General features: G+C 39.4%; 1 protein-coding gene across 2 annotated transcripts; it reads right to left on the reverse strand.

Annotated features, from left to right (window-relative positions):
• Positions 1–25170: 25170 nt before the first annotated feature.
• On the reverse strand, positions 25171–50705 carry mapk6 (mitogen-activated protein kinase 6). Of its 2 annotated transcripts, none has more exons than XM_081373129.1 (6): positions 50550–50705; positions 39094–40250; positions 28118–28262; positions 27298–27462; positions 26840–27041; positions 25171–26520 (listed from the first exon to the last, which is right to left on the reverse strand). In XM_081373129.1, exons 2-6 carry the CDS (start codon positions 39646–39648, stop codon positions 25401–25403), a joined length of 2187 nt encoding a protein of 728 aa, XP_081229255.1. In that variant the 5' UTR covers positions 39649–40250; positions 50550–50705; the 3' UTR covers positions 25171–25400. The 2 variants fall into 2 exon arrangements, with proteins under 2 accessions (XP_081229255.1, XP_081229254.1); XM_081373128.1 differs by lacking the exon at positions 50550–50705 and adding an exon at positions 41745–41895.
• Between the last annotated feature and the right edge of the window lie 21384 nt (positions 50706–72089).

Raw genomic sequence — 72089 nt, forward strand, 5'->3', positions numbered from 1 at the left:
ATCATAACATCAGTTTTCTCTCTGAAGATGTTCTTTAGATACCTGCATCAAAGTTCTCTTTGAGTTGTCCGTTGTCTTTTGATAGTATTGTAAATAACTGTTTCTGCAAAGACATGTCGGTCCTGAGAACATGCTAGTTGGCTGCTGTGTGCTGTATAAAACACAAGAGAAAGTGGTATGAACTGCTATTGTTTCCCAACATTCTGGTTCTATTTTGGTAACCAATCCAACACTCATTGCACCCAGAGAAACGTTCTTTTGAAGATTACTTAGAAAAATATAAAAATAGTCAGTCTGATGTTGACAGTAAGAATTTGGATTTGGAGGAATTTGAGGAGAAATATTTGAGTTCATATTGACTTTTGAATGCTGGCTTTGGTGTTTTTGAAATCTGAGTATCTGTCTCTATGATTCAATAGTTGCAGAGGTTTCCTTGCAGTAAAAAAAAAAAACATTACTGCCCACTTGCAATACAACTCCAATATTTGATATTACTGATGTTGCATTGAGTCTTGTTTGTTGTTAGGATGACAAATGTTTCCTCAGTGGTCTAACAGCGACCAACAGTATCAAAATTATTGAGATGGCCAATCAAATAAAAAAGGGAAGTGTTATCATTTAGAGAAACTGAACCTAAATAGAGCTGCAGTGATGAAGTATTTTTGGAAGAGAATGCAGAAATTAGCATCACCCTGGTTCACTTGACAAAAACCCAATAGTATTTTTGGATTATTGCAGAAAATAAGCCCTGAATAACAAACTTTTATGATTCTTACATTTCATCATTATCATCTTCACAAATGAATGCAACTTTTATGGATTTTGAAGCCTAAATTCTAGGGATGCACGATATATCGGCCACCATATTGGTATTGGCCGATATATGTACATTTTTGATGTGTTGATCATTATCGCCCCAATTAGAAAATTTGGCCGATAAGTTATTTAATTTTTATAAATAAAGTTTTTTTTTTTTAATTGCTTAAAATGTGTTTCCCATGATCAATTAAGCTGAAAAAGACATCAAGTTTGTATTTGTTGCTCATGTGCTTCTAAAGTTATAGTCGGAACCCTTTTCCGGCAGCGGCCATAATGGATTTGGCCGCCATCTTGGCCCTGAGGGTCGCTGGCTCCGGCGCCCTAGCTAAATCATTTCAGTATGACCTTAGCTACATCTGTGCCAAATTTGGCACTTTTAGATGAATTTGCACGAAATGACCTATTTATGTGCCCCCAACTAACTATCATATTCCGTCATGTAAATAGCGAATCTGCCATGGCGCGAGCACAGCTGGCATTTAAAGGGAATGGGAGATGAGACTCTGATTGGTTTAACGCACGTAAATCCCAAAACACACCCATTACTCATTAAGAGAATAGGGACAACCCTTTTAGACCATGCGCCGGGAGCACCGACCATTTTTCCCGTCGTTAAACTAGCAAAAGTGGATTCGGACTATTAGAAAACGTCTATGTGAACTTGCGCCCTGCGCTTTAGACCATGCTCTTAGATCGTTAAAATAGGGCCCTAAGAGTGAATGTGTGCATATTTTAAAATAAATATACTGTATAGAGACACACCTCCAAAAAATAAAAATAAAAAAATGATTCAAGACATGGTTACAGCCTTGACTGAATACTACTCAAAAACTAAAAATGGTGAGTGATGTTTGCTAAGCCAAGCAACACTATTGCTTCTTGCTACTTGACTTTCTTGAGGAAAAGTGTGCTATTACTTTTTAAAGTGATCAGATTTGCTATTTTCACCTGGCAGATGATCAAATGGAAGAAACAAATCCCATAGACTTACATTGTTGGTGGGACCATAATATAATAGAGACTCTTTTGACTTGGGCCATTAGGCAGTGACGCACTAGTACACATTCAAAACACCTTAGCAACACCCTGGCAACCACCCACAGAACACTAGCATCATAGCGGTCAGTTGCACAAGCAGGTACCGACCACATTTTCCCCATTTAATATACAATTCTAGTATGCCTTCTTGTAGATCACCAGTAAACAAGAAATATACATGCAAAAGTTCAAATATATCACATAATGTAAGACTGAATATGCTAGATTGAATAAAATTCAGCATAAATCTTGTATCAGACTGCAGAGCTTACAGCTGCAGAACATCTACTGAGCACTGCGTGATGTGGAGAGCCAGAGCGCGTTTTCCTGTTACAATTCTAAGAATTTCTACCAATTAAAGTGCTGAGCTGTATCCTGTGCTGCTTCTGACATCACAGATGTGCCCTGTCTTACACTTTCCTCGAAGATAAGTCCACTTATCGTACACACAAAGTATACACTGTCAGACCTTGATGTTTTAAAATATAATTAATAATTGTTTTGTTAGCTCTTCCTGTCATTTTCAGTTCTTTAAGTTAGTGGTAAGACTGCATGTAGCAGCGTGTGAAATAAATGTGGCTGTCCTCTATTTAAAGGGAGTTTAATTATAGGACTTCAGGAAAGAACCAGAAGGACTGAAAATGAGCTGGAACAATATGAACTTGGTCTGTCCCTGAAATCATAGGACTTTATCATCCAGACAGGCTGGTGGTCTTATCAGCTCATTTTATGAAACACTGGGTGGGCCCTTATCCTGACCGACATTCCTGTTTTATTTCTGTGAGAACAACAATCTTAAAGATCTCCAGTTTGGACTTGTGGGGTCAAGAAGCTGGAGACTTAAGAGAGAACAGAAGTCATGTGGGCACAGATGCAGTGTGGGAATCTGTTCTTAGTGACCAAACTGCAATTGCTTCAGACCATAGTACATTTTCTGAGTACACTTGGCAGTATTCTTGGTAATGTGCAGCAAAACATCGCCGGTCTTTTTACAAAAAACAATTCTAAGCAATTTTTCTTAAAATAAAATGAGACTGACAACCTACTGAAACTTATCAGTTCTACATGTCTCTTTACAAACGTATAGGAGACTGCGCTATATGTAAAGTGTAATATTATTACTCGAATATTGACAGATGTACGTGATTACTTCTTTAAGCTTTTTTTTTTTTTGAAAATGTATTTATTTAAATAATAAACATTTTAATGTTTACATAGAAATGTAGAAAAGTGTTTTGTAGCCATGATATAATTTAAATATCACCTTTTTATGGCCAAAATAACAAATGAATACTGAAGGTATTATCTTTATCTTGGGTAATTATAAATAATAATATAACTATATTTTAATATTCTTTTAAATATCATCTGGTGATTTAATGTTAATATATATATATATATATATATATATATATATATATATATATATATATATATATATATATATATATATATATATATATATATATATATATATATATATAGCCACTCTGGAGAAAACAGTAATGTCATCGTCCAGCTCAGTTCAGTTCTCATACAATGGAGTCAATGCAGGCAGATCAACAATATTGTTGAATATTAAGTGTCCCCAACTAAGCAAGCCAAAGGTGACAGTGGCAAGAAACCAAAACTCCTTCAGGTGACAGAATGGAGAAAAGAAGAAAAAATAATGTACTTACAGTAATAATAACATTAAATTATGCATAATTACATGCAACTAACCCTAAACCAAACCCAAATCCTAACCCTATAGTAAATACATGTTGTTAATTAATATTACTCAGAACTTAAACTTATAATTACAATGTAACAAAGAGACCTTAACCAAGGTTTTTCAGATAATTGTTCAGGTTAAAATCACTCCATTTTTCTAGATGTTTTGGTGAACATTGTTCTTGCTCAAATTCATGATCTTCTCCAATTAAATTGAGTTCTTATATCTTTAACCATTCTATCATGTTTTGATCATAAACATATTGAAAAATAGCACATCTAGATCTGCTAGGTTAACATTAGTTAATCCATAGCACTGTGAAAAGCAGTGTCACTCCTAACACTGCAAATTTCCGTCTACTGTTCCTTTAAAAATTAAACAGTATTAAGAGTGTCGATCTGTATACATTGTACCTGTCTGGGACACTCTGTCCGTCTCATGAAAGGTGTTTCACGCTACAGTGTCATGTTCCTCTACTGATCTCTGCGTCAATCATTCACTGTCCAAAGACCTGAGGCTGTAATGATGATAGCGACACAATGTTCTATACTCTGATCTTTATCACGCTTTGAAATGATAGCCAGATATGAGGATCTGATATGCATTTGCCTCTTGTGCTCATTCCCTAAGAAAATGGTGTTGTGCAGGTGTTAAATCAGCAGATGAGGCTTTTTGTGCCCCTCAGTTGAGCCTTTTGGCTACCAAAGAGCCCCTGTGTGATTAATAAGTATTTTAGCGAAAACACAACATCAAAAATAACAACAACCAAAAATCTTACATTAGCATGTTGCTAAGCTGTAATAAGCATACATTACTTAGCACACAAAGCATTTTGGTAAATAATTATATTCGTTTTCAGAATCAAATTAAAAATATGTTTAGGCCTACTCAACATTTCTTGTACTTAATTTGTCATTTTGTCACTAAGCATTCTGGGATTACTTTCTTCACAAAACAAACATGATGTTGACTTCAATGTCGGCAAGATAAGGTACCTTTGAAAGCAAACTAATTTTTATTTTATTTTTTGGTGTAAAAATGCTGCCTGTGATTTGGAATAGCGTCCCTGTGTTTATTTCATAAGTGATTTATCGGGGGATGGTCAAAAATTCATTGACCTCATTTACGTTATTACAAACAACAGATGCTACATTATGAAAGAAGAGGGGGGGGGGGGGATGCTGAACTTTCCTTGTTTTTGTAGGTTGAGCCATGGAGGACGCTGATCCTGAGCTTATTAGTGGTGTTTCTAAGGATGCTAAATTTGTAAGCTGCTCAAATGACCAATACTCCTTTAACTCCAACATGTCATGTAGCATCTTGAAATAAGTAAACAAGAAAACAAAAATAATATAAAAACAATACAAGACAAAATTTTGCTATATTTACTAGGCCTATATTAAATAACAATATAAATTTAATATAGCCTATTATCACCCATTGATATACTTAAAGCTGGATGTAGTACATACATACCCACATACATACCCAGTACACTCACGTAAAACAGTACGGCTACTATATAGCAAATCTCTTTATATAATCGATATTAAACTAGATTATCGCACAGCTCAGTCTGCTAAATATGGAAGCTTGTTTTCACCACGGAATAAAAAGCACAAAAAAAGGTATAATGCGACTTTTCATCCAGCCTGATCTCACAAAAGATAAATTGTATTTATCGTGCAATTTATACGCAGAAATAAGATTTACATGCATATGCTACACAGTTTTCGAACTTTTTTTGGCGTGTATTACCATGACTCACACCACTAATCCTAACCAAGGGTTTTACGGTGCATATAATTTTTTTACAGCCTATGGTAAAAACTAATTTCTGCGTATAAATTGCATGATAAATACAATTTGTGCTATAGATACGCATTTCATGAGAGCTTGTTGTTGTATTCATAATTCGGAATTTCTCAGAATTGTGAGAAAAATAGTCAGAATTGTAAGATATAATAGGCCTATTGCAGTTGAAAGTTATAAAGTCCAAATTTTTAGATAGAAAGTTGTGATTATCTTTTTTAATTGCGAGGTTACATCTTACAATTCTGACTTTTTTTCTTGTAATCCTGAGTTTATGGGGTTTTCCAACAAAGCAATTCTGAAACAAAAGCGCTAAGTGTCGATAATTCTGTGGGGACATCAGTGACCTCATTTCCTGGTGGAGCAATCATGAATAGTGTATTGTTGATAATGACATTGTGACACTGAATGTTGTGGCTAAGAAAATTAAGGACATAGGCCTTCATTTAGCCCAATAACGTCACAATGTGTTCCTGTTTATGTCTATTTCATGAAGATATACATCTAACATCTGGCCTTCATAATTTGTAGTCCTGTTTATGAAGTTGTTTGTCTTTGGGATTACAGAGATTATTAAAATGGGGGAAATTCCCAGATTTCCAGTAAAGCCTTTCTTCACAACATCAGTGAGAGGCTGGAGGTTAAAATCTAGACTATCAGCAATTTCGCCAGTAGCGGAAAACCAAAAGCATGTTTTTAAGAGACATGTAGTCAGCTGTCTTACAGGTAACTGGGGTTACTGGGAGGGAATCGTCTTAGTGCTGGGAAAGGGAGGATCCAGACTGACAACGAACCCTGATATTACAACAAGCTCTGGCAGGACGATCCTTTATGACATCACTCTGGTTCCGCCCAATGAGCTCACTGGGCCAGCTGATCATGCTTTCCAGCTGTGAACAACAAGTAAGTGTAAAAAACTGCCTGGCAACATCTGTGACATAAAAAAAGGTGATTCTCAGAATGTGTTATTAATGAAACAACCATCCCCCACAACAAAATGAGTGAGAAATAAGGGATGAAAGTCTGGGAATGTAAATAGCTCAGCAAAAGCAATTCTGTCATTGTACCCATAGTACTTTTTTTATTTATATAAATATATTGAATCTTGAAAGTATCTTGAAAGTATGAGCGGTGTTTAATGACAAGCCTTCTAAAGTCATATGATAGCTTTTTGTGAGTCTGAATTTGCCCATTTGAACTCAGCAAATTTTCAGGATACCGTATTTTAAAGATAATTATGCAAAATCCACATGAGCTTTACGGTTTTTCATGCTTGTTCAATGAACCATAAACAATTATTGCACATGTGCATTAGATTTTAAAGTCCCCCTGTTCAAAAATCAAGCTTTTAATGTTGTTTATATGTCTATGTGGTGTTTTTAAAATGCTTTAAGACAAACCATGTGCAAATTCATAAGTCAACACCATTGCTGAGTATTTTCTCCTCAAAACTTCAGTGAACCAAAGACGCTGGTGTTTCTGACGTTACAAACAACCTTGTAGCCAATCAGTTCAATGTGTGATCGTCAACGAGTGGATCTCTGAGCTGGTGTGAGCGAGGGGAGGCGGGGCTAATTTGCATATTCATAGAACCGCGTATAATAAATGAGGCAATGGGGTGTAGAGTTATATTCAAGCTATTTTAAGGCATGAAGAAACTTTTTTCAATGAAAAAACATTTAAATGTGTGTGTTTTTTTGTTTTGTTTTTATCAAAGATTTTTAAGGGATACAATTATTGACTACAGGGGGACTTTTAGACACTATAAGGGTCAGATTTACTAACAGCTTAAGCCAGCACAAACCCTCTTTTGGTGTTAAAAATCTTTTTTTTACACAGTGAAAAATTTGCTCTGAAAAGGTGTGGACACAGCGTTATTTTTGCAGCTGTCCTCGTTACATGTGCATTTGTTGGAGTTTCCCTTTCAGATGCAAAATGTATGGGATGAGAGTATTTAAATGAATCATGCAAGTTGATTTACTAAGGTTTGCGCTAGTCAATTTACTGGTATTTGTGCCAATATATACCGCCCAGACGTTAATTTGCGCTGCTCTCGATAGATTGTATTTGTCATTATGGAAATGATCTGGCTGCGTCTGTTTTCTATCATTTGCACGTCGTCAGTAGATCACGCGCTGAACTTTCCACTACCATCGGCTCTTTTTTTGGAATTACGCTCTCACACTAATTTGCCCTGTTTTAGTAAATCTGGCCCTAAGAGTTTACAGTTGGGACAATAAATGTCACAGTTTCAATAACTTAAAGAGACCTTTCTAGTGACTCGGAGAAAGATGCCCGGGGAGAAAGATGCCCGGGGTCCCTGCTCATCTGCATGAACATGCAATAGTCCTGCTGCAGGGAGTCATGAGGACTGCAGATGTGGTCAGAACAAGAAACTGTCCGTAATGTAAGACACCTAAGACAGTGCTACAGGGAGACAGGAACGACACTTGATCATACCTGCAGGCAGTGCCAAACCAAATGTAACCATGCATCCCACCAGACTTGCAAATGCCTTGGTGGAAGAGTGGACTAACATCTCACAGCAAGAACTGGCAAATCTGTTGCAGTCCATGAGGATGAGATGCACTGTTAAAGCAACTGTGGGCCACAGCAGATATAGTCCAGTCATTTTATGAAAAAAGGTTGAACAAATTGCAATAGAAGCAAACTCAACTGATTTTGTATCCTCAATATGTCCTGAGTAAGGGAAAAAAAAAAAGCCCCGAAGAATCCCATTAGGGGAAAGTTTCAAAAAAGACCCAAATATAGCCAAATAATAATTAATAAAGGCTGGTTTCTAAAGTAGTTCTTCCTGACTCTATGTATTCATGCTCATGGGTAGCCTAAATTAATTCCATTCAGACTTCCATTCAGACTGGCTATACCCAATGTTATATCTGTTGTGGTATTTATGCAAATTAGCACAAGTAATTAGATTATGCACCGTTTGTTCATGTTAACAAACCATTTAAAAAAACTTGTAATACATTTTTTGTTTGTCTTGATGCAAGTAATCAACTCAGAAATGTTCATGGTGATATCTAAAGGTTAAAAGTTTTACCATATTCGTGTAAGAAAAATAATGATTAGGCGTATGTATATGCAACCTATTTGGGTCTTTTTCGAAACTTTCCCCAATGGGATTCTTCGGGGCTTTTTTTCCCTTACTCAGGACATATTGAGGATACAAAATCAGTTGAGTTTGCTTCTATTGCAATTTGTTCAAGGTTGACCCCCAATTTGGCTTAAAATGACTGGACTAATACCGAATGCTACTTATGATACTGACAACCCCACGGTAACAAAATCAGAATGTTCAAAGACACACTGAGCCTGGTTTCTCCCAAGGTTTTTTTTTTTCTTCTTCTTTTTTTCTCCATTCTGTCACCTGACGGGAGTTTTGGTTTCTTGCCACGATGCCATCATTGTTTTCTCCAGAGCGGCTGTATAGAGCAGCAATGTAACTTTTTTACAACAAAAATGAACCATCACTGAACTTACTTAAGCAGGACTATGACACTATTTTCTTCTAGATCTGCTGTACAGCCGAAACAAACTTTGTTGCATTATTTTCCTGTTATAAAGCTGCTTTGAAACAATCAGTATTGAAAAAAGCGCTACATAAATAAAGGTGACTTGACACACCTAAAATGCCCACACCCTTACATCCCAATACTGTACCAAGAAAACACAAATCATACATGTTATGACCTTCATTCATCCATTTGATATTTTTTTAAAAACTTGCCCATAGGTGTGTAATGCAGATTCTGGAATGAGATCGCGTCATGTTTGATTGGGTGTGAAGACAGGTGTTTTCCTATCTGAGGGTTATTTCCATGACGTTACATTAAGAGGCGAGCCATATAGGAGGAAATGAAAACCATTGGAGGAACATCTCTGTGACTAATGGCTGCTTCAGACAGAGAGATCTGATCTGTCTGATCCTCACAATATACAGATGGTATGTAGGCCAACCACGCTTCAGTACGCTCCGTTTCCCTGTGATCCCTGTGATCCCTTTGTTCCTCTTTGTCTCACTGTTTTCTACTCCGCTCTTTCTTATTTTTCTTCTTCAAAAGAAGAAAAAATCATCTATGCTGGATCTTTCAGCAGAAGTGATACTTACATATATGCACTTTCTGTAAAATCAATTAGAAATAGGCTAGATTGTTTTACATGTGTTGCATTCCACAAAAGGAGAACAGAACCAAAAAGTCCTTGTGTATTTTGTTATACTGACAGTAAATTTTAGAATTGCCACAGAAAATATTTAAATACATATAGTCACTCTTAAAAATGTTTGAATGCCTTTGCATTAGATAATAAAGCAACTATGTCATCTGAAGAGGCATTTCTGCGATAACTTTTATTTAGCTGGTCTTTTGGTGATTTTAGTGGATATACTGTTTAAAGTCAGTTCCGCAACATGGAAGTTTCTAAGTATTTTACTTTTTGGCGAATTGGCTAATTCGTATGATCTGCTTTTCGCCCAGTGATGGTTATGTTTAGGGTGGTTCACATCGAAATCGCCACCTCATAAAATAGCTACGTTTTCTTGAGGTTCCCCTTAAGTTCACACAGATGTAAGAGTAACTACCCAGACAGCAACATAGTGTCGGCCATGATCCGGCCCACATCTGGTTCGAGTAGAATCCACATGTACCGGATGTGGGCCGGATCTGGGCCGACACTATGTTGCTGTCTGGGTATAGGTGTTGTTTATCACATGAACTATCATGATATTATTATCCACTAACTTTTTCACAGTATATCTATTGTTATTTTTTTGCTAACACTTTATTTTACAGTGCCCATGTTACATTAAATAACATTAACATTAAATAATGTATAATTACAAGCAACTAAGCCTAAACCAAACCCTAACCCTAATTATATAGTAATTACATGCTGTTTATTAATATTACTCAGTACTTATTTGTATAATTACGCTACCTTAAAGTGTAACCTTATTTAAAACTTAAACATAATTTTGTGAAATATACACAAAAATGCAATTTTAGAGGTCAAATACTTTTTTAAAATCTTTAAAAAAATGGAAATTAGCAATATAATCTTTTCAAATGTAAATACCCTTTTCATATATGCCTGTATTGAATCATTCTTAAGCTCTGTGTTATGTGAAGAAGAGGTTTTAACAACACACAGTATAATCATTTACATCTTCACATGTTCTTATAGATAGATAGATTTGTATTGTTTGTTACATCCCAGAGTTCATTGCGTTTGGCTAACCTCTTTAAACCAGGCAGTTCCTATGGGCTGAGGGAAGCTGCAGTCATGCTGTGGGATTCTCGCTAGAGGGCACAAAACCTTCATTTATAACAAGACCACTATAACTAGGCTACTACTATAACACAAAGCGCAACAAACTCAGTGGGTGAATGTGGTAAACAACACAAACCATGTGGTATTTAGCATAGAGACTCTCTGTGTGTGTGTGTGTGTGTGTGGGGGGGGGGGGTGATGTGTGATGTGTGAGGATCTCTGTCACAGCCTGTGTCTATTAATGAAAGCTGAGAGGTTAGACACGTTTAACTTTCATTCACTCTGTGGAAGAGCTGTTCCCATGTGTTTGAAAAATGCTGATGGACTATAAATAGTCCCTGCCCTTACATGTTAAGGAAAGTGAGATGATTTACTTGTGCCGGTAACCGATAGTGAATGACTGAGAGCATGACACATTTCAATCTGCCAGCTCATACTGATATTAATATCTACACATGGATTAGCACTGGGGGAGCTTTCTTTTTTATTAAAATTTGAACAAAAGAATAATCATGATAAAGTTCCAGAAAGATGAGGATGCACACACACACACACACACACACACACACACACACACACACACATATATATATATATATATATATATATATATATATATATATATATCATATACCCTAAAACTTGTGTAGTTTTTTGTCAGTGTTTATTTAAAAACGTCCAATTATGCAGATTATACGATGGTGAATTTAATTGATATGAAATTTTAGATGCGTGTTGTGTGCTCAAACACAAGCGCTAATGTAAACATACTGGACAAATGAGAACTGAAAGAGAGTAACTATCCAGATGGTAATGGGGTGAACACAGCTGAAACGAATGACAGATCATATCAGTAACCATGATGACAAACAAGGAGCAGGAAATGAAAAAGGTAAACAGGAACCAATGAATACTAACTAATGCTGCGACTCAATTAGCCTACTTACGCCTTAAAAGTATGAACTCTTTTTGTGAAGAAAAAGTAGAGACTTTTGAGTGTGTAGCAAAAAGTAAACAGCTTTGGAACATACTATCTCGTCATACAATTGCGTCTTTAACGGTTGCTCTCTGTCGCATCTTATCACTGTAAACTGGCCTGGCAATCATCTTGTCACAGTTAAAATCCTCCACATTTAATTTAATTTAATTTCCAAGTACTTCATCGGAGAAAAATGCTGAGGCATGTTGATCTGCAGTTGCAGGTCTTTCATGCGGAGACTCAGGCATAGCCTCATGGTGCATTTTTAAAAGTTAATGGCCAAACGGATCTTTACAAATATCCACATTGCTATTGCAGATGAAATATTATAATAATAATAATAATAATAATAACAATTTGTTACATTTATAAAGCGCTTTTTTGGGTAGGCCTACTCAAAGCGCTTTACATGGGGGGGGGGGGGGGACCACCACCAATGGAAAATATAACACGAATAACATTACATATTTATTTATTTTTATCAGGTTAAACTTTGACTACTCAAACCTTTATCTAAACATAGTCAATTAGAAGCTCTCACTTCCTGATGGCTGACCGTACTGCGCAGACTCAAACTGAGCTTGACGACGTAGATGTGTGCCAAGAGAAATCTGAATCATTCCTTTCCGAAACTTGCAGAGACGGAGAGTGTGAGTAGGAGCTGTCCATGAGCTAGGAGCAGGAGCAACTTTTGGCAAGTATTCTGATTAATTATTTTGTCATTTTGCCTCCACGTCCCCCCGATTGCCCACGAGCTTCTCCTCCTGTCCATACGGTAATCTCTCTACTGTGCGACAGAGAGTCCCGTGGTTATGACGCAATCGTTAGCCTATTTTTACAAAAACTGCTTCTACTGGGCCATAACGTAAGGTACAAGGTAATGGAGCCTTTTATACATTTTCGTGTTTCTTTAGAAATAAATAATGGACAAATAGAGTCTTTAAACGCCTCAGATGTAAAGTTATTCGCTGTCAAAGTGACGCCAAAATGAATGGGAGTCAATGGAATGCTAACAGCAGGTGATGGTCTGCTAATCAATGGCGGCCCACGGGGAAGCTTCAGTTTACGGCTGAAAGATTACCCCCTTGGTTTGTAGCTCCTCCAAAGCGCAATGGGTTGTGGGCAATATTAGGCTTTAGAGTGTGCACCGATCCACACTTGGAAAATCGACAGGAATTAGTGGCCATCCGGGGACTTCTGGCATACTCTTTTCAACATACTATGCTTTGGGACACACTTATTTTAATCTCACATACTGTTTAGGATGGATAGTATGGACATTGAGACGTATGGTTAAAGTCCAAGAAAGTAAAACTAAGAACAAACAACTAAATATCCCTGACAATTATATATTGCAGAAATAGAAAGAGTAGTTTGAATGATATTCTAAAACAGGGGTTTGTCATGGATCTCAAAATACAATCATCCTTGTGCATTCTAAAATGTAAAGGTCTGTTTTAACTGAAAGCAACTTGCACTGACAAATCTTAAAATACGTCAGTGCCATTGTTTTGTCTCAAGATGCACATCAGAATTTTTTTTTTTATTTTTTTTTTCTATTTATTAAAACTACTTAAATGTCCTAATTGAACTAAGGCCTAGTCCTGGCTTAATCCAAGCCTTGTCTGTGAAACCAGGCCCTAATGTTCAGGCTTTTTCAGTGCTGAGTGCATCTGTGTAGTGGGCTGGCTATATTCTTGCCTGGGTCGAGTGGCCAATGTCAACTGCCTCTATAAATATCTGCAGTTCCACTTCTTCACCAACAGAGGGCAGCGTCACCAGAATTATATGGATAAGCTTTTTTTTCACCTAGTTTTTTGTTGAATTTGTTTATGGTCTCACTAATCTAATGCTCTTCCTGAAGTATTGCTAGCACCTACTGCTGAGTCTCTGAATGTTTATTCTTGTATTGTCTTTATTGGGCTTGGTAATTGCCATTTTTTACATTTTTATTTGTCTATTTTATTGTTTAGTTTATTTTACTATTTATAATATAGGTCTAACCTATGTTTGGCTTCCTAGATATAATGATTTTTATTCTGTACAAACTTTATATTCTGTCTCCTAACCCTAAAACTAATTACAGAAACTAAAAACAGAAAATGTTCATTTGAATTATATTTTGAGCCAGGTTTTATTTGACCCAGAATGTAATCATTCACATAATCATTTAGCGTTCTTGCCTAAAAATTCCTCTGAGTATTTCCTGTATTTTTCCACCATCCGTTATTTTAACAAGCTGCCCAGTCTGTGCTGATGAAAAGACTCACAGCATGATATCACAACCAATTACTTTTGAATTCTGGCTAAACAGTGCAATCCTCAGACCACAAACTTTTGTCCCACATTGTAAGTGGGTCACTACTGTGCTTTTTGATAAACTCCATATTTGGGATCAGATGGTTCTGTTTAGGAGTTCCATATAGGCACTTGATTGGGGTTGGATGGCACTACACTGCTGAAAGATGAACTGCTCGACTGGTGCAACTTTACTCTGTTCCTTGATACTGATATCTGCTCTGTCTCTCTTTGACCTTGCACACTTGCTTCTGGTCTGCAAGAGTTTTGATGCATTAAAAAACTTGTCTGAATCATTTATTGCTTCTAGTTTCTGCTCCTGAAACAGTGCCTACAGCAGCCACAAAACATTTAAATATGAATTTGTTTTAATTGATATGCTTGATATGATGGATATAAAGGGATTATTCACCCCAAAATGATCATTCTGATATAATTTACTCCAAACAAGTAATCAATTTGTTCCAAACTTGCAAGACTTACTTTATTCCAAGGAACACAAAAGGAGAAATTCAGATAATTGTGCTTGTTGCTATTTTCCATGCAGTTACACTGAATGGGCTCTAAAGCTTTCAGTCTTTCAAAAGAGATGCAAAAGAATTATAGAAGGAAAAACATCTCAGGTTACGACTGTAACCCTAGTTTCCTAAGAAGTGAACGAGATGCTGCATCAGTGACGCTTTGGGAATGCCCCACGTGATTGCGTCTGAAACACATGTGTCAGCTAGTCCAATGGCGAGAGTGAACGTCGCGGGCAGGTGACGTCACGACCAGGAAAGGATAAAAGCACATCCGGAATAACCGGCGTTAGCTTTAGCCGATCACAGGGATGCAGAAAGTATGGCAAAGTGACGCCCTTTTGAGGGAACTTGCGCTAGAGCCCTGCACAGGCCAAAAAATCCAGCCCTAACCCGGCCCTGGCCCGTGGTGTTCAAGCCCTAACCCGGCTCTGGCCCGACAACGTCTGTAATTTTTCAGCCCGAACCTGACCCAACCCGAGACCAACATCAATATCACTTTAAGCTCTCTCTGACGCGCGCTCTCTGATGCGCGCTGTCTCTGCTACACGCACACACGCGCTACTAAGAGATAAACTTTTATTATAGGCCTCAAACATAACTACCACCAACGACAATCATGCCCACAAATATTAATAGAGACTGTCCATTACAGAGAAGCATAAGCATGCAGTAGAGAATATTATATAGCCAAATGTGAAATAAAGATTGAAATAAAGATTTACGGCCTACTTTTTTTTATGTTAAGTAACTTTACTGAAGAACAATGTTTCAAAGAACTCTTCGCCAACTGGCTAACGTTAAATAATAATAAAAAATAATAAATAAAAAAAAATCCATTAAACTGAGTAGGCTACATGTACGTTGGTCATCATTCACTGTTTATCCGCGAGTGTTGTGAAGAAAAAGAATAGCATCCACTGTTGAAGGCTTCAGGCTCATTGTTTGTTGTGGTAATCAAATCAAAACTCTTTCAAAATGCAGCTTTTCTCAAAGCATTGGGAACTTTTAGTAACTCCCCACGCTCCAACTTCTCCCTGATGCTCTGCATGGTCAACTGTCACCTAATGCATTGCACACGCCGCGTTACTTGCGTAATCACATATTGCGTTGCATATTTATAATATTATCAGTATAATAATATTTCATACAGTAGCCTGCGCTCTGCGCGTATATTATGGGCACGATGAAAGGAGAGAAGCTAAATGAGCCCGAATCCGACCCGAGCCCGATCTGTAAAAAAAAAAAAGAAGGCCCGAGCCCGGTCCGAATGGACTCAGCATGTCGGGCTTTGTCGGGACCCCACGGGCTTGCAGACCTCTAACTTGCGCTGCTTCAATGACGCTTTGGGAACAATACAACTACCTGTTGTAGGAATACTGAGAGCAGCTATGACATAAGTACTTGTATTCCGGGGCACCCAAGTCTAAGTCATAAAACCTGACGAACGTGAGCGACAAGAACCAGCCCGCCGCATAGCAAACTTCTTGAAGGGAGACCCCAGATATTAAGGCCTTGGAGGCCGTCATACTCCTAGTGGAATGAGCTCTATTGGCCAAAGGTAATGGCTGGCCAGAAGCTTCATAGGCAAGAGAGATAGCTTCAACTATCCATAAAGGAAAGCTTTGACCATCCCTGGTGCAAATTCAAGGCACGGGGGGATGCCAACAGGGAAGAAATGGCCAGAAGGAACACAGTTTTAGGGCCAGAAACTTCTCTGAGACCAAGTCAAAAGGCTTGAGGAGAGCCATAGATAAACCCTCTAAGACCAGCGCCAAGTCCCAAGCTGGAACTCTGATTTGAACTGCAGGCCTCAAGGAAATGTGTTGTCAAAGGGTCTCTCCCAACAGATAACCCTCCCCCAAGGGGACATGGTAAGACGCTATTGCTGCTACATACACCTTTAGTGTGGAGGAAGATAACCCTGCAGAAAAAAATGATCTTGAAGGAACTGAAGTAATTAACTGGATCCCAATGTTGCATAGTACACCAAGAAGTAAAAACTTTCCACTTCAGAGCGTATAGTTTCTTAATGGACAGAGCTCTGGAGTTAAGTATGGTCTCTACAACCTCAGCTGAGATACCAGATTCTATTAATTGGGCCTCCTCAGACGCCAAACCCACAGGTTCCATATTTCTGGTTGGTGATGGAGGATCACTCCTCCTGCCTGAGATAGAAGGTCCCTCCTGACTGGAATCTCCAGGGGAGAGCCGTCGAGGAGGGATACTAGGTCCGAGAACCAAACCCGTCTCGGCCAGTACAGTGCTACTAGCAGTATACTTATTCCGTCCTGGCGGATCTTCTCCAGAACTCCTGGTTACAGAGTAATCAGGGCAAATGCGTACAGATGCAGCCTTGGCCACATCTGTACCATTGTGTTCCAGATGTGCTTTTATTCTTTCTTGGTCGTGATGTCACCCACCCGGTGACGTTCACTCTCGCCAATGGACTAGTTGACACATGTGCTTCAGACACAATCATGCGGAGCGTTCCCAAAGCGTTATTGACAACCGTTATTGACGTTATTGATGACCCTTGACAGGGAACCCCTCATATGTTTCCACAACTGGATCAGAACAAATCATTTACACTGGTTTTGGGTTCTAGACCAACTAAAAATATCTGACTCAACAGAAACATTCGTTCACAAATTAGACATTGCTACTTCTCTCAGGAATGATAGTTAGGGTGGATGTTATTAACATTCTCATTTACCATCTGAATAATTTTTATTCGTACATTGTGGTAGTTATTGTAATGATTCACATATAGTGTTGCTCATTGTGTAAGAGAGTAAGACAAATGTAAAGTGTGGGAGGGAGAGTCTTATGGATAGGGCTTTGGTGGGTCTGGGCATTCTTTGATTTCTGGGAGTGATCTGTGAGTCATCTATTTAGTGAGTCCACAGTTAACAGGTGCCTCAAATGCTGAACTACCTGTTTAACAAGTCATGTCAGCCTCCTGAGACTGTTTCATACCCAACCATATAAAGTCTTTCCTCATTATGTTCCTCGACTGAATGGAAACTGCAGATCTCTTGAGTCCGATCCAAGAGTTATAGAGCCTTCTGGAAAATGTGTCTACTTTAGAACAACAGGGCCAGTTAATTTTACTTTAAAATGTTTTGTTAACAGAATGTAAGAGTCATGAGGTTCAATAGTAAATGGACTGTGTTCTAATGCATATAACATTAATAGTCTTCACTGTGGTGTGAAGTACTATTTTATAACAATGATCGTCTGTGATCAGGGCCTTGGCCTGCATCTGATCTTCTTCATTTGATACCATTTCCATGACATTCAGTGTTTGTCTGTTTCATGTCATTGCTGAGTGCTTCAACATGAGCAAACAAAAGATCTTATTGCATCAATAGGGCCACTCAACATGGTGCTTCAGTTTTAATATGTTAACACTGAACAATAACACTTCACTTCAGGTTATGCACACACAGAGGACAGAGAGAATATTATGTAAAGCCTGTAGGGGAAAGCAGGGATATTGTTTATTTTAACATATTTTAAACATATTTTTTCCTACTATGGAAGTCAATGGTGTCCAGCAGCTGTCTGGTTACCAACATTCTTCAAAATATCTACATATGTGTTCAACAGAAGAAATTCATACAGTTTTGAAACAACTTGAGGGTGAGTAAATGATTTTCATTTTTAAGTGAACTATTCCTTTAATACATTTTAATAGATATACATGTATAATATGAGAATGATATTTAATTGTTTCTAATTTGAATAGTTTGCCAGGCCCTGCCTAAGTTTGCCAAGCACACATCCATAAATAAACACAAATTACACAGACACTTCACATTTCATGATATCAAATTATTTGCAGATTACATTTAAACGATTATAGTTTCATGAAAACATTTGTAATTAGTTTGGGAAAGGTGTCATTGCACATGTTATCCTTGCTTACAGAATCTTGTCCAGCAGGTGTCTCAAACAGTTTTGCCAAGCAATTAGTACAACTGATTCAAAGTTACAAAAAGCTTTGTTTCTCCCATCACTGATGAGCTTATTTTTGCTCCACTAACAACAATTGTTTCAAACTAAGTTGAAGCAGAATGAAACATTGTGTCTCCACACAGCAGTGGTGTGTCATTACAGAATATAAATGATTCGATGATTGACTCATAAAGAAAAGCTGTTGAGTTTTTAGTTCCTGAATGAATCAGACTTGAATAAGAATCCAGAATCTGCATTATTCAGTGGCTTAAAAGCTTAAAAGTCAAAAGCGTATCTGACTTGCTGCCTCCGCAGCAACATACTGTCTGCCCAGATCCAGCCCACATCTGGCACAAAAAAAAAAAGAATAGAGAGAAATTTGGTGATAACTAAACAGATATTTAATTACTATGAACATAATTTCTCGCTAGAAATTAAATAAAAGTTGAAAAAGTTGATGTGGAACATACATTTATACACAAACTGATCACCAACCGCAACTTTTAGATGCCATTTTAGCTCAACCGCCACAGAATCGACTTCAATGAAGGGCAATGAAGAATACATCTATATCAGATGAAGCAATCTCACTATAGACAATAAATGGCACGATCATTGGATTTGAGCCTTGTTTTAAGAAACATTTTTCAGCTTTCAAGGACAACCAGTGACTCATTTATAAAGTCGCCCCCAGTGGTGTAATGATGTAATCTGCAGAAACTGAAAACTGAAAAAAAAAACTTCAGTGAATGATCACTGAAAAATCCCCACCACTAATGCACAGACCAGGTGTTCCCAGTTCAGCTCAAGGAAGATCACCATCCTGCAGAGTTTAGCTTCAAGCCTGATTAAACACACGTAATCTAATCAAGATCTTCAGGATTAGTAAAAATTTCCAGGCATGTGTGTTGGGGCAGGTTGAAGTTAAATTCTGCAGAACACTGGCCCTCCAGGAGCAGGATGGGACACCCCTGGCACATACATTCACTGTCTGGAATGTGCAAACATGGACAAGTGAAGAGATAACAGTGAAAAGTCCCAGTAGTATTGGACTGTTATATTAGCACTTGGAATGTTGCTCAACCCAAAAAATAAATAAAAAAAAAGAAGAGAGAACTGACATATAGGCCTATATATAGGTTGTCATTTTGTATGGCCCCTCGTGTGTTGTTATTTGCAGATTTTTGTAATTAGTTAATCAAATCAGACTAAAAAGCAACACATTTTACCAAAAATGTAAGGCTGGAAATATAAACCAGGAGCACTTTGTTTAATAGCAGCATTAATCAGAACATCTCCTTAGTAGACAGTCCAACAAGTGTCCACATCCTTTCAAAAAGCATGCAGGTAAAGCAAAGGGTCACAATGACACCATCGAGATGCTACTTTAGGGCCATGCTAGCAGTTAAAAGTGCCTGTGTTTGCTGGGTTCTGTGAGTATTTTGGGATGTGTAATGGCTTCCTCCCGCACACACTGCTGTAATTGTGATGCCGTGAAAATGAACGTCTGTGACCTTGAGTTGAGCAAGTGCTCCGTTAATCTGCTATCAGCTGACTACCTTCAAAAGCAGCTTATCCTTTTGTTCCCTTGGCTTGACAGCCATTATTTTTATCCTAACGCCATCTGACAGTTTGACTGCACTCTTGTGTGTGAATGACATAAACCTGGTTTGGATCAGACAGGCATACTGAAAAGCAAAGCATACTCTTACATGGGCTCAGTTTAACAGAGGTCGCAGACAAGGGGAGCAGATCTCCTGGTTTGTTGTAAAAGATCTTATTCAGTTTTGGGAAACAGAAGCAAGTGGCGCTTCTGTCTCTATTTACAACCTGTTGTTGTTGATGCCTGTATGGCAAAAGCAGGGGAAATGCAAATGGAATGGAGTCTTGAAGAATGTGGTGTGTGAAATTCAGCTAGCCACTTAAAAAAGGAAATATTATTAGTCCTTACACTGGGATTAAAGATCTGAAGAAACCCTAAACTATAAATATTAAACTTTGGCATATAACTCATCCAGCACAATTTGTGTTATACGCACATGGATGATATCATATGGCTCAGCTTGTTGAGGAAGGTTGTGATATTTCTTTTCTGAGGACGTTTTTTTCCGAGAAAGGTGTCACCTAGCAACCATCCAGAAAATGTTAGCTACATGCTAAAAACCACTCAGAACCCATTAACAACTATATATCAACACCCTCAAAATCATGTAGGCAATTTTTTTCCAGTCAAGTACCACTTTTAGTGCCATGCAGTGTTGTAGTCGAGACCAGCTCTTTCAAGTCTATGCTTCTGAGTTCATGATAAGAGAAACACCATGGTCTTGGACCCAGACTCAAGACTGAGGGTACTTTACGTGACAACAATATACTGAAAAACTGAAAGGTTTTTCCTTTGTGTTTTTCGCGAACAGATGACAACATTGTCAAAACGATCCCCGTTCACACAGATCTGCGAAAATGATTAAAAAGCTTTATCATGCTGCCAGGCCAGTAGTTGGTGATGCCACTTTGTAAAGAAAAAACTACGCGCCTATAGACTGAACATGTAATACGCATGCGCATGACGTCACTGAAACACAAATTCACATTTTTGTTATTTACACAGAGACGATAACGTATCGTTTTCAAAAACTTGCACTTTGAAACACGTTTTCAAAAGCTTTTGCTTTCAGGCCCCCTAAACGCTATTGTTGTGTATACAACAATATGTTGCATAATGCATAAACAATTTCTATTTTTAGTTGAAAACGATGAAGTGTAAAGGGCCCCTCAATCCAAGACCATATTTAATTAAGTCAAGACCGCAGGAGCATGTAGACTTGGGCTTGACTCAGACTCAACCCTTCTTTGGTCATGGTCTTGACTTAATTGGACTCAAATTAGCTGGTCTCGACTTCAACATTGGTGCCATATTAAAATGAATATGCCTTTCACAAGAACAAAGTAAAAGCTTTGAGATTAAAGTCAAATTACCAAATGAATACAGTTGTAAACACTATATGTACACTTTATGTCCATAATCCAAGAGGAAAGACAATACAAAATGTTGCAAGTTGCATTTATATTCTGGGCTCATCTGCTTGACTGTTGATAGTGTTTATTATCAATTAGGTGAATTTAGTCTTCACTGCACAATGCCATGTTCAGCATTTTAGAAGAATGTGCCCTTTGAGGTGACTTTTAAAAATGTATTCTTATTATATTTCTATTTTAATCTCATAATGGTACGAATTTGTTGCAATTTTGACTTTATTCTCCTAATATTACTACTTTAATTTCGTAAAGTAACAACTTTATTCTTTATACCAGGCATAACCCTACTCCTGAGGCTACAGTTCCAACCAACCGTTCTCCAACACACCTATGTGTTATTTTCAAGTTATCCTGAACAACTTGATTAGCTGGTTCAGGAGTATTTGATTTGGTTTGTAGCTAAGGGGCAGTTTACACGACAAATATCAACTAAAAACGTATACAACGACAACGCATTTGGGGGCCTGAAATCGCACTTTCAAAGTGCACATTTTTGAAAACGATATGTTATCGTCTCCGTGTAAACTACAAAAACGTGAATTTGTGAAAACAGTGACGTCATGCGCATGCATATTACATGTTCAGTCTGTAGTCGTGTAGTGTTTCTTTACAAAGTGAAACCGCCAACTGGCATGTTGACAATGGTGTCGTCTTTACGTGAAAAATACAAAGACATTTTTTTCCCGTTTTTAGTACATCGTTGTCATGTAAACGTACCCTAAACTCTGCCGAATGTAACCCTCCAGAAACAGGGTTGGCTCTAGATTTATTTTCAAAAGTGTACTTTTTATTTTTTTACTTTAAAGTGCCACTAAAATGCCATCGCAACACACTATCTTAAGGAAATGTAAAAATCTACTTTGTAAATGTTAACCATTTTCCCTACACCCCCAAGCTTAATGTAGTATGTTCTGAGGGCATGAAACCGTCTCTCTCTGGACTGGAATTCATGTCAACATCCTAATGAAAACAACTGATTAATGTGTGTGTAGAAGAACATAACTCCCTCCAGGCTGTGTGGACATGGTAACCACACGCATGTTTTGGCTGATGTTCCTAAGGAACAGGGCATAAAGCTGAAACTCACAGCTGGGCTTCTCTTCAGCTGGTGGTCTGATGGGAACCATCCCCATTTAGATCTTACAAGCAGCTCAGATTTTATTGGAGCTTGGTTCATTTAATATTAGAAAGCTTAATAGTCTTTCACATTCTCAGGTATGATGGTGAACTTATGAATCATGTTGCTGTTTGCTAAGGTGTTCTGGATAGCCGTTGTCAGTTGCCAGGTGATTCCTTACTGGCCAAAGACTCTACGATATTCTGGTCTCTTTAAAGTAAACCTATGGGATCTTTCCACCATGCAAAAATTGCCCTTCAAAATTACTTAGAAAAGTAATATCACACCTTTTCAAAACAATCCCCAATATTTGCATACATGTCTGTAGCACAAACTGAGTGAGAAATGAAACTAGTATATAGTAGTGGGCTAATTACAGGCTTCTCAGAGAGGCAACCCCATCAGTGAAGGGAGTTTCTCTGCCCCAGGGTCACAAGATCTCATCCTGGCATCATGGCAGACTCTTAAAACATCCATGCTATGAATAGTCAACAAACATTATAGGAGCAACTCCTGAAAACCTAAAAATGATTGTGTCATATATTTTGCATCAGAGCTCTTCATTAATGGAGCAGTAAATATCATCTTGTGATATTGTCTGTGAAATATGTGGAAATTTAAGTTTACAATCTTATAATCTAAGAAATCAATTTAGCTACAGGAAACTAATCAAGTCTTTCATTATTTGAATAAATGTTTTTGGTCATTTGAACTGGTTCATTGTAAAAGGTCCTGGCCCACCATCAACAATTTATCAGAGCTCAAAATTGTACAAGACAACTTTGTATGATGTTATCGGTATTGCTTGGACAGACTTGTGTAAACTAATGTGTTTAGTTTTACAGCATCTCTCATAGCATATTGGCTTAACCCGCTTCCATAGTACTTTGATTTCTCTGGACCGGAGGCACCAGGTCCATAATAATTTGTATTTGAACAATATTTATGACCAAGAATTTTTTATTTTTCCTCAATGACCCTGTGCATAATACTTTATGCACCTATATCATCAAAGAGCACATGTGATAGTTGCTGGTACTAGATCAGTGACTATAGTAAATAATGACGAGTTGGCTGCACAAGTGTGAACGAACAGAGGGAAAACCCCCCTCTGAAAAAGCATATTTACATATTTTTTTTACAAAAAAAAAAACGAGACAAGATGACAGTCATACACTTGCTGGCCATTTTATTGATGTTATTTTACAGTGGAACCAATGATAACATAATCGAAACCAGCAATTAAAAGGCAAAATTAACAAAAAAAGAAAAAAAAAAGAAAAAAAAAATATTTTAAGTGTTCTACATGCTATATCTGAACCTAATTCAATCATGCTCGCTTGGAAAAAAAATACTTTAATAAAAACATACAATTAAAATAAAATTAATGACTTACAATATACTTCACCATTAACTTCATTTTAAATGTACCTTCCATTGGTTTTCTTCCATGCACAATTTCTAGCTATGTACGTATATATATATATATATATATATATATATATATATATATATATATATATATATATATATATATATATATATATATATATATATATATATATATATATATATATATATATATATATCTATATATATATATATACATACATATATATATATAAAGAAAACAAAATTAAGACTTTTAGGCGCGTAAAATGCCGTAAAGCAGTATTCCACTCGTACAAAGCACCTACAAGTAAAAAAAAAAAAAAAAAATTATTATTATGGTGAATCCTTATGAAAACAAACGCTGGAACTTGGGAGAGCGTCATGAATTTCTGTACAACTCAAACGGATGAGCGATCATCCACGGCTAAACGAACACCGAGCGCCAAAACAGACCAGAATGGAAGTCCAATGCCTCACATTGAAAAATTACAACGTTCTTAAAATAAATATCTCACATCTGCTAAAAATAAATAAATGATCTTAACACTTCACTATGGCAAATGCAAAATGAAAAATAGAAATTGCTGTGCACTACATTGTTGAGAGGGCAAGTGTTTCTTTAAAGCACTACAGTTGGGAGACGGAACCTTCTGCTGTTACCTTGAGGTAGATAACGCCTTTACGAACTTAGTTATCGCATCGCAAGCCTACGGTCGACGCTTGCTGTGCTGGCATCACGTTTGAGGAAGTTTACAGTATGAACAAAATGACAAAAGGCTTCGCTTTTAAATGGAAATGAGGTGGAAAAAGTCAAATAAATACATTAGCCTTAGTTACACAAAAGGAAGAGAAAGGCCAGGACGCACAGCTTACGTCTGTCCTATTGGCTGTCAGTCAGAAGGTCACATTATGACGTCAGTGGCAGCATCTCCCACTTAGTGCATTATTCCACCCTCTTTTTCTCCAATCCTTTACTTGCAATGAATAAACCATCTATTTCTCTACTTAACAGTTGTTCCTCTGTCTTTCCCTAACCTGTTTCTGAATCTACAGTACACTGTGTGCAAATGTCATGCCGTTAGTTTATATTTTTTAATATATATATATATATATATATATATATATATATATATATATATATATATATATATATATATATATATATATATATATATATATATATATTCAGAGTTGGAACTGAAAATTTGAGGGCAAAAGAAAAAACATGTTTCATGTGTAGGAAAACAGTCCAGCACTTTGGATGAACTTACTAACTGAATTCATTAACATTTAATCCACAAATTTTACAAAAAGAAAAAAAGTTTCCTTAAAAAGTAACCATATGTAAAAAGATAAATGATTCAAGTACAGAAATACATAACTCTATAAAAAATAAGCTGGACTCTGCTTGAACGGGGTGTTTTTTTAATTTAAATGCTTGAAAATGCTGCTGTAGGTTTTATGGGCGATTTGTGGGGAGCGTTTAACAGCAGAGGGCGTTAGCGTGGCCTGGATGGACTTCAGAGGAATGTCAGCCGCTCCGTCGAACCCCGCAATGGCCAGAGACTCCAGCTGCATGTTAAAGACTATCTCGCCGTCACAGGATATGAAGTCACCCTCCGGAGCAGCCACCTCGACGGGCTCCGGGACCTCGGACTCAGCCTCCTCACGCTTGCTGAAGAGCCGGTCTAGGTAACTGCTCTGGCAGCTGCTGTTCTCCTTCTGGAGCTGCTCGTCTTTGCGGACATCCCAGCAAGCCTCGTCGATCAGGCTGCTCTCGGCAACACCGGTGTCCGTGAAACTTTCCCAAGGACAGGGTGTCCGAACACCGAGCTGTGCCAGGTTGACTAGACACTTCTCTTCTTTTTCCTGACTGATGGACTTGGACATGGAGCCGCAAGGAGCACGAGTGTCCAGTTGGGAAACTGAGGTGTTTAACTCATTTAGGAGGTCAACGTCACCGGATTCCGGCTGGAGGCTCAGTTTGATGGTGCTGGCGATAAACGAGTCAAAGTCGAAGCCCTGGTTGTGGTTCTGGTGTTTTTCTTGTTCACGATCCTTCTCGGCCACGCTGTGGTTCTGAGACGCTTCCTGCAGGGCGATCTGGGCCTTGACCAGTCCATTCTTCTCACACTTGCTCTTGCCCTTTTTGTCTAACTTCTCTTTGCTCTGTTGCTCTTTCCAGTTAGAGAGGTTGATGATGAGTTTGGGCTCGTAGTAGTGGTTCACCTCACTGTCCCTCCAGATCAGATTATCCAGGTAGGATGGGGAAACAGCTTTGTAGTTGCAAGTGTAGCTGCACTCTTGGTCGCAGTACTTGTTCTCATGGTGATCTTCCTCTTGCCACGAGTGCTCTGAGAGGAGGTCGAATGATGGATCCTCTAGGAACTTTTCGCACTCTCCATCCATGTATTTCCGTGGGTCGATCTGGACCTCCTCCTCGTCTGTGCCGTCTGACATAGCCCGAGGATCACGCTGCACATCTTCCACTTCATGGGTGCTGTGCAGGTGCCAGTCTTGATCAGAGAACTGACTGTCATGGTACCTACAGTGGGAAAAAGAACAACAAATGTAAATTGATCTGGGTTATCTGATTTTATTGCGGATCAGAAATGCTATAAAACTGTAAGCTTGACGAAAAGTTTTGGAGACTTCAGCTTTTATTCATTCAATTATGTAGGAGCTGTACTGAAATATTGCTTACAAAGAAAATAGCTGCCCAGAAGCAATCTTGCCATTGGATAGATGGCGGCCAGGAGAACTGACTTTCCTTAAATGGGCTTTGCTTACACTTACTCTGCTCTTACCAAAAGTCAAGTCTCATAGAATGATGCAGGTATTTTCTCCATTCAGTGTGAGCTCACCTGTCCCAGTTGTAGATGTGACTGTGGCTCTCATCCATGAGCAAGATGTCATCCACCTCATCCTCAATGTGGAAGGGGTGCGATGACACTGGTTCGTCTAATGGGAATGAGTAATCGCTCATGTATGGGTGAGCAAGAGCCTCTTCCGCAGTGAGCCGGTCCATGGGGTTAAAGGTCAAGATCTTCTCCAGGAAATCCAAGGCTGCCGTAAACAAATGAACAATAATACATCAGATTTAGCCTGCCATTTATGTTTCCTTTACCAACACAATATGGCTTAGCATCAACAGTAGCAGAACTTAGATCATTTTCTAAAATCATAGAGAATCCTATGGATTGCTGAAAAAAAAAATGGGGCATGGGAAGGGAGAGTGGTATTCAAGTTTCCAGGAATTTAAGTGTCCATAAATTGTTCCTATGAATTGCATGCATTCTGCAAATATGCTTGTGCAACTTACCCTCAGGGCTGACACCAGGCAGTAACTTGGCAAGCGGCGTGTGTGGTTCTGACATGTCGTTTCTGATAAAGACGGGTATTACACTTTGAAGTTCCAGTCGGTCTTCCTCATGGACTACCGGAATGGATTCCAGAATCAGCTGCATCTGTTCCAGCTCGTGAGCTCCTGCGCACACACAATTGTTTAATTCAGAAAAACTGCGTCAAAGCAAATGCACTACCAATATTTGGCACAACGGACACTTGTATACTAAAACTGGTCTAGTTAAGTGTGCATGTTTGTCAAGACTGATGGCTAATTTCATCCTCCAATGAATTTCCATGACTTTTCCAGTTGTTAAAGATTATTGGATACAGACTTGTAAAAATACATTTAAAGAGACTAAGCTCACAAAGAGTAGTTTATAGCCAATGAAATATATTGGAGCTGAGTAACTAAAAAAATGTATATTCAATAGAGGCATTTCCATGACCTTTTACAATTTTATTAATTTCAATAACTTTTGAGGGCCAGGAAGTCATAATTTAAATAAATATTTCAGATATTTCCTAAGCCTGCATCCAAACTAAAATACACCAAAACCAACAGTTCTGTCCCAGTTTCCAAAAAGTTTGAGTTCACAGAAAGAGCTTCTCTCTCTTAACTACAACGTAAGAAAAAGAAAAACGTTGTCCTAGTTTATTTTAATACATGGCCACAGGAAATGACCTTCAACTACCTCATCATGTTGTGTGCAAGATAATACAAGATAGAGTCACCAAGATTAGAACTACAAAAATTAGGCAGAATACATTCACACACAGAGACAATGTTTTAATACCTGCAAAGAGTGTTTTTCCAGTCAGCATTTCAGCAAAGATGCACCCAGCGGCCCACATGTCAATGGCTTTGGTGTAGTTATTTGGGGAAAGGAGCAGACGAGGAGAGCGATACCATTTAGTGACCAGTCCCTCAGACAGATGCCCCTATGGAGAAGACATAACCAATGTCAGTGTCAAGACAAAGATCCTTGGACTGAACAAAAATCCTCTAAAGGTTTGCAGAAACTGTAACTTGCATGCATTTATGAAAGAAAAGAAAAAACAACCCTACTGCATGAGCAGTTAATTTATGTTCCTCATGTCTCATCTTGTTCATTGACGAGTTCATGCACTATATGGCATGTATAAAACACTCGGGACAGCTGTACCAGACCTGAGACATTTCCTGAGTAAAGCAGCCATCACATGGCCCAGTTACACATCTACCCTTCAAATGAAAAGGCTTATAACTACATGAACATTTAATTTTCAGTCAGTTTCGAGCTATGCTACAGTCAGGCCCATTGTTATTTTCCAAAACATTTGAATGAATTATGGGTCACTATAGTGTATACTAGTGTAAGTTGTTGCGTAAATTGTTGTCTTTGGTCAGTTTTTTTCCCTTTCAGGCCAGCTACCATTATGACAGAATCACAAACACGCTCTCATCATGCATCTATATAACACGGCGGGTTTAAAGGCACAGACATTTGAGTGTAACTTCTACTTTTTACCATTGAGTACTATGGTTTATTACCACCACAGTGACCCAAGAATTTATGCTCAACAGGACAAAGGCTTTGCCAAAGTAACCACTGTATGCTTCTGGCCTATAGATCTAAAGGACACACAGAAAGATAATGACTCAAGGACGACACAAATGGACAGACAGACAGATCAGCAGTCCCTCTCGACAAAGAACCAGGATAATCCGTCTCGTGCCCGACACAATGGCAGACAGACAGACAAGTCATTGACATTAGCCTGCACCACTGGGTCACTGTTCATTAGAGCTGCACGATTCTGTATATATTGAGAATCACGATTTATTTGTTGTTGTTTCAAATAGAGATCACAATTCTCCCACAATTCTGAACATATATATATATATATTGTACTTTTATCCAAGTATTTTGTCAAAGGTTTAATAGACATGGCCGAATCGTTGTCATTTAGGAATGAGATCATGTGGGTGTGTTTGAATGGAGATTGTTATTTTTTTTTTTTTTTTTTTTTATGATTAATCCTGCAGCTCTACTGTGCATAATATCAAACATCCTCACACAGACTCAGTGTCCAGCCAATGGCCCAAAACAAAAAAATGTGATTCTTGAGGCCACATATTAATCCACAGTTCACTGCAAGGGCTATTTGTCTGCATCCATGGTCATGTATTTTTTGCAGGGTATCAGTCAAGCTGTTAAAAACAGATTACAGCAGACCACGTACACAATTAGCCATTGAAAAACCTTCTCTGGACCAACAAATACCAACAGACTACCATTTTACATCACAAACAGACCTCAAGTGACCTTTCACTCCCTCTTAAAACAGCACAGATGCTTGGAAGTACACCAACTTAAAAAGATTACTAAACAATTGTCATAGTTTCTGCATCAAAGGTCATGCGCAGGGTTGCATAATGCAATGAGAGCAGATTACCTGGAAGTAGATTACGAACATTCAAATCACATGCTACTCAAAGACTGTGTGAAAGAAGGATCCTGCTAAAGGATTAAATTTAAAAACTCTCATGCTAAAGAGACCAGACTGATGCTCAATCAAAAGAGAAAACCAATCGGCTGTAATGGCAAAATTAGACTTTAGATTTTTACATTAAGCTGTGCTTCCAAGAAAGTGGTTCCTTGCTGGCCCAAGTCAAAGAAGCCCATCCACAAGTCTGTAGATATGGCTTCAGGGGCCTGCCATCTATGCATGTTCGCAACTTAACTTGTGCTTATGTAACTTTATTCAAAAAATATTATTTAATTCTGCAATTTGCCTTCATTAGCGATTATCATCAATTTGATAACACAGATAGTTACTAATTAAACTAAACTGAGCTAGACAATGACATCTATGAATTCAATAATGAAATGCCTTTAACTGAAAATGTTATGTTTAATCTTATTATTATACATTACTGACACATATCCTCCAATTTGATACTGTTAAGTGATTTGACACAATCTGTATTGTTAAAAGCACTATGTAAATAAAGGTGACTTGACTTGACTACATGTCGATCCAGTGAGCATTGTTTTCGCTCATTTAAAATACGCCTCATTGTCATGTTCTAAACTTGTTATATTTAGCTTTAAATAAAAAAAAATACCCCCTTAATATTGTGGCAGTTTTTTTCTCTGTGGTATCGAAAATGGTATCGAATATCGATATTTTTCAAGGTATCATATCGAAGTTAGAAATTCTAGTATCGTGACAACACTACACAGCACAATTAATCGTTTACAAAGAAAAAATAAAAAAATATATTCGCAATCTCAATTCAAACACCCACTCGATCTCGTTCCTAAATGACAATTCGCCTGTCTATTACACCTTTGACAAAATCACACTGGAACATTCAAACCTGCATTGGCTCTGCCGCTGACCCAGAGAAAGCAGTCATCATACATAGGTATAAAACAGCTTCACAAACAGTATTTTCAACCACACAGTATTTCTGTGCTATAAATATTCATATTACAGAACAGGGGCGTCACTAGGCCCTTTTTAGGGGGGCTTCAGCCCCCCTAAACTTCTGCCCAGCCCCCCTAAAAAATATTTGATTAATACATTTTTGATCGCTTCAGTCCCCTTTAAAAAAACTCATTTGAAACGGCGGCAAGCTGCGTCAAGTTTCGGCTCCACCCCTTGTCTGAGTCTGCTTGGATTTAGCGCATTTTTCAATCTGCAGGGGCGCCGCCGAGCAGAGCGAACATCAGAGAGTACAAGGTGTGTCGTGAGTGCATTTATTGATAGATTGCTATGATATTACATCTGCATCGGTGCAGTTCTTTGTCATAAATGCATTGCAGTTTACATAATGTAATGTTACTGGAGCATTGAGCAACACGGGACGGTTTGGTTTCTCACCCAATACCAATACGTTTCGCTGCGTTCACCTTTCAGCCCTTATCACAGTGTGATAGTTGTTTTTTATTCCTACAAAAATGAAGCGATTAACACCCATGAAAACATACTTTAGAAAACGATCATGATTTATTTTAATTTACTTTTTAAACTTTAAAACATATTATTTTGTATTTCGGCATTACATTATGCAGCCATGCACAGAAATGATTAAAGACACACATAATTGTCTGAAAGCACTAGATGGCCCAGAGAGAGAAACATCATGTGGAGTTATTTTGTTTTGTATTAATAGTTTTGTATTAAGTAATAATGAATCAGGAGGAGTGTATCATGATACATATATTAGAGTAAGAGTAGAGTAAAGGGATTTGTGATTTTCTTTTAACCTGTTAACCGGTGGGCCCAAATTCATTACATATTTAAAACAGTAATATCCTATACTAAACCTAAACTAATCTTGACAAACTATATATCATTTGAAAGCTTACAATCTCTAGTTTTCATATTTGGTGACTGATTTTCAAAATAAATTACAGAGGAGCCGTAATTTATCAATTTGCAACAAGACTATTTTCATATTCCTAGGTGTGTTCAGACCTTTATTTTGAAATAGCAATGAACATTTTTATGTGTTTCTTAGAGGTTGAATTCATATCAAAATCTGCCAAACTTCCCATATTACTTCTGAATAGAATGTCTACTTAATAAATTGTATGAAAATTGTGGAAATAATGGTTCAGATGATCACTCAAACCACATATGGAAATGGAGGCGCCCTTATATGGGCAGTAATGGAGTCTGGTTGTCACCTAGTGAAAATGTTTGGTACTGCGCCCAAACAAAATCTTACTGAAAGCTCATTTTTTGAGATATCAACCTAAATTTTGAAACACAACTTGTTCAGATTTTTTACTTTGATTTTTTTGCAGTTTTAGAGTCACCCAGGTTTTAAAAATATATATTTTATATAAAATATGAATAATTAAATTTTTTACATTTTACATTTCCATAAACTCAAACTTCTATAACTTTTTTTCTGTTTCACTTCCTTAATTTATTTCACTTCTACAAAAATCTGCCAAATGTTTTCTTTAAAACAAGACCAATTGTACATCTATACTTTCATGTCTACTCAAAAAAAGGGGGGTGACAGTTAACAGGTTAAGTACTTGATTTATAGAAGTGGCAAATTGATAATTCATGTTGTTATTTTTAATAAATAGAAATAAATATAGAACAGATTAATCATATTGCCAATAGACAATTACATTAATACATGTTGGTTAGTTAAATGATTTGAAATTAAATAGATTTTCACGGGGTAACTTGATGAATAACCAACCGTATTGTTGATTATAAAGGCTAAAAAGCTTAAAAAATAAAATAATTTATATTTCATTGTAGATGGACTTAGTTACCTAGCTTTCCTGGTAGCTTTGTCTGAGAAAATGATTCATGAATCAACCTATCAGTTGACCCTATGTTTACTTTCTTCACTGACAGACAAAAATAAAAAGCCTATATCAGTCAAAGCTCAGCTTTAGGAAGGGAAAAGACAGAGCAAGATAAAAACAAAGAGAAAAAGAGTGTGCTGCTGATGAGGTGAGAAAAAAACCCAGCTGCCCGCACATGGTTTTAAAGCTATTGTCATACAATTTTTTTGGCCTTCAAAACATCTTAAAATGCACATATGTAGATCAGAGAAATCAAAATTTTCTCGGGGAAGCATGCCCCCGAACCCCCCTAAATACCTCACATTCGGGACCTCAGTGATTATAAAACCGTGCCATATGCATGTTGCTGGATGAATGAATGAAACTAGTTAATAATGAGCATTAGACCATAAACTAACTTTTTTTCTTTCTTTTTTTTTACATCATACCCTCATTGGGGGCTGAGCCCCCCTAAAATGAAAATCCTAGAATCGCCCCTGTTACAGAAGTACACAAGCGATCAAAATAGAGAAAAATCACCTTTTGAAAGTAACTTGGCGCTTTTAAGTAACGATTGTATCAACTACATCGTTACACCACCAGGTGGCGGCAAGTGACAATACATTTATAATTTAATAATTCATTCAAGAGATTCGTTTAAAAACATCAATTCATCCAGTATTGAAACGAGTATATATGAGTGAGTCATTGAATCATTCATAACAGATTAAAAAAATAATTCATTCAGATTAATTAAACATTTTAAATAGACTGCAGAAATTAATTGTCACAACCTCTAGCCTAGTAAATTACATTATTTTGTTTAGTTCAGAATCGTGGGAGAATCGCAATCTCTGTTTGAAACAAAATCGTGATTCAATTTATCTAGAATAGTGCATATATCTATTTATACAAACATACATACCCACCCCTAGTAAAATTACTTTTTTTTATTAAATATTATTATTATTTTATTTTACAGTGAAATACAATAGTAATGTTTTTTGTTTTGATTTTTAATTAACAATAATACTAAAAGCACAAATTATGTACATGACATTACACACAATAGTTTAATAGAACAAACATGTAAAATAGCAAGGGATGACAAGCACAATAAGGAAAATACCGAATTTTAGATGAATATGCTTGCACTGTCACTGGCTAGATTACTAGCCACGTTTTACTGGTAACAAGTCATTTGGCATTATCAGGACCCAAAAATATTCCCCCATTGCCATTATTCAACATTATATATAGGCTAGCAGTTTAATGTAGTACTGACACTAAAACTCAGCAAACTTGAATTTTCTCTCACACAGTACTTTTTATTTAGGGTGAACAATACAGTCACTATCCACGATACATAATGTGAATTTTAGTATTGCGAAATATTGTGACATGATATATTGTTACACCCCTAGTGCTCAGGAACTGACAAGATCATTCTCATAGGGTCAGTGCAATTCAAATTTCTGCTTAAATGCTTCTTGAGAAAGTCAAGCCAAGCTAGTTATGACACATTTTAGGCAACTCATTTGAATGTTAACTGAATCCACCCTCGCTGGTGGCGTGAGATGATGACTCATGCAGACCATGAGACGGGCTCCAACCAAACAGCAGGAGGATTAAATGTCAGACAGAATTGACAAACCCCAACCTCATATTTATTGTCATTTGCTAGGGCAAGCATTACTATAGCTCAAAATTAGGGGACTGTTTTCAATACTTCAAATCACACAGGTTGAGGGAAAAGGGTCTCACATTTTGTGTGTGTGTGTGTGTGTGTGTGTGTGTGTGTGTGTGTGTGTGTGTGTGTGTGTGTGTGTGTGTGTGTGTGTGTGTGTGTGTGTGTGTGTGTGTGTGTGTGTGTGTGTGTGTGTGTGTGTGTGTGTGTGTGTGTGTGTGTACCTCACTTTGATCTTTCATGTGAGAAAGCAGTGTATTTTTTTTTTTTTTTCCAGTTCTGAGATCATCGGAGACCACAAAAGTAGGTCAAATTCAAGTCTGGTGAAGGAGTGGAGTTCAGAGCTCCCCTGTAAAATGAGTCAATGTCAGAAAGTGCTGAGAGGAGTGAAAAACACTCCAGGCCCAATGTATGCCTCTAAAAGTCCCCTGTGTTCAAGAAACAGTCTCTTTTCACACCACATTTAACATACGCACATGCGCACAATGAACAAAGGAGCCCCTCTGCAGCTCAATCAGACAGCCTTTGGTAAACTGACAAAAACGAAAACCTCAAACAGCTGCAGAGAAGAGGAAGAACAAGTCTGAACCCAATGACACAAGCAAACATCAAAAGCAGGACTTGGAGGAAGACCAGAATCCAGAGCACTCAGCCAAAAACAGACAAAGAGAAGAGAGGAGAGGGAGAAGGGAAGTAGGGGGTTGATCCGCACGTGAATTCCAAACATTCCAGACTGGGTCGGATTTCTAGAGCAGAGCATAAAAAGACCCTCTAAAAACAAGCAGCTGCCCTTTAATGCAGGACCCTTCTCACAATTCTTAATGTGTTCACTTCTACACTTATTTTTTTTTTCTCTCTAAGGTCTGCCTAATCTTAATTAGTTTTTTTTGTTGTTGTTGTTTTTATCAGAAAACAGTCATAGTTTTCATGATTTTCCAGATTTTTTTACTCTTAGTAAACAGGCCATTTGCTACTGTACCTTTAAGACTTGTATGTAAAAGACTGCAGTTGCTGTATACTCAGTACGTAATACCAGCTCCAGTCTAACTTTTTTTACTAGGAGCAATGTAGACCCTTACTGAAAGGAGCACCATTGTATCCATTCAATACCAAAATGTACTGATAAAATTATGAAATTACAAATTAACCCAATGTGTGCTTGGATTTTCTTATTGTTGGTAGACAACAACGGCTGGGCGATATGGCAATATTATAAGGGCTGGAACTAACGATTATTTTTCTATTGATTTTTTTGTTTTTTTTCAATTAACAACTAACATCTTACCTAATTAGGCCTACACTGCCTAAACCTTATCTTTTGTGATAAATAATATCATTAGGTTAAAGTTCATACATATATTAGTTAGTCATTATTTATTAGTAAATTATTGGTTATTTTAGGATTAACTAACTATATAAAAAAAAATAGATAAACCGGGAGGGGGGAAATAATTGTTAGAATATTTGATTATTCGGGTGGGGGATGGGGGGGGGGGGAAATCACAACAGATTAATCGATTTTTAAAAAAATTATTTGTTCCAGTCCTACATTAATGTTAATGAAAAAATAAAGAAAATCACTGACTAATCTTGACTGAATAACTTTTGTATCTTTAATTAGCTGAATCTACATTTTATATGCCTGTTGTTCGGCTCTACCGCTATAACACGCGTCTGTCTATTAGGCTTGCTGCTATAGTCTGTTAAACAGTGTTCAGCCGCACACATACATCACTCGTCCACCATGGCACCTGTTTTTTTTTTTTTTTATTGTAATAAAATTAATTTAGGTCAGTTACAGATAAAACTACAGTTAAAACCTGAACGCGTCTGCTCAATTTAGCGTGAGCCGAACGAGAGTCATAGCACAGATCGGCATGATGTATGCTTATTCACTTGTTAATAAAAGTTATACGTTTAACATAAGAGAGTTTGTCATAGTACTGTTTTGTTGTTGTGCTTTTCATTAAGAAGAATAATGAACCCGGCCTTCAAACATTTGTCACCCTCAAACTGCCGCTAATTCATAAGCGATTTAAAAGCGAGGTGGAAAAGAGGGAAAAACTTCAACTTCTAGTTAGGTTGCAGCCTTTGAAGGTAGTTGTGGCTATGGTTTAGAAGAATAGTGGTCAACTATTATTCCATGATTCTGAAAAGACAACTAAACAAAAGAACACACAATTTAGTCAAGCGATTCTTACAAAACGTTAATTGCTGACAAACATTTTTGTATTATTAATTAAAAACACTGTTTGTTTGAATGAATGATTCAATGACTCACTCAAATACTTCACTTGGTTTATTACTGGAAGAATCATCATTTTTGAACAACTCTTGAATAAATGCTTCAATGACAATGATGTGATACAATCTTTGTTTGAAGCATCAAGCTATTAATAAGGCGATTTACTCGATTTTGATCACTACCATAGACATCAGTGTTTATATCCAATTCCAAACTATAAACTTTTATCACTTTTAAACTTTTACATTGCAACACAGAAATAGCCTAATGATACTGTGTGGTTGAAAAGACTTTGTAAAGCCGTTTCATACTTATACATGACAACTGCTCTATCTGGGTCAGCGGCTGCACAAACACAGATTTGAATGTCCACTTGTGATCGTACTTGTCAAAGGTTTAAGTCATAGCCGAATCGTCAAGGTCAATTTGACGCGTGTAAGAATAATAAAAAAAAAATTTAAAAAGAGAATATAAAACTAGAGACTGGAATGGCTGACACTGTGTATATAGCAGACGCGAACAACGCGACACAATGTGACAAGACAATAGAACACATCATCAGTGATACTGTCTAGACTGGATGTGATGCGCAGCGACAAATAGCCGACAATAAACTGATGCCAAATTCTTTTTCTGACGTACGCCAAGCACTTGCTTTCTGACAAGGACGTGGTCGCTTTGTCACATCCAGTGTAGACTCAGTCTTTTGCGACGCAACTTGTCGCGACAACGGTCACGTCCTGTGTAGAAACAGTGCTTCCCACAACCCTCCATAAGCCACCACTGAAGTGCTGACTGCAGGAACGGGTCATTTCGCAAAAGGCATCACTCACACGCTCTTCTCGTTCTCCATCTCCATCCATCAATGCACAAAACAGCTTAAACAGGTCAGCAAAAGTGAGAACACAGCAGTTTGACAATACTCAATGCAGCAAAGAGAAAAATCGAGAGAAAGACAAAAGGAGGAATGGATAGAAGCAAAAGAAGTGTGAGAAAGTTTGCTTCTCAACATCTTTTCTGGCCTCTTCTACAAAAACATGACATTTTACTGAGAATCAGTAACCATAAAAGTGAATATCCAAATTAATATGAGACTTTGGTTATACTCAGACCATGTATGGGTTATGTAAATGTGTTACATGTGCCACTTTTAATTGGAATTCTGTAATTTCGAAACATAAATGAGAATCCGCTGATTTTCGTATACCTGCGTGTGTCTGAAAAACAGTATTTGAGCACTATAAGAAACGGGTACTGTGAAAAGTTCAGCTATCAAAGTCAAGATAACCATTTCTGGAGCAAAGAGGAAACAAATTCCTCACGAGATTACAAAATAAGGGACATAAATCATACGCAGATGGGTAAAAGCATAAAAACTTTCATAACCTACACTCAAATTCATTGCGCTCATGTGAAATAAAATGAATGAGCTGGTTAAATTACTGTGCAAGTGTATTAAAAATTAACTCGAATGACAAGAAAAAAAACAGTGGGAAAAGAGCATGCATGTGTCAAGTTTTTCATAATACGCTTATTGCATGTATACAGAATACTCCTGAACCAAAAAATATTTTTTACAGAGACACAAACACTGAATACAATTAAAGGTTTAATTTAGCCATAAACTGAAATTAATTTATTACATAAATTAAACACTCAAATAAAAGAGTTGTATATAAATATTTAAACTGCACATGGCAGTTTTTATATAAACTTTTTCCAATACATTTGGAAACTTGTTTTCATGACAGATGTGATGAAATCTCAAATCTCTGATTTATGCTTTTTTCTATGCATGTAAAAATGGTCAATGAATCTGATTTCTCAAACTTTCCAGTTGTCAAGCTAGTAGAGCAGCTGAATCAGTAATTACAGGACCAGAGCCTGATATCACCTCTCAATGTTCTTGTTCCCTGTAGAACAAACCCAGACCAGAGTATGTGGGGGGGGGAGTGACAGCAGCTATTCATAGCTAAAGCAGGAACAGCTCACACTCTAAAAGGCCTTGAAGGAGGCTTGTCTGAATACACGTGTGAGAGGAGATTTGGCTGGCATATGATCATGTGAGCCCATAGAGGAGAAATGAATACAAATTTGAGATACGTGTATGCTTGGATCCAGCCACAACCTCTAACATCAGTGAAATTTCCCCCACATAACTACATTCCGGATGTGGAGAAATACTGGACATTCAACTCTGATTCCATAAAGGAACAGCTGTATCATTCTTTCATAATATTTCTGTAGTGTTCCTGTCTGTTCCTTTCAATACACACAAGACACAAACAACCAGATATGAGGAAACTGTAGTGGAAGTTTACGTATTGGAAAGGGTGTCAGAGAAACAGGAAGTCGGTGTCATTTCAAGGACTGTCGCACTACTATTTACTTCATGTGAAACAACGAATCAGTGAATGGAATTAAAGCTCATTCATAGCTAAGTCATACAAGATGCCATCTGGATGGTTTTCAATGAGATGGAACAGACTTCAAACACTGAAAGAGCTAAATATGAGAGTGAAATTTTTGAAATACCTTATGGGAATAGTGTGGGTCCATGATACGGGCGAGTCCAAAGTCCCCAATTTTCAGTACCAAGTCTTCTGTGTTGACGAAGAGGTTGGCGGGCTTCAGGTCGCGGTGAAGCACGTTTGCCGAGTGGATGTATTTGAGTCCTCGCAGCAGTTGGTACATGAACAGCCGTGCGTGGTCCTCGGACAACAAGCCCTGTTCCAGTACTTTACAGAGGTCGGTTTCCATGTACTCCTGTACGATATACACGGAGTTGACTTCCGTCAGAGAGATCACATCCTCCGTAAGTCTCCTGCCACTGGGCCCCAGGGTTTCGAACACCTTCACGATGTTGTCGTGATCGAGTCTGCGGATGATCTTGATTTCACGTAGTGCATGTTTGACGCTCTGAGGGTCGGTCAAGACTATCTTTTTCACAGCGACCCTCTTGTCACAATCGGTGTCGACAGCGGAAAAGACCAGTCCGTTTCCCCCGTAGCCCAGTGGCTTCAGGTCCATGTAGCGAGGGCCCAGGTCGAAGCCGTGAATGTTCATAAGGCTCTCAAATTTCTCTGCCATTTTGCAGGCTAGAATATAGCAGCTCTTTGCAGATGTTATAGCTGGAACGATTTCTGATTTATCTGATATGCACCGATCTTAAGTTGCAACTACTAGAGCTAGATGAGAAAGACAAACCTAAAAACACGAGGCCGAGACCGCTTTCCCCGACCGACTGTAACAGCGTATTCTGGGAGATGCTGGGAACTGATTTGGATATGTTGCCAAGATATGTTGTCATCATACACAACACTTTTTAGCAGCTTTTTACATAGTATGTGGGAGATTTTTCTTTATTTCAATGTTTAATAGGGTACAATGGAATGAATTTGGAGGCCAATGAAATATCTTTGAAAGCAACTGAAATAATTAAAGTCACTAACTATAAAACCATCGTCACAGTGCAGAAATTTTCAGTGTATGACTGGCCCTGAGTAGCAGCATTATTAGCGGTCCAAGTAAATGGTGTTAAATCTACTTTTTTATTTTCCTGTTTTAAGCACCTGATGTGTGGAAACCAAAAGGGTTGTGATCTCAGTGAGACGATTCCTTCTCAATGATCAGGCGGCTCCAGCTCACCGCAGTCGCAATCAAAACTATCCTCCATTTTACACTGGGATACCCTGCAAAACAGAGAAAAAAAAACAACCAATTAGCAGCAATTTACCATAGATCAGATTCAGAAGACCAAAACTCAAAGTTGTTTACAATTACAATCCTTATGAGCACTTTGCAAACACGATTTCCCTTTTCTATGGAGGAGACATTGGAAAATGAATTAACCTGATCCGTGATCTGAGATCGTACAAAGGATACGGAAGAGAATGTAACAATCTTTTCTCAACATATATTTAAAACGTCAAGACCACGAGTACACAATACAGAGCACTGCTTATTCAGTTCTGAACTTTCTGAATGAATTTCCGGCGGTAAATCGACAGCCCTCTTGTGCAATGTTTCCTGTTTGTGTGATTGTTCATGAACCCCATCTCTGACGTGTCTACGCTATCTGATGTCATGGGTTCCTATTTCTCCTCCCCAGACTTCAGTAACCACAGTGATCGTAACACACGTGTAATGGATTAACACGGGCCCCGGCCTGTGTCTGAAGACACAAAGGTTGGGGGGTGATTCAGCCACGTTGCAGTAGTGTGTGAGGGAAATTATGGCCGACCGGCTGCCAACCATTTTGTTAACTGAATAAGGGAGCCAACAAACACTGAATCAGTCCTGTACTTACATTAAACCAACACCTATAAGTCATATTTAAACAATGATATAGTGAAAGTGTGTTTTAAATAATAAACATAATCCCACAAAACATGTTTCTGTTATGGACCCACCACATAAACTCCATTAAAGACATTCTATGACAGTGTTTACTGACACATTTACGTTAACACTCAAAAAGTAAATGTTATGATTTTCCAGGAATACCTACAGAGATTAATGAACAATTCAACATTAAAGTGGATATGGTTGAGGTGTGAGGGTTTTAGAAACAAAATACAATAACGAGGAAAACTACTACTGTGTTGTACAGAAGTGGCTTGTTTTTATTGCGCTTCAGTAAAGTTTAGTCAATCAGGATGTGTTTTTATTGGTCATTATCGGTCCTCCATTTTACTGCCAGGCTACATGCTAAAGCTAAAACTGAACACCGGCTCAGAGTCGAAACACTGTTTCAATGCAAAAACTGTAAAACAGATTCAATAACCTAATAAAAACAAGAAGACTCCTATATATAAAAACAATATTAAACTGACGTTGTAATAAAACGAATAATAAATAGCGGCAGCATTCACGTAAACACCAATTCACCTTAAAAACACATTTTGAAAAGAATAATAAACCAGCTAATGGTGAAATATAAACGTTAATATCGCATATTAATGGCTCATATAGGTGTAAACAGTGTGCTCTAATGATGTGAGTGTAAAATCTTGATGTTTTTAAGTCGCTTCAACGTGTTACCTGAACAAAGAAGGTTATTGTGCCGCGGATAACCATCGCGCCGCCTTTTGCCGTTAAAATAAACCCTTTAACATATTAAAGTAGCCATATTTACACCCCAGACACGCTCAAACATGAAACAAAGACATAAACTAAGTACTCACTCTTCTCACGGGTGTCATGTATATTTTATTCCTAACCGTTCTTGGTCAGGTTTGTGTGCGCTACCAGCGCGCTCTCCTCGCAGACTGCTGTGTGAGTGTGAAGCGCTTGTGTTGAAGCACTGTGTGTGAATAAGCGCAGCTACACATGCGCACTGTGCGCTTCTATTTCTATCCGTATGGCGTGTTGCTGCTCTATGAAGCGTTACTACGCATGGGCATTGAATGCTCTTTGCACTTATCCTGCTTATTTTATTGCTATGGGAACCGCGGCGTTTTCAAGCTTGATTCCCAAATCATTAAATTGAAACTCACTGCAATAACCACAACACCTATAAAGAGCTTCAAATGGTCAAACATGAATTCTGGTATACCAACAATTAAATCGATCACTTAATATTGCAACAGCTCATAAAAATACAAAACATTTCTAAAAATTCATTGTCACAAATTAAATATTCAGCTTTTTTTTTTCTTCTTGATAATATGTTTGGTTTATATTTGTGTACCACAATCCTGCTTTTTATAATATTGGAAAACATTTTAAAAAATCGACAACAAAAAATTCATTGTCATATAATTTACGTTTACACTGTAAATTAACCTCAAGAGAACCAAGTTAAGCACTAATGCAGATATTGCTGCAGGGTGTCAATCTTACTTCCTGCTAAAAACAAACAAACAATAGAAACAATCACAGAAGTGCTAATGGTTTCAACAAAACTACTAATACCATTACAAACCACATTTAACCATTAAAACTATTACCAAGTGGTTTCCAGTAGCATGTGGATGTCAAGTGCACATTTCCCAGCAGAACTGGGCTATTGTAAACTGTTGATTCCCCCCCCCCCCCCAGTTTTGACATAAACTGTAATTGTTTTACATTCTACCAATGATAAAACTGCTAATTTTGTGAGAGAGGGGCCTTTTGAGCTCTTTTATGAAAACAGTCTATATGAATAGGCCATAGTGATTTTCAAGTTAAAATTGTGTATAACACATAACAAAGACTGTAAAATATGTATTTAGGTATGAGTTTTGATATTTGAATAGGGTCATGCTGGTTTTGGGCTATTTTTGATTGGACTTTAGGCTGGTTTTGTTTCACAGACCTGGCAATTAACCCTGTCCAGTAGTGTGTTTTGGCCAATATTCCATTGGGATTTAGTGGTTTTAACATTGCACCAATAGAAGGCAACAAATTACCAGTATAGAGACCCACAGAGACCATTACAGTTTCCATTTAAACCAACACAATTAGCTTATTAAACTTATTTGCTGTTTCCAGACAGTTTAATTCCAGATGCTGACTTTCACACATGCTCGTGGGTGATAAAGCAGGCTCGTTCTGTTCTGTCCTGAGGTCGGTTTAGTCTTTTAACGTCATGTAATCGTCAATGAAGAATAAATCGCTGCTGACACTGGATCTGCCAGTAGGGGCAGACTGCTTCAGATCTCAATGTTCCCATCATTCAAGATTTATTGCCATTAAGCTGCTGCCCGAATAGCTCTGGGTCTGTGGTGATGTAATTATTTTGGGATGCATCTTGAACTTTCAGGGTAACTTACTGAATTTATTTATTTAAAGTTAGTTATTTAGTTAGTTAGATCCTTATTTTCTTTTCTCATTTTCGACAATACCATTGCATAAACAGCCCTTTAAAATTTTACGAGTAATAACATCAACAACAAAACTATTTAAAAAAAAAAATCATCCTTCAGGTTCTTATCTGATGTAGACAGCATGTTCTGTTCCAGCTGGCCAGCTCTACTCACTGCAGTGGGGTCGATTAGTCGCTCCCTCCCTGTTTCGCCTCGCTTATTTCCAGAATGCACGTTTTAATAATATCCCAATGTCTTCATGTGGCTATAAGAAGAGGTCTGACGCGCACGACGCATGATGGTGTAGTAACATATCCGCACCCGAGTTGTCCAAAAGCCATCTGATGCCCACAAGGCTCCACCAGACTGATATGATAACGAACACTGTGTAAACACATTACATGCAGCAAAGTTGAGCTGCATGGACTCGAACAGAATAATCAGGACTGCATGTCCTGCGGCAGTGCCGGATGAATGGATGGATGGATGGATGCGGTGCAGCATCAGAGGAGATACGCGCGCATGGCATGTGAATCCCCATGTGCTCCTATGCCGCACTACGACTGCGCAACACTCACACCATAGTAGGCTACAGTGTGTGTGCCCTACTCATCAATCATCATATATCACACAATGTATACTACTCCTAAGTGACAGCAGAAAAACATTATTTTAGATTACAGTCTCATTATACATGCAAAATATACGTAAAATATTATTGTAATGCTTATTTAAGAATGGCTGCTGTAAAGTACATAAAATAGTTCGATCAAAAAAACAAAACTAATAATGGTAATTTATTCACCCCGATGTTGCTTGAAACATGTACCAGCAAAAAAAAAAGACAAAAGTAGCCCATGAAACCTTTGCGGTATATACCAATTCTTCTGAAACTGCAGCTTTGTGGGGGAAAATTTAAGTAATTTCTTCACTGAAAATTTTCATTTTTGGAGCTTGAGAGCAGACACTATACTTTCACTGAATGGAAAAGAGCAGCTTGGACATTCTGCAAGATGACAATTTTAATTGGGTATATTATCCCTCAGTGCCATATGGCCCAAGAGATATTAACAAAAAATATCCCAAACAAAAAACATATTATGCCCTCAATGTTTGGTCCAATATGTAATAGAAATCTATTGTTGGTCTGTCTGTACCACACATTCTACCCCCATTACCGTCTGATTTTATGATAGGTTTAAATATGTAGGCTACCAGTACCACATTATATGCCTCCAAGATTGTGGCTTAATATAAGGTATTTGCTTGTGGATTATTAAGAGGTTACCCTGTGGCAATGTTGTGTAACTCTGAGACGTATAGTGTTACCCCTTATTAAAATTTTATGATGGAAGAGTTTCACACAGCCCAGTTTCACACCACATGTCTTGTCAGCCATTATATAAGCCCAAATCAATCCACACAACACATGCATGATCTATGCAAACCTTTGCGATTGAAAAGGGATGCATTTGAAAAAAAATAAACATAAGCTGGTGTGACTTTGTGGACTTTGTGTCAGCAGCATGTGAAAGGATAACAGTAGGTGTTGGGTAACAGCTGTCATTCACTCACACACATCAAACATTGAGGTTTATGACCCTCTATGTCACCAGACCGTCTTAAACCAACAGATGCTCATAACCCACTTTCACAACCAAATTTATAATTTATAAAGTGACGACATTTCACAGAAATCACAAATGAGGTTTTCCTTTTTCACCTTTGGATACTACCAGACAAAAAATGTGAACTTATCCTTATATTAAGCTTCTATTTAATAGTTATTTTATTTAATTAACAAGCCCTCCTATTACTTTTGGTTATACCAAGGATGAGTAAAAAAAAAAAAAAAAAAAAAAAAAAAACTTAACCCAACGTATTAAATACCATTTATGACATGGACATTAATACTATTACACAAATCCTGTTAATTAATTTTGTGAGTGGTTTGACTAATCATATTTTTGTGGATATGATCTTCGGGACTTGCACTGAAAAATCCAGCTATGTTAAGGACTCTTTGCCTAGCAACACCCTAGTGACCATATAACCATTTAAAACCCACATAACCATTAAGCCACATCTTTAACATATGTTTTTTTTTTTTAAGCAGATTTTATAATATGACTTGTTAATGTGCTGTAGCCTATGCTATATTTATAACCCAATTATGTCAAGTCAAGTCAAATTTATTTGTATAATGCTTTTTACAATACACATTGTTTCAAAGCAGCTTAACAGAAAATCATAATATTAATATTAATAATATCTTAATATCTTCATACCTTATGGTCACATTTAACAGATTAGAGCTGGGTTATATAGTTTACATTTAGCGACAATACAAGCAATTCAGCAGATTAGATTATGCTAAATAGTATATCACCCTGTGCAGGTATACTGTATATATTGGACATACAGTCCTTATACATCCAACTTTATATAAAGAGCTGGGCGATAATATTTACATTTTGCGACAAAACAACAAAATCAGGCAGGTGAGATTTGCTATCTAGTTTATTTCGCTTTATACAGTGGAGTCTGTCAGGAGTTAGTAAGCAGCAATAAAGCACATGAGACAGGAGTAGCGAACTTCATCCATCTTATTTTACTCTTTCACTTCCGTTCTTACACATTACATAATACACAACAGTTCAGACTTCCTTTTTAAAACAGTACTCCACAATATAATTTATTTATGAACACAATTCTTTTTAAATTTACTTATGCACCAACAATGCAAACACATACATCAGATTTAAGTGACATAATCATTTACCAACTATGCTTCCGAACATCATGTTTAGGAGTGCATGTGTAGTGAGCAGTGTTTTCAGGCGGAGTTGTTGGTTTGCATGGAAATGCAGTGAGACGGGAAGCATTCCATGTCTTTCCATCACTAAGAAACTTTCTGCGTTGCTTAGGAACATGCAAGGGGGTCTGTACCCTCACTATATCCCCCTCCTGGAAACAAAGAGTGAGAGCACCTCGCTTAGCATCAGTGTACTTTTTCATTTGGTGTTGCAGCTGAGTAAATTTTTGGCGAACAGTCATGCCAGTTGACAGATGGCAAAATAGATGGCCTTATGCGCATTTGCCTGCCATAGAAGAACTGAAAGGGTGAAGTACCAGTTGAAGAATGTGGAGTGGCACAGTACACTTAAGTCAGTTACCAGGTTTCCATGGCTGATGTTGCTGGATGGTCATTTGGACAGTGTGTTTGAGCACACAGTTGAACCTCTCTACAGCACTATTAGCTGCCATGGGGAGTAGAGGGAGGAACGATGGTGACGAATATTCCTTCTTTCCAGAAAAGCAGCGAAAGCAGTAGATGTAAACTGAAAACTGTTATCACTAACAATACTCAATGGATTTCCATGGTGGTTAAAGACTGATGACAGAAACAAAACCACATAATCCCAAGTGCCAGTGTGAGTAAAGGAGACCTCAGGCCATTTGTTGTAATAGTCATTTAAGGTTATAGCAAACCTGCAGTCGGATAAATACCAACTATATCTACAGCCACTTTCTGCCATGGCTCATATGGCAGCGGCACAGACTGGAGAGGAGCAGGATGTGACTTGACAGTTTTGTCAGTGAGCTGACACACGTAGCAAGAACATAAAGCACCATGAACCTGAGCATCCATCCCTGGCCATCAATAGCGATCACAAAGGCGTTACTTGGTCCTCACCTCTCTCTGATGTTCTTCGTGCTCTAAGGAGACCAGCGCAGATCGAAGCGCAGCAGGTACAATAAGCCGTGAGCCTCGAAAGATGAAGCTGTCCTTAATAGACAGTTCCAAGCACAGTTTATAGTACCGCAATAACTCAGCGTCCAGCCCCTTGAGTGTAGGAGGCCAACCATTGGAAATCTGTGTACGAAGTTTAATTAAAGCAGGACAAGAAGCTCATGCAGCATCAACATCAGCAGCAGAAAGAGAATCACAGGCAGTACAAAGAAAAGCAACAAACTCCTCATCAACAGGAGCTGAAGCAACGGCTTTATCTGCAGGAGAAGCATTTTGAATTGCCTTTACACGTGATTCATCAGGAAGAAGACCTTCCAGTGGAACAGCATGACCAAAGGAAGCAGGCTGGTTTGCCGGAAATGACACTTCTAGTCGTTGTAAGACTGCTTGAAGTGCTTTGTCATGCATGTCAGATCCATGGAAGATAAAGTCATCCAGGTAATTTTCAACCCCTGACAAGCCAGTCAGGATAATGGTCATCATCTTCTGAAAGGGTGCTGAAGCCAATCCATAAGGAACACATCAAAAACAGACAGGTCCGTTGTGAGTAATAAAGGCTGTGAGGTCACGACTGTCCTCATGCAGCGTTACTTGGTTGTAAGCATTAGTCAGGTCGATGGTAGAGAAAACAGTAGAAACTTATAGTGCAGAGAGTAGTTCATCCATGTGTGGCAATGGAAAAGAGTTCATAATAATGGCTGTCTGAGGTCAACACACATCCTAATTTTACCTGACTTTTTCTGTGTAACGACAGTTGTTGACACTCATGCAAAGGGGTCGATACGTTCTATCACCCCAACTGCAACAATTGAATTCCTCTGACACAGCACTGAGAACAAAGAGTGGTAGATGGCGAAGTGTTTGGTGCACAGGTGTGACAGTTTCATCCAGCTTTACGCAGTGTATTAAGTTTTTAGCACATCCAAACTCAGTTGACTCAGCAACAGTGCACTGAAAGACTGGCACAGGAGGAACAAGCACAGGAAGGGCATTAGGAGGCCGGACTTGATTGTTTTCAATCCTCACATACAGTGCAGACATTAGTTCCCTCCCCATGAAAAACATAGCAGGAACTGAGTGGTCATGTATAGGGAGGGAATCGTTCGTTGACAAATATCCAACCGCCGGAATTTGGACTTTTATATATGTCACAATCCTGGCTTTGGGTTGCGATAGCACATTGTTACTGAAATGGCATGCATAAGTGCTATAAGGCAGGATAGATATGAAAGACCAGGAGTCAACCACCAAATCCACCACACAAGTCTGTGAGTCAGAAGTAGATATAGTCACAGTGCTTGTAATGTGGGGAGTATGAGCTGAATATTCTGTGTAAAGTGCAGTAACTTCGGGTAATTCGATTTCACTGACCTTGCGCTTGTTTGATTGCGCTGATCAGCAGAGTCTAGCATAATTTCCAATGTTTTTACACTTCCTGCATGTTGCAGTTGCAGTCGAGCAGTTCACAGTGTTAGCTAAGTGTGCCTCCGGTCCACAACGAAAGCATTGACTTCCTTTTCCCCGTCTGAGGTGCATGTGAGGGGTTTTCCCGTTGTTCTGCATTTCACTGTGTGCTGCACCGCTTGTACGGGGGCGCTAACTTGGCGGGAATTTGAAATGGATTTAGCCTGATCGGCAGCAGATTCAATCTGGCTTGCTATCGTAACAGCTCAGTCCAGTGTGAGATCAGTTTCTAGTAAAAGTCTCTCACGTATTTGTGGGCTAAACACATTGTCTACTAACTGATCGTGAATCATTTCATCAGTACTGGCACTGAACTCACATGAAACAACAAGCTCTCGCAATCCAACAACGTACTTTAAAACTGTCTCGTGCTCCTCACAGCGTTTACGGAAGGCGCTACGTTTGTTCAGCTACTGTGTCAGCTTTTGGCACGAAGAAGGCTTTCAATGCATCCTCTCCATCCTTTTACGTTGTACCTGTGTAAGGCAATGAGAAGAAAATCTGTTGTCCCTCTGTGCCAAGGCAGTGAAGCAATTCAGCTCTCCATCTTTCGTCCGGCCAAGCATCCCCTGTTGCATCAATAACCTGTAGATCATTTTCAGATAATTTTTCATAGCTGGCTCACCGAGGCAAGGCAGGAAAAACTTGAGAAAGGCACGTTAGCAACAGCCATCTTCCTGACCAATTCTAGCGAGAAAAAATTGGCTAATCCTCGTCGCCAATTTGTGGTGTCTCTCAGGAGTTAGTAGCAACAAAGTAGGCTACACAAGACAGGAGTAACGAACTTCATCCATCTTGTTTTACTCTTTCACTTCCGTTCTCACACATTAGGTCATACACAACAGTTCAGATTTCCTTTTTTTAAATAGTAGTCCACAATATCATTTACTTATGAACACAATATATACTGCATATATGACAGTTGGATATAATATACATCCGACTTTATACAAAGAGCTGGGCGATAATACATTTTACATTTTGTGATGATATAAACAATCACACAGCTGGGATTATCAATCCATAATACATAACACGAAATCTAAATAAATGTGTAATGTTTTAAACATTTACACACCATTTAACATGTTTTTTTATGCAAAACAACTTCCAGTACAGTAGTTCCCTTGGGGGCAATCCGGAGCCACTGATCAAGGGCACGACGGCCTGTTCCTGGGTCACCGCTACTTGGCATCAGCCTACAACCATTGTGTAAGCAGGCCAGATCATTAACCAGTAGGCTACCACTACAACACTGACACCATCACAGTTAATGACATAACCTTCGGGTGACAGCTCAGTCCTGGAGAGATATTGATCTTATTTGTCACAGACGTCACTGATCAAAACAATAAAACCATAGAGGAATGTTCCATGATCTATAGTTTACATAATCCAGTGAGCCAGTTATCACGGTCTACTGAGCCTCCTACACCCTCTCACGACTCTCCTCGCCGAGCGCTTGCACCACACACTCTGTTTACTGTTTGTGTTCACATGCTGTCTAGAGTTGTATTGGGGAAACAGCACTCTTCATTTCAAAAAGTTGATTTTTGTGCCCTATAATTACAGTACATTACAATGCACCCAGGGCCAACTCTATCGGCTACTTAAATGATGTTCAGATGAAGCTGTGCTGTAAATTGTAACTGCGGGGTCTTTAGGGGTCACTGATGCACTTCTGATAATGAGAGTTTTGAAGCTTCGCTATGCACAACTAAACCATGCCAGGACCTGCCTGTCACTCCTAAATCCTGAAGCTGTCCGTATGCACCCTGTTTTCTGGGCCCTTTTCCCAACCTGTCATCATAAATCGGTCCCGAACATTCAGTGTCTATATTACATGTCCCCAAAGAGAGAAGGACGCCAAGAGAAAAGTCTCTGAAAGTTAGTCAGAGGTCTTATAAGATTCATTGTATTAGTAATAATCATAAATTAAGGAGTATAGTTCAGCAAGTGAAGTCAGGTAAGAACAGGTAACTTACCATGGCTGAATTCATCCAACAACAGTTGGGAGCACATTTTAAAGTCAGTAATCCATGTAAAAGTATCCAAAAAGACAGAGGTTAAGAGCAGGTCGACAGAGACAGCCAGAGGGTGTCCGGAGTGGTTGTGTTGTGGATGAACACTCGTCTGTTTCTGAACTCCGACTCCATAGTGGGCTGTTATAGGCTAAGAGAGAAGGGGGCGGGGCTTCTTCTGTGTATGGTTCTGTTATTCAGCTCCAACTCTAGTCCTTTACAGGTCACTACACACACTCTTTTAAACTATCTCTCTTGATTCTTCAATCCCTCCTTATTTCTACCATTTTCAACCCATTTATCTTTCTGTCATTTAAACTACTGTGTGTTCAGTGCACATAAGCAAATAGGAGCATTACATTTTCCTTTTTTTTTTTTGTAGACAGCAGCAGTTTGATGGCTGTTTGAGTTAGAGGTGAGTCAAATAAAATGATGAATTATATATCTGAGTAGTTTTAGAAACACAACAGTTCACTATTGGCAAAACATTATTTCAGCTGATTGTTCTGTTCCAAAGTAGCAAGATTCTGACTAATGATTCATTTAACAGACACACCTTTTATGTTTCATATTGCATGACTAACGTTTAGTGCACATCTGCAATTTACTACTGTGTGTTCAGTGCACATAAGCAAACTAGGAGCATAATATTTTCCCTTTTTTTATAAGAAATTATATATCTGTGAGTAGTTTTAGAAACACGAAACACTGTTCTGTTCCAGCAAGATTCCGACTAATGATTCATTTAACAGACACACCTTTTATGTTTCATATTACATGACTAACACTTAGTGCACACAATAAATTAGTCTAACACAGTACTAGACAACATTAGCATCAAAATGAAATCAAAAATGACCCTATTTACTTTCTTAATACATGCCCATGGCCTTATTGTGATTGATTAATTATTCCAATAGGAAATAAAACAGGTTGCTCTATGTTATCTTTCCTTATTGGCCGAAGTTATCAAGTGCTCTTATCCTTTAACCCTTCAATCATAAAGAGGCCAATTTTCATGATTCAATTTCAATCAGTTCCTGAGATTTCACATTCTAGTTGGTAATACTGTACTTTATGTTTGGCTTAGAAATTCAGTTCATGTTGACTTTAAGCATTCTAATACAGATGCTTGTGATACACAATACAGTAGTGACCAGAAGGATCCTATTAATTCTGTTAATGACTTTTAGAAATATACAAATATAATTAGGCTGTTAAAATGTAAGTGGGGCAAAAAACACATTATTTATACAAATACTTTAGCTAAAGTAACATGTTTTTAATAATGTCTAATTTATACTTGTTCAAAACAATCCCTTTAGCAAAGTTTGTACTATTTTTTGTTTATTTTGATAAATAAATTGGTTCATTTTTGTTCAACAAATATACTGTCATTAAAATATGTTAATTTTTAAAAATACAGAAACAAAATTATTTTAAAAAGTGAAGATTATGAAAGCACTGAATGAGATTCCACTATAATTTAATATAGCTTTACAGTAGTAACAAAAAATATGATTTTTTTTATTAAATGATTAATATCATATTTTGATGGACAACCAACTTAATGTAGAATACTTACCATTTGAATCAAACCATGTCATGTCAACAAATGGAAAAGTCAGCCAGCTGTTTATTATTATCATGTTAATTATTGTGCCTTTCGCCCCAACAGCAGGGGCATCTTTTACCCCAGTTACCATTACTTTTACATATTCTTCCATTATTGGAAAACTTTAGCTTTTATTTCCTCGAACAAAACTTTAAATAATTAAGAAGACCTTTGTTTCAAAATATATTCAATAATTGTAGTGATTCTCGTTTGCTAATTAAATCTACAACATTAAAAAAAAAAACATCAAATATTAGATCAAATTTCCACATGCATCTTGAAAAGTGGATGTTTTAGAAAGTGCAACGGCAAGTTTTTGTGCCATATAGTTTTGAGGAAATTAAAATCACAGGCACCTTTTACCCCGGTGCGCCGTTAGCCCTGAATAATTCATGTGACAACTATTCAGTACCATAAAAAAATTGGATACCATCATTGTACAATGGTACCCTCACAATACGTTTTGGTAGGTTCCAACTCTGTGAATGGTGTTGTTATTTTGTTGATCACAGGGGCTGTATGTCTTCAGAGGGGGCTGAACGTCTGCCACGTTTGGATGTTTACAGGAGAGAAATACTTGGGTGTGATAAAGTTACAGGTTATATGCGGGGTGGGGGGGGGGTGGGGTGTCATGTTGCAGAAATCGATCTCTTTTCCTCTCTCTATCCCTCGCTAATCATCTGTCTATTTTTCTCTCCATTCTTGTCATGCCATGAGCTCTGCATGCATGTGTTAACTTTTGTATGTCCATGAGGTCAACATTTCCACTAACAGATGCTTGCATCAAGGGTGTGATGTTATCAAAATAAAAGGCTCTAAATAGTTGGCAGTGGGCCTGTGACATGTGTCTGTCTTATTACCATTTGGATTTGTGTTTCTAGGGGCACTGAATCCAGTCACCGTCAACCTGCTAATGAGTCCATGACAAAATAAAATCAGGTAATCTTGGTTCCCTTAGTTATCACACACATTTTGGTGTTGGGCAAACTGCTAGTTTGCCAAGCTACAAGCTAATAATTAAAAGTGGTTAAACTAAAATTGCTCTTTTCAAACTATGCTACAATCTAATAAAAAAGTAGCAACATTGAAGTTATCCCTATAGTGATATATATTATAATTTAAACAAAAATGATGAGGATTATGTTTAACAAGCAACCATGAAAAAAAACATTCAATTTGAAATTCCATTTGCTAATCTAAGTGTAAATTAGCACAATGTTAGCCAAATGCTAATGCTTATCTTTCCATATAGGCCTACCAAAAACATAATGACAAAACTTACAAAAGTTCATCACCTCTGACAAAATACCACAAGTACAATATCCCATTAATAAAACTGTGGTAAGTTAGTAGGCCCTATTAGTAGATAAAAGTGTAAAAGTGAGGAATTATTAGCTACTGTCATCAAAACCAGAAATTAATGAAACTGACATATTCTGTAAGCTTCTTATTCTGTTTGCAAGCAGATCCCATATTAATTCAATATGATAAAGTACCAATAATTGTAGTAGGCAAACTATAGGAGTTTTTATTTATTTTTTGGCATAAACTATACATTTTATGGGCAGGGTCTATCAGGTCCCTGAACAAAAGAATTCAAAATTTTTCCTTTTGTAAAGAAAGAAATTCTTACAGGTTCAGAATGACATGAGGGTGAGTAAGCAATTTATGTAGTTGTGTTATGCATTGGCAACAGAAATAGTTTGACCTTTCGGGACCCTGATGGCATCGGTGAATCATTCATTTGCAGAGGCAGTTTGGATTGTACCGGCCTGCACCAGCCCCTCATTACAATTCAGACTGCTGTCAGTGATTCCAAACCTTGTTTAAGATAATTAGGCATTAGGGAAAACAAAGCTTTCAGCAGTGAATGAATCTTTTACTGCAAAGACGTGGAATAAGTGCACGTATGTGTGTTCCTCTCCTTTTCAGACAAAAATTCATAATCACATCCCATATCCAAATATGCTGATAGCCTTGAGGCCATAGGGATTTTGAGTCAATGTTTCAATCTTAAAGTGTTTATCTTTCAAAGCATGCCGCTGCTGATAATGAATGACACATTACAGGTTCAGACGAACACAGACTTTGACTGATTGATAGGTCCCCAAGAATAAGACAGAACTTCCTTGAATCTAAGTGTTTTGGCATACTTTTAAAGGAGGTCAAAGGATGAGTGAAGAAAAAACAACTCTAATGTGTTTTTCTTCCCATAAACTCACTGACCCAATAAGGTCACTGACACAGTGTGTCATTTATCAATATGCTCAGATCTGCATGATGTATGTAGTAGTAGGCATGATGAATGAAACCGACAGAATATTTTTTTTCTTTGGTGAAAGTTTTGCCATGATACATTACTGACCATTAAGATATTAATTTTGGGTCAAATGTCTGGACCCACTAGAACTACACATCTCAGAGCTTTTGAATGGGCTAACACACCAAAATCTATTTCTCCGACTAGCATTTACACTGCAAAGCTTGACATATGAAGTAATAGTCACATTTTTAATATGGAACAGTTCACTGAACTTTTAGAGAAAATATTAAAAAAGTTTGCATGTGTGTTTTTGTTGAGTATCATGGAGCTTCCCTTCTGCAACTGGCAAATGGCAGATCAGCTGAAAAAAGGGCAAAAGCTCAAATAGCAAGCTCCAATCTGATTGGTTGAAAGTTAAAACCAGTCCAGTGGGAAATTTTAAGATACATGTCTTCTACATAGATTTAGCCATTGAATTTGACAACATTAGCCAGGTTTATGTTATCAAATCTTTGAAAGAAATTTAGAGTTTATTTTGAGGCACTTTTAGGGCATTTTGTCATTTTCACACCTGGCTCGTTTCTAGCATTTGTTTCGGAACCTGGTGCATTTTCTCCTTTAGTTCGGTTCATTTAGGCATATATGGACACAGAAATCGTGCTTGGATCAGCAAAAAATAAAAATAAAAAGGTCCAAGATATCTTGAACAAGGTGGTTTTGGCCCACTTGAAAACAGACTATGGAGCAGTTCGCTTGTGGTGAGAAAGCAGTCCAACTCAATGGACAAACAAACCATAGCTGTATCAGAATGTAAGAAAATCAGCAGTTCTTAAAATTAATCATGGATTAACCTGGAGCAAAGACGAAGTGAAATGCCAAAGTGAAATTTGGTTGGACTAACATTTCAGAACAAAATACAGAGGAAGCCCAGATTACTGCTCAAAATGATAAAGCAATATAATGACAGCTACAAAGAAAGCCGCACAGCTGTTCCATCCTGACGACTGACCGCTATATAAGCAGAATCCCAGAACATAAACAGGTGCACTCTGACCAGTGAGAGGACAATTTATTCGCACGTAAATTTTGGTCCCTTTAGAAACGTTGCCTTGTGAAAGTTGAACCCAACCAAACAGAAATTGCAAAACTGTAAAAATTGTAATCCCTGTTTCGGAACAAAGAAAACGCCCGTAGTAGAAAATAAATAAGATATTTGAGAGCATGTTTCAACTTTGTTTGCAGTGTTATGTCCGAGTTCATAAGTTATTGCGCCTAAATTGAACATTAATCGTTTTTATGTCAGTCAGACAGTCTTTTCCTGTCTAAATGGATGGTTCTTTACCAGAATGAGTTGAAAAGTGGACCAGGTCCTTTGGTGACATTCAAAATTCTGGATTTTTGAGAACAGAGGATAATTGTGTAAGGGCAGGTTTGGGTCAGGGATTAGCTGTCTGAGCCTATAATATTGATGGTGAGACTCTATTAAGGACAGATCTGGGGTCAGTGGGAATGTCTCTTTTAGTTTGGACAGAAAATGGGGCCAGTGAATTGTAAGAAAGAGTTGTTGGCTGCATACTGGGTTATGTTATGTAACACTGTTGTCTGCCTGGGGACAGACATTGCTGTCAAAACATGTCCTTGCATCGAGTGCAGTTTGGGATACAGCAGAATCTGGGTTTTCTGTGATGTAACCAGATTTGCACTCACTAGCCGTTCAATTTATAAACAGGAATTAGAGGTAGCCAGTCCAGCTCCTTTAGCCTTTGGACAATCCCCTTTCAGAGATTAGGAGAGCGAACCCTGCTGTAAGATTCAGCATAACCCAGCATGAATTCCATGTTGGTCCAGGTTGGTTTATGCTGGTTAGAGCTGGTATAGTGCTGGTCTAGCTGTTCTCAAACAAAACTGTACTCTGGTCCACCAGCACTCCCGCTTTGCTGGTGATCAGCCAACTAGCAAACCAGCATTCCGTGCTGTCCCAGCATGCAAAACATACCTAATGCTGGTGTCCAGCAATGCTGAATTTTTGAGCAGGGAACGGTGACAGGGAGGCTTTATATTCTTCTGTTCCCTTCGGACTCCTGATTTGGTTGTGGTTGTTGTGAGTGTTTCCTTCCAGACAGCACTGCATGTGATGCTAACACACCATAAGCTAGCTTAGATTCTGCAGCTAAATCACATGCACTTACTTACAACTGCTTTATTGCTGTAACGATTTTATTTGAACTATTTTCCCGCCATTGACGCAATTTTCCGTCATTTATGAGACAACGCATTGCTGCCATTGACAGAATTTTCCAGCTTTCCGTGTTTTCACTGTTATATGGTAGGGGGACGCTATTACACATCTTCTGAAAGAGTAGAGAATTTCCGGATCAAAACACAGGCAAAAAATGAACCGAAACAAGCGATAAAAGCATTGCTTATGTACGTTGTGGTCTCTGCAATTTTCAGCTTTTTGTTCAAGTATTGCTTTTTTCTGAAATGTACCCACATTCAATTGTTGATCAAAAAAAAATTTGCATGAAGCTAGAATAAAGCAGAGGCTTTGTTATTTTTATATATATATATATATATATATATATATATTTTTTTTTTTTTTTTTTTTTTTTTGGTAAATTGCATATTTGTATGCAAGTCCAAAATATTCAGGCACCATGAATGTTTTGTGAAAATTATCAAAAATGCTGGTGTTCACTGCTGAAAAATCCAGTATAAACCAGCACAAATTCCATGTTGGTCCAGGCTGGTTTAGGTTGGTTAGAGCTGGTATATTGCTGTTCAAGCTTGTGGACTAGCATAGTCATGCTGTTCTCAATCAAAACTGAGCTGGTTCGCCAGTCCACCAGCATTTCCACTTTCCATGCTAGGGACCAGCAAACCAACAACCAGCATCCCATCCTAGTCCCAGCATGCTTACCTTGCTGCTGACTAGAAATGCTGGATTTTTTAGGAGGGATGGTTGGCAACTTTAAAAAAAATGCTGGCGGGACAGAGTTAACCTCAATATGTTTTCAATATGTCAATTTAGAGAAAATCAGTCAATAAAGAACATAATTTTTCAAAGATGCTTACCAGGACACCTTCATTTTGAATGGCTAGCTTTTCATGATGAGATTTATTTAGTTGGTTCAAATGTTCCCAGAAGTGATTTTATGTTCTATATGTGTAATTGGATGCGGGACATTACTACTAGTAATCTCTGACTTGTTATCTTAGATCTTTAGATCTTAGATTTTAGATCTTTTTAAAAGGCCATAGTAGTTATAGATTCATTTTGGAAGAGTTTTAAGTGATTTTTGTCTAAGTGATATGAGTTTGAAAGACGCTTCCTCACTATTCACAGAGAGAGGACACATGATGCTCCAAGAAGAGAGGAAGACCTCTAAACATAAGCCTTTAGCATTCTGTCAGCATTCGCATAACCATAACCTCCTCATAAACCGGCTTTACCTGACCACAGAGGGCTTAAAATCAGCTTGTACACCAGTACACCCAAATGTGTTTATGGTGTGAGATGGATCACATGATTAACCTTTATGTATTTTGTCTTAAAGTCTGTAAGAGAGATATACAGTAAATAGAAGGTTTTGTGTGTTGTTATATGTGTGATTTAGGATCAGCCTCTCTATTTGAGCTTGAAACCTGTACGTAATTATGGGTGATGCTTGCAGCATTGCCGTGGTAACTGCACCAGAGCGCTCACCGGTGGGCTGGTAACATAATTCTCTCTCTTTATCACTGTCAGGACAGCATTGCTCTTTTACCCAGCTTCCATGGTCTGTCCTTCATCTTTTAGACCCATTTTATTGCCAATACAATCAGATATACATGCTGTAGGGAAACAAACTCATGTATGACTGATTACCCAGAGTGGTTTTCTGGCTGAGGACTTGAATGAATATTGCTTAGATGCCGAAATACCAAAGTCTGAAATCAAAAGTCAGAGATCTCAATATGAGCTCAAATCTTTTTCGTCAGATTCGTCCAAGATCAAATGACCTGAGCTGTGAAAATTTTTTTATAGCTGTATATTCTTACTTATAATCAAGCATAACTTGAGTAGTCCCATGAGAACAAACAACTTCTGAATAAGAAAAATGTCCTCTGAAATGTCTTAATTGGTAATCCTTTTTTCCCGTTTAACCTAGTCTACTGTTAACATGTCCATTAGTTGTCCATGAACAAATATTTTAATTTAGCTAATGCGTAACATTGCCTTAGGTGCTCTCAGAAAAGTGCAGATTGGAATGAACTTAGTGGGCTGTGCAGTAAACACTACTGTCACGTCTGTCTGCCATCCATTAAAGGAATGTTTCACTGCCCTGAACAATATGTGACTGGGTCATAGCCTGGTATTCAGAGCTGTCTATGGACAGCCTGGTGTGTATCAATACTTTGTATAGATTTCGATTCTTTAAGCCACATTAACCAGGACAAATGGGAACAAGTGTGGAATAGATTAAATGTAGAAATTGGCCTAGAACAGTGTGTTCTGTTTTGTCATGCTTTTGTGGTGGTCTTTTGTGCTTTAATTCGAAACAAAGAGTCACTGTGGTTGGGATGAGCAGTTTAAATGTTGTGAATTTGGCAGCTATTTAATATTTTTCGCTTATGGAAAGTTTTAGGCATTTAGGTTTGAGACGGCTGGGTTAAAGGGTTAATTACACCAAAAATTGAAATCTTGGAAAAGGATTTGGAAAAATCTCATAAATTATCTCATAATTTACTCGCCCTCAAGCCATCCTAGATGTATATGACTTCCTTCTTTCAGCCAAACACAATCAAAGTTATATTTAAAACATATCCTGGCTCTTCCAAGCTTTATAATGGGAATGGAAAGAGCCTCTTGAAAGAGCCAAAAGAGTTTCTGAAGCTCCAAAAGGTCCGTCCATACATCATAAATGTAATCCATATGCCTCCAGGGGGTTAATAAATGCCTTCTGAAGCGAATAACTTTATAACTTTTTTTAATAACTTTATAACTAAATTTTATAAACTTTATAAACTATAATCACTGGCTTCCGGTAACGGCCGTATGTGAGTCTAGTTCCAGCGGAAGAGTGACCTCTGACCTGAGGTAAGATGTCCTTTTTGGAGCTTTAAAATCTCAGGCTCTATTCACTCCCATTATAAAGCTTGGAAGAGTCTATTTTTTATATAACTCCGATTTATTTTTTTGGCTGAAAGAAGTCATATGGATGGCTTGAGTGCAAGTAAATTATGGGATAATCATTTTTGGGATAACTAACCCTTTAAGGTCAGGGTTAGTTTGGTTTCATGTAGTCTGTATATATGTAAGATTAAACTTTGAACAATGAAACCTATCCAAAATCCAGCAATACCCATCAATTTCCATCCTGTATGTATTTTTTTCTTCTAGCATTTAAAAGTATTGAAGAATTATTGGCTATGACCTCCATTGATTAATGAGGCTCAACACTAGATTACAATGGGACTCTAACTCTTCTTACTAAGGAAAGTTATGCTTCTTACCTTAACCATTTTTTTGCCGTGAAAGCGATAAGAAACAGTGTCGAACGCTGATACAACTTCTCTCCCGCTCTTTCCTGCTTTCAGCTCAGCTGACGCGTGAGTAGTTTACACCTCGTACTCAACGCAAAGTTTGGGATACTCGTCTGCTCGGAGTGGTTTACCTTCGCACTCAAACTTGCTTGAAAAGGAAAGTTGTTTGGTAAATTCCTACCATCAATGTTTGCATAATGACATTGTAAACTCCACAACGACCACGTTGGTTTGTTTGTTTACTCCGCTTTTTGGTCTTCCGCAGTACAAACTCAATCAGCTGTTTCCTGTTTCCGTGGATTACTCTGGGCACATCGCTAAAGACCAACAATGCATGCTATGTACCTCCTGCTTCGCATTGTTCTCCTATTAATGACTTTTAATATTACTACATTTTATACTGTTCCAATTGACCAAGTCCTTGACGACATAAATGGATTCCATCCTGAACTCTCCTATATTGCACTTATGCATTTTTCGTGCACTGTATTCTACCAGCCAGTCATTAAATATAATTTATTTCCTTTTAATATATATTGTTCCTAGTAAAACTGTCATGGAAATATTTGATGTTTTAATATCAACTGGCCAATCACATAATCATGATTTTCAAAGTTCCAAAGCTGTTAGATTAAAATATCGTCTTTTAATAATTTTACTTCTTTTAATGTCAGGTAACATTAAGCCAAATCCTGGGCCTACACCCCCATGTATTAATTTACCTACCCCATCCGATTTTAAAGAACGAAATGGTCTTGGCTTCCTCCACATGAATGTTAGAAGTCTTGTGCCAAAAATTTACCTAGTCAGGGCTTGGGTGTCTTCCTCAGACCCTGATGTTTTGGTTTTATCTGAGACTTGGTTGAAGAAATCGGTTTCTGATTCTTCTATTCATATTACTGGTTATAATTTATTTCGTAGTGATCGTCAAAGTAAGGGCGGTGGTGTTGCCATTTACATTAAAAACAGGTTTAATTGCAGAGTAACTAAATCTGTCTCCCGTCCTAAAATATTTGAGTTTTTGTCTATTGATATTTATTTTTCTTCCGCATCACTCCTTACTGTCATTGCCTGCTATAAGCCTCCTTCTGCTGCTAAGGAGGCCTTAAATTATCTAGCTGATTTATTAGTCGAATTACGGGATCGGGAAATTGTGCTTATGGGAGATCTGAACTTCGACTGGCTCTCTGCTAATTCTGACTGCCTGAAAAATATCTGTAATGAGCTAAATCTTACTCAGCTTGTTTCCTTCCCTACACGTCCTAATATAAAATTTCCAGATAAGTCAACCCTATTAGATCTAATACTCACCAACACTCCTCAGAAATATAAAGGAATAGGGGTATTTTCTAACGACATTAGTGATCATTGCACCGTAGCATGTGTTAGGGACACCAAGCTCCCTAAATCCAAGCCTCGCATCCTCATTAAAAGAAATTTTAAAAGATTTGTAGAACAAGCCTTTTTACATGAATTAAACATCTGTGATTTCTCTAGAATTAGCCATATACCGGATATCAATGTGGCATGGAATTACTTTCAATCACTTTTTCTCTCGATTACTGATAAACATGCCCCCCTAACATGCTATAGAATTAAAGGGCGTGATAACCCCTGGTTCTCCAATGAACTGTCTTCTCTGATCCATGAGAGAAATGCAGCCTGGGCCTTAGCAAAGACCACAAACCTCCAATCTGACTGGATTAACTTTAGATATCTTAGGAACAAGTGCACTTACCTTGTAAGAAAGTGCAAATCTGACTATTATCTTAAATCAATGTCCTCGAACCTAAATAACCCATCTAAATTTTGGAAGACGATAAAATCTCTGGAATTACCTACCAGTGACTCTGCTCTCCCCAAGCATATAGTTAAAGACACACAACAGATCTCAAACAAGAATGATATTGTTAATGCTTTTAATGACCATTTCATTAAGGCAGGTGACATATTTGAACAATTATATCCGGAAGAGGTCTCAGATAGCCATGTCTCCTCACCCCTCCAACACAATTCACCTGCTTCTCTGGTCAGTGAGGGATTCGATTTTGAACTCATTCCCTCATCTGCAGTTCTTAAGGCTCTTAAGGAAATTGACACTAGGAAATCAGCCGGTCCTGACGGCCTAGACCCTGCTTTACTTAAACTATCTGCACATATCATAGTGGAACCTATTACATACATTTTTAACTTGTCCCTGTCTTCAAATGACTTACCAGATGTTTGGAAATCAGCCCATGTGCTGCCCCTGCTGAAAGGGGGGGACCCCTCCATTCTCGATAATTATCGCCCAATCTCCAAATTGTCTGTACTTGCAAAGGTCCTAGAGTCTTTAGTAAATACCCAACTTAAGGGCTTCCTGCAAAATCATCAGATACTTTGCCCGGAACAGTCAGGCTTTAGGGCCAAGCATAGCACCATTACTGCAGCTACCAAGGTGCTTAATGACATCATCGGTGACCTTGACCATAAGATGAGTTGTGCTGCCCTGTTCATCGACTTGTCAAAGGCCTTTGACACAGTAGATCATTGTATCCTGCTCAAGAGGCTCCGGGGCATTGGCTTGGGCACTAAGGCAGTTGATTGGTTCAGAAACTATCTTGCCAACAGAACACAGACTGTAGTTGTCGATGGGCATAGTTCTGCCTCACTGGGGGTCCGGCGAGGTGTCCCTCAAGGGTCTATCCTTGGTCCGGTCCTATTTACCATTTAGATTAACACCATTGCCTCTGTAGCAGATAATGGCAAAATACACCTCTATGCAGACGATACAGTATTATATTGTTCCGCCCCCACTCTAGCTCAAGCTTATCAATCTCTACAGCAGTCTTTTAATTTATTACAGACCATCTTCATTGAACTTAGGCTGGTATTAAACATTGGTAAAACTAAAGTGATGCAGTTCACAAAGTCTCGCACTGTACCCGCATCAACCGCCCTAGCCATTTCCACACTAGATGGGAAGTGTGTTGAAAATGTTTCATCTTATAAATATCTTGGTCTGTGGATTGATGAAAAGCTAACCTTCAAAGTTCATATTGAAAAATTAGTGAGAAAACTGAGAGTAAAACTCGGCTTTTATTTTAGAAATAAATCCTGTTTTACTCTCCAAGCAAGGAGGAAATTGATCAGTGCCACTTTCTTACCAGTCTTGGACTATGGGGATGTTATTTATATGCACGCTGCCTCTACCACACTGCATACACTTGACACAGTCTACCATGGTGCATTACGGTTCATTACTAATGCCAAGTCACGCACTCATCACTGTCGTCTTTATGAGGCAACTGGCTTTAGCTCTTTAGGTCTGCGTAGATGGTTCCATTGGCACATTTTTATTTTTAAAACTATTAATGGTAATTTACCCAGCTATCTTACTAGTTTGTTGACAAGGAATCATTACCTTTACAATCTCCGCTCCGTTGACATTCTGGCTCTAAATATCCCGCGTGTAACAACTGAATTTGGTAAGACTGCTTTTAGTTATGCTGCTCCTTGGTGTTGGAATTTACTCCAAAAAGTTTTGAAGCTTTCGTTTCTTATCCCTCTTGAACATTTTAAACAATTACTTAAACAATCCAAATTTGAACAATGCACATGTTTTCAATGAGCCTTTTATGTTATTTTACATTGTTTTATATGTACTGTAGATCAGTTTGTTTTTTTGTTTTTTGTCTGTTTTGTGATTCTGTGTAACCTGTGTAATTGTTGCCCCAGGGCTCCCTTGTAAAAGAGATTTGACTATCTCAATGGGACATCACCTGGTAAAATAAAGGATAAATAAAAAATAAAATAAAACAAAGTTCCTCTGAAATCCTCCACCTCCTCCAGCTCCACTTGTCTAGATCTGTTACAGGATTTATGAATTCCTATTCATGTAGCAGCAGTATATCCTACACGCTCACAGCAGTGTGTCTGTGTATCTTTTGTCTGTAGCAACTCGGCTAACATTGACATGTATATTGGCTAAATCTATTCAGAGAGTTGTCATGACAGAAAATAAACCACATGCCAAATCCTGCCACATCATACTCTACAATTGTATTTAACCTATAGAAATGATCTGATGTTATAGGTCTACTCCAGACTTTCCAGTAAGTACAAGTATCTGTTAGAATTAAACACATTGTCATTGGTGGAATAACATCCAACAATAACTGTCTGAACAGCTGCCTCAGAAAGTACATAATGCAATATTATGTCAAAACGAGGCTTTAAACTGCCCAGCTATTTATGGTTTCTTACAAGAAAATAACTGTTTTGGAAATTTTTGAATTTTAGTAGTGACTTGATCTAGTACTTCAGTACATGTTTTCTTGGGTTTCCCCTCAGCTTTTGAAGTTGAGTTTGGCATGTGTTGTGTAATCTCAGCTACCTGCTGAGAGTAGCCTACCTATTCTGGTGAATGCCACTTACGTCATGTAAGCAATAAATAGTAAAAAAATAAAATAAAATAAAATAAAAAGAAACATTGACAAGGAAGTGTTAAAGAAAGAAAGTGTCATACTGAACTTTGGCTAGTTCTGAAAATACAGGCTCTCTTGGAGTGAGCTGAGATTTCGTACCATGGGTCTAAATGTCATGCACATGCGCCTGCTGTGCTTGGCTGTTTTCTTGGTTTCAGCCTTTTGAAGTGCAGAAACCTCAAGTAATTATTAGAGTTAATGTCTCTATTGCTCCCCTGTCTTTCATTCATTTCTTCTTCTCTGTGACTTTATGGCACTTTTATGTTCTCCTGAAGGTCCTTCTGGATGTTCTTTTACACTCGGAATAGCAAACAGGTTCAGTAGGTCATTTGCTTTGTTTTGTGTTCTTCTTTTTTCATTCAACCTCATGTAGTGATCGTACTTGGTTACTTACGTAACCTCGGTTCCCTTAGAGATAAGGGAACGAGTACTGCGTTGCAAACGCTGTGGGAAAACTCCTTTTCTCGAGAATATTGAAGCCTTTATTTTAAAACGCATTGCTGCAGCACATGCGAGAGCTAGAAGCTCGCGTGAGCGTGCTGATTGGCTTGTGCAAAGCAACTGCACGAACCAATGGCGGATCAGCAGAGGAGCGCGGACCAATCAGGGCGCTTGGCACTCTGCCAGAGTCAAGCGCGCAAACCGCACGTGACAGAAGAGTATAAATATACAGAGAATCCGCCATTTGACAGGTTTAAATCGACTGAAGCGAAAAGACACCTGCCATAAGAGACAATAGCACGGCAAGGCAACGCAGTACTCGTTCCCTTATCTCTAAGGGAACCGAGGTTACGTAAGTAACCAAGTACGTTCCCTTACGAGAACGTTCTCTCGTACTGCGTTGCAAACGCTGTGGGAACACTATTTAAAATGCCGTGCTTGTCGTCTTTGGCCAATCTGACTCACCGAGAGCTCCAGGAAGTACAGAATAGCCTAGGATAAAGAGACCGAATCTTCGGGCCCTTAGATATCCAAACAGATAAAAGCTGGGCCAAGGGCCAGTCTTAAGAGTCCCACAACTCAAGATGACAACCAGTGTCTGAGTCAAAAACTAGTCTGGGTCCACAGAGCCAGCGTTAGATAGAGACAACTCATGCCTGCAAGGCAGGTACCATAAGTTATAGAGGTTTAAAGATGCGGACGGAACGGACCAGCCGGCCGCCGCATAAATATCCTACATAGGTATTTCCGTAACTAGTCTGGGTCCATAGAGCCAGGGCCTAGATAGAGAGAATTCGTACTTGCGGAGCAGGGACTTTTGGTTTGTAATGTTTAACAGATGTGGACGAAACGGACTAGCCGGTCATCGCACGAATGTGCCAGAAGGAATGTCAAAACTAGCCTGGGTCCGCAGAGCCAGAGCTTAGATAGAGAGAACTCGTGCCTGCAGAGCAGAAACTTCTAAGTTGTAAAATCTCACAAATGTGGACGGGACGGACCATCCGGCCGCAGCACAAATGTCCTCGATAGGAACACCACTCGACCAGGTCCACGAGGAGGCGACGCCTCTCGTGGAGTGAGCTCTAACACCTATGGGACATGTAAGGCCCAGTGAGGTGTAGGCCAGGGCAATGGCATCCACTATCCATCTGGACAGCGTGAGCTTCGTGACGGGAAGACCTTTGGTTCGGCCCCCGAAACAAACAAAAAGCTGTTCAGACTGTCTGAAAGTGGCTGAACGCTCTAAATAAATTCTCAAAGCTCTGACAGGGCAGAGTGTGAGAGCATCACTGAACTCTTCTGAAGCGGGAAGAGCTGACAGAGAAATAACCTGGGCTCTGAACGGAGTTGAGAGCACCTTAGGAATATATCCATGTCTTGGCCTAAGGATGACCTTAGAGTCATTGGGGCCGAATTCCAGACAGGAAACGCTAGTAGAGAGCGCCTGTAAGTCACTTACTCTCTTGACTGACGCCAGTGCCAACAGCAGGGCGGTTTTCAGGGAGAGAGGTTTTAGGTCGGCTGACTGAAGTGGTTCAAAGGGAGGTCCCTTAAGAGCCCGTAGAACCAAAGAAAGGTCCCATGCTGGGACAGATGGCGGCCGAGGCGGGTTAAGCCTTCTGGCGCCCTTAAGGAAGCGAACTATAAGGTCGCATTTTCCTAAGGAGGCTCCGGCTTCCAATACATGCTGTGCAGCAATGGCAGCTACATATACCTTGAGAGTGGAGGGGGAACGACCCGCATCCAGCATCTCTTGGAGAAAGGATAGCACTCTTGGTACTTCACAAGTGGTGGGTCGAGGTTTCGAGCTAAACACCAGCTGGAAAACACTGACCATTTATGGTGGTAGAGGCGTCTGGTAGACGGAGCTCTAGCCTCCTTGATCGTATTCAGGACGCCCTCTGGGAGGTCCTGGGGTACCCGTTGAGTGGCCAAGCGTGTAGGGCCCACAAATCGGGACGGGGATGCCAGATGGTCCTGTTGGCCTGAGCCAGGAGGTCGCGCCTCACTGGGATTGGCCAAGGGTCTGTCACAGACAGCCGTATCAGCTCCGGGAACCAAGATTGGGTTCGCCAGAGGGGAGCTATCAGGAGCACTGCGCATTTCGTGTCTCTGATCCGTTCGATGACCTGAGGGAGCATCGAGACCGGAGGAAAAGCATAGAGGGGGAGGTTGGGCTAGTCGTGGGCCAACGCATCCTTGTTCTTTGAAAAGAAGATTGGGCAGTGACGATTGTCTTCTGAGGCGAAGAGATCTACTTCTGCCTTCCCGAAGACCTCCCAAAGTAGGAGAACCGTCTGAGGGTGGAGAGACCATTCCTCTGGGGGAACCTTGCCCCGAGAGAGCATGTCTGCTCCCCTGTTCAATGTGCCCGGCACGTGAGCTGCCCTGAGCGAGCGCAGATTGGTGTGAGCCCATAACAGTAGCTGGGTGGCTATGGCAAGCAGGATGCGGGACCTGAGGCCGCCCTGGCGATTTATGTAAGATACCACTGACATGTTGTCCGTCCGGACCAATACGTGGTGTCCAGCCAGGTATGGGAGGAAGGTTTTCAGGGCCAGAAAAACTGCCCTCATTTCGAGGCAGTTGATGTGTAGGCGTCTCTCCGGGCTCGACCAGAGGCCGGAGGCAGGCCTGCCCTCGTACAGGGCTCCCCAACCTGAGTAGGAAGCGTCTGTTGAAAACACCCTCCTCTTGGAGACCACCCCCATACTCACGCCCTGCTGAAACCAGCTGGCGTTCGTCCAAGGGGCCAGGGCTTGAACACAGCGCTGATCCACCTTGATAATCAATCGGCCTGAGTGCCAGGCGTGGGGTGGCACCTGAGGTGCTAGCCATAGCTGAAGAGGACGCATGCGCAGTAGGCCTAGTTGGAGTACTGATGATGCTGAGGCCATAAGGCCCAGGATCCTCTGAAACGTTCTGAGGGGTGCATGAGAGCCCTCTGTGAACGATGCAGCGAGCCGCTGAATCGATAGAGCACGGGCCGGGGAGGGCCATGCTCTCATAAGAACGGAGTCGAATACCGTCCCCAGGAACATGATACGTTGGCTGGGTGACAGAATACTCTTCGAAAAATTCACCTTGAGCCCTAGACATTCTAGATGGCTGAGGAGCCAGGCTTTGTGAGTATGTGACTCCGCCTCTGACTGAGTCAGAATGAGCCAGTCGTCGAGGTAGTTTAGAATGCGCATTCCCCGCTGTCTCAGGGGGGAGAGAGCTGCATCTATGCACTTCGTGAATGTACGAGGTGCCAGTGCCAGTCCAAACGGTAGAACCGTGTACTGGTATGTCTGCCCCTCGAAGGCGAATCTCAAGAATGGCCTGTGGTGGGGATTCACTTGAATGTGAAAGTAAGCGTCTTTCAGATCTACTGAGAAAAACCAGTCGCCTGGGCGAATTTGCGCCAGTATATGTCTGGTCGTGAGCATCCTAAACGGCCGTGACATGAGAGCCTTGTTCAGATGTCTGAGATCTAAAATGGGCCTCAGGCCGCCGTCTTTCTTCGGAACGAGAAAGTAACGGCTGTAAAAGCCTGACTCGCTTAGAGAAGGAGGAACCTTCTCGATAGCCCCTTTTGCTAGCAGACTTAACACTTCGGTGCGGAGGACATGACACAGTGTGCTGCTGACCGAGGTTTGAACCACAGCGCGAAAGCGCGGGGGTCTGCGTGCAAACTGAAGCGAGTAGCCGCGCTTTATGATGTTTATCACCCATTCTGAACCTCCAGGGATAGCCTGCCAGGCTAGAGCCCGAAGAGCCAGAGGCCTCATCATATCTGGAACGCCCAGAGACGGGGGCTCGGACTGATATGAGGTCAGGGGAGAAATTTTGCTCGTTTTGTGCTCTGTGTTGGTCGCTGTTAAAACAGCGTTTGGGTGCAGGGGTGCGTAACATGTGACGGGCCCATTTTCTGCATACACAACTGCTCCAGCCGCCTGAACTGAAGAGGGAGCTGTGAGTAGCACTCGAGCGATCTTCGGGGCTGGTCCAGCCGCGGCGGGACATAGACCCCTTTTCCTGCCGGTTAGGACGGCTTCTTGGGCTCTTGGTCGAGCGTGAGCTTCGGTCGAGGGCCCTGGCGCTTGGGAAACGGGAATCGTTTTGCAGGCTTCAGGCGTTGGGTGGTTTCAGCCGCTGGGAGGGGCTGGGGAACCTGAGACGCGGGCATTTCCGGTCGCGGCGTGCTCTTGGGGCGCCGTTGGACCGAGCTAGAGCGCTTAGGCAGGAAGTGCCTCATAGCACTTGAAGCTTTCTGAGCCTCCGTGAAGCGATCAGCGAAGCCATTGACAGAAGGGCCGAAGAGACCGGATGGAGAGACTGGGGAGTCGAGGAAGGCGGTTTTGTCAGCGTCCCTGATCTCCGTTAAATTAAGCCACAGGTGGCGCTCTAAGACAACCAGGCTAGACATGTTGCGGCCCAGTGCTTGAGCAGTGGTCTTCGTGGCCCTCAGCGCCAAATCTGTAGCACTCCTGAGGTCTTTGAAGGTGTCTGGGTCCGGGCCAGACTCGTCCATAGTGCGGAGGAGCTTAGCTTGAAACACCTGCAGGGTCGCCATAGCGTGGAGTGCAGAGGCGGCTTGACCGGCGGCAGCATAAGCGCGGCTGGCGAGAGCCGAAGTAGTCCTGCACGGCTTAGAGGGGTGCACGGTTTTAGCCCTCCAACTCCCAGCAGTGGGAGGGCATAAGTGTGCAGCGACCGCTTCCTCTAATGGAGGGAGAGAAACATACCCCTTCTCTTCAGCGCCGTCGACAGTGGAGAGAAAAGGGCGCGCGCCAGCTCTTAGTGAGCTCATCATGGACCTCGGGCATAAAGGGGGCGGCACGCTGACGAGGAGCCTGTTGGCGCCCCGGCAGGTACCATTCGTCGAGGCGGCTTTTGGTAGGCTCAGCTGGGGAAAGCCAGTCGAGTCCCAGTTCTCCGACAGCGCGAGACATGACACGGAAGAGTTCGGCGTCAATGCTCGCTCGAGTGTCAGTGGGATCCAGCTGAGAGAGAGGGGCGGGGTCCGCGGAGCCCGACCATTCCTCACTTTCAGATGCCGCCATAGAAACAGCGTCGTCCAGTTCTTCTGCTGATAAACCGAAAGAGACGAGACCTGCCGCTTCAGAAGAGGGGCGTTGGTCGCTCTGGGAGAACAGGACTGGAGATGAAGGCGCGGGCGAAGCGTGCGGGGAGAGACCCGGCGTGCATTCGTCGAGATGAGCGCGTTCAGGAGGCCTCTGGTCGCGCCGCTTCTTCCTACGGGGCTCACGGGGCGCCGAAGATGGAAGGCGGGCGGGAACACTCAACGAGGCGGCGGAAGATCTGGCACGGAGCGTGGCAACAGGCATTCCGTCGCAGTGAAGGCAGCCGCCTTTAGTGAGCGCTGCCTCGGCGTGCTCAGGACCGAGGCAGGCAACACACCGGGAGTGTGTGTCAGAGGCGTGCAGGGAGACCCCGCATGAATCACACACGGTGAGCGGCATTTGCAACAACGCCGCGCGCTGTGAAAACAGCGATTTGCTCTCTTAGAATGCTCTTTTTGAGTTAGAAAAAAGATACTCGTCGGATGCCACAGGGAAACGCTCAGCTGGCAGACGCCGAGATGCGAAGCAGTTCCGCTGGAAGGCTGTTCGACGACGAGCGGCTTCACTCTGGAGAGAATCAGCGACGAGGTGAGTCGAAAGCTGAAGGAGATAAAATCTGTCAAATGGCGGATTCTCTGTATATTTATACTCTTCTGTCACGTGCGGTTTCCCGCGCTTGACTCTGCCAGAGTGTCAAGCGCCCAGATTGGTCCGCGCTCCTCTGCTGATCCGCCATTGGTTCGTGCAGTTGCTTTGCACAAGCCAATCAGCACGCTCACGCGAGCTTCTAGCTCTCGCATGTGCTGCAGCAATGCGTTTTAAAATAAAGGCTTCAATATTCTCGAGAAAAGGAGTTCTCGTAAGGGAACTGAGCTTTTGCTTTTTGACTGTTACTAGTGTTGCAGACCACGGTTAACATGATTTCACCAAGTAGAACATGTTCCTGGATCAACATCCAACATCCTTATAGTCCACCTCACCTTGTCAGCCCAGTTTCACAAGGGAAATATTCAAGTGACATATATCCACATTCCTGTGAAGTACCATATACCCTCACTCTGGTAAAATTGTAACCTTAATGTCTAGGAGGAGTCTCTATTGCCTCAATCCTGTTTGGATGTTTAACTACTAATATTACATTTTTGTGATTGTTCTTATGAATGTTGTATATTCATTCAGATGTACATAAAACAGCAAAAGCTAACATAAACCAGGACAAATATTTTACTGTAACTTGATTTCTTTCTCAAAGAAATCCACTGAAAGCAAATTCACAGCAGGCAAAGACATCCAAAGATAACCAAGATTTGACAGAATTCTCTATAACAACCCAATTTCCGTATGGGGTCAGGATTGTTTGACACTGTTTTAGCTGGTGGACCAGAATAGCTATATGCTCTTCATATAGCAACATTTAGATCGTGAGAGTAGTTTAGAAAATAAGTCTTGCTGCTTTAGCTATAGTCAAGAAACTTGCTAGGATGCGTGTATAAGAAAATGTGAACAGCATTTTTAAAAAACCTATGGTAAACACAGATTATAGCCTATATATTTACTCTAGAAACTAACTCTGCGAACATGGAAAACAGTGATAGATGGGCTTCTTAACCTTTACGCTAAGGAGAAAATCCAACGCAACTTTGTGGGGACCAAGCGAAGCATAACAATGTATTTCTTCTCAGCGAGCGACACTGGACATCAACCACACGGCATTCGCTAATACCTTTTCATATACTGTCTACATTTTACAGTGTGTATAGCAGTTCTATCTAATAACGTATTAAGACAGGACTGCGTTTTCAGTTCATTCCTGAAGTCGAGCTTCACGCTCCTGCAGTGCATTGTGGGATTGACAGCGGACCGGAGAAAGCGTTGAGAGTGGCCGAGAGGGTCAAAAGGTTGGGCAGTTCTCCGCTTTATGCAAATATTAAGCGAAAAACGCGGTCGGCAGCCAATCACTGTGAGGTTCGGGTTGTGACGTCTGTCTTGAGAGTTTAAAAATATGCAGATTGTGCCGGAGTCACAATAAATAATAAATCCGGCTGGATTTATCGCGTAAATAAATTAGACGCTTTGCAGTTGTTATATATGTTAAATATTTCAGTTTGGATGTGTTCATTGTGA

Source organism: Scardinius erythrophthalmus (genome assembly GCF_964197995.2).
Source record: "Scardinius erythrophthalmus genome assembly, chromosome: 8".
In the NCBI taxonomy this organism is placed as follows: Eukaryota; Metazoa; Chordata; class Actinopteri; order Cypriniformes; family Leuciscidae; genus Scardinius; species Scardinius erythrophthalmus.

Excerpts from the sequence above, each read along its gene's own strand:
- mapk6 (XM_081373129.1), bottom strand. The coding sequence starts at position 39,648 with ATGGCAGAGAAATTTGAGAGCCTTATGAACATTCACGGCTTCGACCTG. Across the intron at positions 28,263-39,093 it reads ACCCACACTATTCCCATAAG|GGGCATCTGTCTGAGGGACT; the intron begins GTATTTCAAAAA and ends TCTTCTCCATAG. Across the intron at positions 26,521-26,839 it reads CACATCTACAACTGGGACAG|GTACCATGACAGTCAGTTCT; the intron begins GTGAGCTCACAC and ends TTCCCACTGTAG.